The sequence below is a fragment of the Cibotium barometz genome, chromosome 5 (assembly GCF_041138505.1).
Source record: "Cibotium barometz isolate CiBa-2024 chromosome 5, ASM4113850v1, whole genome shotgun sequence".
In the NCBI taxonomy this organism is placed as follows: domain Eukaryota; kingdom Viridiplantae; phylum Streptophyta; class Polypodiopsida; order Cyatheales; family Cibotiaceae; genus Cibotium; species Cibotium barometz.
The window spans coordinates 55606322-55678410 of NC_141050.1; the positions used below are offsets into that span (position 1 = coordinate 55606322).

Sequence of the window (72089 nt, forward strand, 5' to 3'; positions counted from 1 at the left end):
CCAAATTACCCATTGAAGGGCTTCCTTCTATTGCTAGGAGTATTTTGCTTTCTTACTTCAAAGAGAATGACTGTATGACTGACTTGGGACAATAGATAAGCCAAACACAAGACCTTTGAAAGACCAAGAGTCGGGTTGAACTGTACACACGGTTGTAGAAGCACCAATGATGTCCAATCTCAAGGCCAATGCACTCTTCCAAGGGGCTGTAGGAAGGCTGCAAACTGTGGCTTAGAGATGGGCTGTTTTGGGACTACTCTAGATTGTGAATATTCAATGTGAATGAATGAACATGCTCTGCGTTTACTTTAACCTTGATGGCTGGAGCAACCGATGAAGTGGATGTATGGTGAAAACTGTTGAAGGCTGAAAACACAAGGGACTGAAGCGCTTTCTCCTTGTCTGAATGCTGATGATGTGTTTTATTGATGGTGAATGCCTATATGCTCCAAGAAATGATGCTCCCAAAGACTAAGGGCTGAATCACTTTTGCTTGAGTGATGAGATGCTATGGAATGAAGCAGATGATGCTATTTATATGCACATGAAGTTGGTCGGTTGGCTACAAAGCTGGTCGACTGCATCAATAATGCTACACGACTTGTTATCATGTGATAAATGCTGCAATAATGTGTATAAAATGCTAAAATAATGTTAATAAATATGATAAAAATGTGAAATAATGTTGAATAATATTCTAAGGCTTCTGCAATGGTCTATATGCACATGGGATGAATGCTATACAAATGTAGACCATGAACTGATGCAAACCCTAAGTCTTCTACTGACTCTACATGCATGAATGATTATCTCCAAGTGGGTTAAGGGACTTGGACTGACACTCTAAGGCTGTGGAATGATCTACATAGCTCGTGGTTGACATATCCTTGACTGAGGATTACAATGGGGCCAGGACATATACAACATTTTCATATCCTAAAGGGTCCTACTGTCTGTAGAATGAAGCATTGATGATGAGCCATCTTGTCACCTTGCACTATAGTGCAGAGTGCATGTGACATTCCCTCTTGCTTAGCTGGCGGTGGTAGGTTCATGGCTTCCAAGTAGTCTGCCAATAATTTGGGGTACTCATAAACCAAATGGCTTCATGGGTACCTCGATCTCGGAACTTCGTGTAGAACTGACGGAGTCTTCGATCGGAACCATGCTTCCAATGATGAAGAAGGATTTGCTCAAGCTCAATGACTTCTACTTTGTTAATCGCATCTACTTGCTACTGTTCATCTGAAACATCAAACACTTCTGGTCCAACATATGGTTTTAGCCAAGAAACATGGAAAACATCATGCATCGTCCAACTGTTAGGCAACTTCAACTTCATGGAGACATCACTTAGCTTTTTAACTATAAGAAAAGGTCTAAAACTACAGAAAGAAAGCTTGGGACAACGTTTGCACACTTGTTTCACTTTCTATTTCATTATGCGCAAATAGACCCAATCCCCTTCCTTGAAGTGGACATCTCATCTAGACTTATTTGCTTGTCTACTACTATAAGCTTCCTGGGCTTTGGTCAAGCAGTCTTTAATTGACTCAATGATTTTGGAGAATTTCTTCCGTCACTTTGTTAGCCTCAAGAGATGCAGACACTATTCTCATAAAAAGAGAAGAGAAACGACGACCAAAGGCTGCCTCATACTGGATGAATGAGTATCGTTTAACATGGCTTCGACCAATGGAAGAAAATGTTCATATTTGGATTGCTGGTCATGACAATATGACTTGAGAACAACTAAGGCCAACTGGTTATAGATTTCTATTTGGCCATCTATCTGTGGATGGAATGCACTAGATGACTGTAACTTGGTCCCAAAGTTCTCGAATAATGCCCTCCAAAAATGTGAGGTGAACTTGGAATCCTTGTCTGATGTAATGGTGCTTGTAGGCAAACCACAAATGGAGTACCAATTCTTGAGAAAAAGATGGGCTACATTCTCCTTATCTCCCCTTTTGTGCTTGAGTTAGGAGTGTGCTAGAGTTGGTTGAGCCTTCTGAGATGCTTGCATGGGATGAGCATGCAGAACTTACTAAAGTGATTCACAATGGTAAAACACTGAGTGTTACAGGATCTGGTGGATGCTAGTAGAGGTCCTACAAAGTCCATAGAAATGTCAATGAAGGTCTGTCGGGGATAGGCAAAGGTTGAAGTAAACTAATCTTTTTTGTATGTGGAACCTTCGAGAGTACTATTGATACCTCTATGGCCTCCAACTAAGGAGTCATGGGTATCATGGAGAAGAGCTACTCGCTTTTCTCAAATGACACAGAGATGGTTCTTGTAGAACAACCAACCGTTCTGCAGCACTGAGTAATGCCAAGGCTCAGAATGGAGGGCCAAAGTATACTGAGTACCAAACTCTGCGGAATCGACATATTGATCTTTCATGCTATCCACGTCTTTTCTAGTGATTTTAAGAATGATAGACTCATGCATGGTCTGGATGCTGGTCTTTCGACTAAGGGCATCTGCTACTATTGAGTTATGCTTACTATGGATGTACTCGATCATTCCTCCAAATTTTTGGAAGCTCTGACTCCATTTGGCTTTCCGATCACTCCACTGGTGGGCACTTGGAATGGTCTGAAGCCACTTAAGTGCTTGGTGGCGATCACTCCACTGGGCACTTGGCATGGTCTAAAGCCACTTAAGTGCTTGTTGGTGGTCTATTTTGGCTGTGAAAACTTGTATATAAAGGAAAGGCTTCCATTGTTTGAGCGTTGTGTTCATACCCAAAAGCTCTGTCTCATAAACTGAATAATTCCTTTCAGCAACAACAGCTAGCTTTCTACTGTAGTAGGCCACGGGTCTCTTGTCTTGCTGAAGAACAACACCTATGGCTACATTGCTAGCATCAGTAATGACCTCCAAAGGTTCATCCCAACATACTAACTTCAAAATAGGCGCTTGTGATGCATCAAGCGCCTTGCCTGTAACTGTGACTTTTTATCTACGAGTTTTCACCCCCTTGAGCAAGTTGGTGAGAGGTGCTGAAAGGTTGGAAAATTGGTGAACATTCATACTATAGGCCTCGCAAAGACCTACGAATGAATAGATCTCTTGGGCTGTCTTAGGAATGTCCCAATCGAAGATCTCTTGAACATTAGGGGTACAATCAAATCCCAAAGGAACCGATGATGTCGCCCAAGTATTGAACCTCTATAACGCCGAAGATAGACATTTGGGCATTAATGTAGATCCCATTATCTTGTAAAAGTTGCAAGACTTTCTCCACATCCTTCTCATGCTGCTCTGCAATAGTGGCGGGGCTGAGAATATAAGTATGTCATCAAGGAATATGAAAACACACTTATCAACAATGAGGACTATAAAAATCCTGGACATCATTTTATTGAAGGTTGCGGGTGCGTTGGTAAGCCCAAAGGGCAAGACTAAGAACTCATAGTGACTACGCTCTGTCCTAAAAGCTATTTTTGGAATGTTAGCTTCAAAAATTTAGACTTGATGGGTAAGCACTCGTGAGATCGATCTTAGTGAAAAATTTTGCACCATCTAAACGCTCCAAAATGCACTCAATTCTTGGCATAGGAAACTTGTTCTTAATGGTGAGTTTGTTTAATGTCATGTAGTCTACACAAAGGTGTGCAGCCTTGTCCTTATTTTGGACAAATAGGATGGGTGCAGCAAATGGTGAGGAAGATGGACAAACTAATCTAGCTCGGAGGGGATTAGATAACTGCTTTTCTAGCCCGCCCTCTAAAGACTTGGAGAGACGATAGGGAAACCTGTTATAGGAGGGTCTTCCCTAGGGACTAAATCAATATGATGGTCCTCAGGACAAGAGGGGGGAGGGGGAAGACTGGGTGGGAGATCGTCCCTAAGCATAATGTCTTGGTGTGTGAGCGAACATAAACCAATGCTCCTTCCTCTCCCTTGCGACGGATAGCTTGTCAGGCGTGGAGATGAGAAATCAAAGGGATGCCAAGAATGCTCATATCCCCACGAATCACGGCGACGAGCTCAGGAAAACCTTTACAACTAGTAAAAGTGTCCTACCCCAATAATCGGGAATAGGCTCATATTGACGAAACCATTGGATTCCTAAAATCATGTCACACCCCAAAAGAGGCGAGACAATGAAATCTTGTTGGAATGAGGCCCTTTGAACTTGAAAGGAAACTGTTGTGCCTTTTGAGAAATGTAGGTGCGGAGACCAGTTGTAAACCCATCCACATCCAAATGATAGGGCACTAATGTACAACTCATTTTGGTAGCCAATTGGGGAGAGAAGGCATCCTCAGAACTGCCCATGTCAAGTAGGACTACAAACTGGCGGCCCTTGGTACAGTCGTAGGCTCAAATGAGGCTTTTCTCTGTGTAGCATCACTCTCACCTCCTGCTTAGCAATCAAATACCATAGATGGCATATGATACATAGAAGGTAAAATTTGAACTGCGTTGGTGGTAGTAGGCGGGCCTGGAGGAGCAGGAGATGTTGTGTGGTAACTGTGGATGAAGGTGGCTTGGAGGCTTGCTCCATTTGCCATTTCTGATAATCCTTCTTACCATGCCCAATGGTATGACATAAAGAACATACGTTTTCTAATTGGTACTTCCTTTGCTCCTTTGGAGGAAGTTAGCCTCCAGTGATGCTTGTTTTAGCCTTTTCCTCAGGGCTTTTCTTAGGTTTGGATTGGTTATCCTTCTTACCCCCCCTGAACTAGAGATAGAAATGCTATCCTTCTTAGTGTCTTTAGAAGATGAATTACTATTCCTTGGCTACAAAGCAAATTGTTGGGGCCAGATAACCGGCAAGCCAGAATGCCAGAGTCGTGGCCCAGTCGACGTCGGGCGGGCGTATTTAACACCAGTCATGGCTCAGTTGGGTAACATTAAAATGAGCCAACCGGTTAATAGGCCATCATGGATGTAACTCAGCCATGCTTAGAGCACGATGCCATCTCTTGTATTTTGTAAACATTAAGCAGTGTAAAGTTGTAATCAAGAGATGGCATCATATGCTCAGAGCATGATCCCATTTTTTGTATTAGTATAAAGTTGTAATGGAAATCTGTACACTGGTTGCTGTTAGCTAGTTGTGTTAATCAAAATCTGCCATTTCTATATATTTGTCTCTTAAGTCTTTTCGTTTTGAATTGGGTAATATATACAAGTCAATAATCGTTCTGCTTTGCAATATTGTGTAAGTCAATTACGTTGTTTTTTGCATCTGTCTATGTATATTTTCTGGTGTATTGCTGTGTGCATAACTAGACATCAGGAATTTTTTGGACCCAAAGAGGGCCTTTTGGATTAACTTTTGATTAGGAATGGACCAATAGTAGGAAGAGGGCTGGGTGCACATTTTTGACTTCTTTGACCTTAGGGACCCTAGGCTTTGGTTTGCTAATGGGGCCTAATTACTACTCTTGTCTCCCTACCTCTTGGGCCCAAACTTAGAGGTCCCCCCACCTAGAATCGCGCAGATTAAAAAACCCTAAAAATTAAAATTTTTTTTTTTCCAAAAGTGTATTTTCCCTCTCAAACTTCCCCCCAACATACTCTAGGTTTGGAAATCTCATTTTGAACCTCTTTCTTCCTCTTCTAAGCTCTCCATTGCTGCAGAAATTCCATACCTCTCAAGCTCTCCCTCCTTGTCAAGCTCCCTCAGTCTCAAGCTCCCTCTCCCTCTTTCTTCCTTTTCTAAGCTCTCCATTGCTGTAGAAACTCCATCCCTCTCAAGCTCTCCCTCCTTCTCAAGCTCCCTCCCTCTCAATCTCCCTCTCTCTCTCTCTCTCTCTCTCTCTCTCTCTCTCTCAAGCTCCCTCCCTCTCCATTGTTGCTGCAGAAACTCTATCCCTCTTTAGTCTACTCTAGGTTCAGGAAGCCTATTCTCAAACTCTAACCCTCTTTTAAGCTTTCCAGCCTATTCTCAAACTCTAACCCTAAACTTTCTCTCCTCTCCACTTCTCTGTTGTAAAACAAGCTTTTCTTTTCCCTTCTTCTCTTTTCTTACCACCATGGCCTCTTCCAGTAATGTGAGAAGACCTAGGGAGAAGGTGGAAGAGCTTGTGCTGCATAACACAAGAGATGAGAATGGAGTTTGGGCTCCAATAAGATTCAGGGTTGGGGCTTGGGTCTACATGGTGGGGAATATGCTACATCATTGGAAGGGGCGGCTACAAGGCTTCAAGCATACTAAGAAGGAAGGACTGGTTACCATAGTGCAACATGTGTATAGCCTCGGAGACCTGTACATTCAAGACCGCCGACCAAGGTTTCCTTCAAATTGTTAGTGTAACATAAACACAGCTTTAACAACATGCTAATATTGGATTTTTTGTTTCAAATTTTTTAATGATTCTCTCCATTTTCTTATGTCTCTCTGCAAATATTTTCCCCTCTAATTATGTTGAGGAACAACCACTCCAAAGCCTCACTGGAGTTTTCTATGCTATGCATGCATCCATTGGAGAAGCAATGTTTGTATCTCAAAGCCCAAGTGATCTTGTACAGAACAATATCTTTTTCTTTTCTCACTCATATTTTGTAGATAAAAAACTAGGTTTATTTGGCAAGCTAGAAGAGATCCCCAACCCCCCCCTCTTAACAATCCCGAATGGCCCAAACCTGAAGCTTGGACCATCTTATGCTTAAAGTTTAAGATGGTAAGTGATATCAAGACATCACTCAAGTTTTCAAAGGCATCTAGGTCAGTAGGGCTAAATTGGTTTTGTCCTTTACATGTTTTTGTGCACATGTTCAATTCCATGCCAATGCACCAAACAAAAACAATGTCTATTTGTAAGGAGGTACGGTCTGACCTCATTCAAGGATTACTAGGAGAGGGTTGGGAGGTTAATGAGGGATCACATCAAGGTGATGTGTACAAGTGCAATGTAGTAGATTCTACAGTGCCTTTCAGGTTTTTGAAGGCACGCTCTATTTTGTACATGCGTCTGCACTACCAAAGATGGATGCAAAAGCACGGGACATGGATCCCACTTCAAGCCTTAGAAGAAGAAATTATGCCTATTGAGGTAGCTGTGATGATGCAAAATGGATGGATTGAGCGAGTGGCAGAGCAAGCAAGAATTGGAGCCTAGCATACTTGCGTCAACACTTTAGCATCATGGGGGCTTTGACAATGTGGAAGAGTCAAGTTTCAAGTTGATGAGAAGAAAGGTATATCTGATTCCACTACATGTCTAGAATCAACCCTTACACTTTCTGGTTATTGTGCCACTTTCTATATTTTTACAGATTGGGAAGCGTAAGGAGGGGACAACCATGGTCTCAGAATCATGGCAAATGGGGGACCTTGAATTTTCAGGAGCAAGGTGCATAGCCCTACCAACACATAGTAGGCATGTGGAAGAGCTTGAAGATGAATTGAGTATATGGAAAAATAGCCTCTGTTTTGATGCACGTGAGGGGCAAGAGTTTCAGGATCGAGGTGAAGGCAATGACAAGCTTTCAAGTCAACAAGGAGATGGAGATCAACATGAAGTAAATGTCACAAGAGGGGCAAAAAATGAAGACATTATAACAATTTTAGATTAGATGACATGCTTGTAATTTATAGCAGGCTCTTTTTTAACTTTTTAACCAATCTTTATTTAATTGAAATCTTAATTATTTTGCAAATTGTAATTCTTTTGTCTAGCGGTCTAGTGTGAAAAGGCCAAACTTTAAATTTTAACTATAAATAGCCAAAGGTGCCTTCTTTCTCATTTTCACGCGATAGAAACCAAGCACGAGCTCACACTATCTCTTTGCATTCACATGGCTACCCACTTTGACAACTTCTGTGAGTTCCTCTCCACCACCCCGTGGGCGGGCAAGAGCGAGCTCTTTGTCATGTTCTCTCGTGAAGTCGACTTTGAAAAGTCGCTCGCCCTTGCGACCCAACATTATGAGACGCAGATTGCATACATGGAAGCAATACTTGGCTCCCCACTCCATCTCCTTTCCCCATTGCCCCAATGATCGATGGGTGCCTGTTGAGCTGCTTAAGTACATTCAACAATATGCCCGCCCCTACATCCAACGCCTTGAACGCTTCATCGACATCTGCATCCCTGCACAGGAGCTTACTGTACCTTCAATAAAGTAGTAAGCTCCTGTATCCCCGCAGGAGCTTACTGTACCTTCAATAAAGCAGGAGGTGAAGAGGTTGGGGAAGGGCAATTTAGGAACTAGGTTCCTCTCGTGGCTCGCCACTTTTGCGTTCCTCATCAGCGCGACGACGGTGAGGATTCGGATGAGGAGGTAGAGATGCCTGCATTGTAGTTGGCAGGATATTTGAGGGATGACAAGGAAGTGAAGGCAGTAGCAACGAGTGCTGGTGTGGAAGAGCAGCTTGCATCAGAGCACTTTCCAGAGGGTGCACAATCTGCAGAGCTGAACAGCCCACTGTAGTAGAAGATGCGGGGCCATCTTCCCCACACGAGGAGAGCAAGGTGCTGCCAGAGCTTGAGATCAATCTCTTGAGCACCATTGTGGTGGAAGGTGAAGAGTACTTATTTCTTCATGACCTTGAAAAGGTAGCTGGAGAATGGATGAACGCTTGGGCATTATATGCATGCGATGTGAGGTGGACCTTGATACGTCCAACCTCGGTCCTCACCTAGATAGTGCTATATTACCCCTTGGAGAATCTATCGCAGAGATAGTTGCTTTGGTCAAGGAAACTGTGGTTGAGACCGCGGAGCAAGCTCTAGTTCTAGAGGAGGAATTCACAACCTTACAAGATAAGCTAGAGGATGAAAAGGATACCCTTGCTTCTGCTGGAGTGATGGAGGAGACCAAAGCACCAAAAAAGGATGAGGCTAAGTCCTCGATTGACCTCTCCGCCCCCACCAGCACTTTGGCAAAAGAAGACATTGAGTAAGAGGTAATAATCGACCTTTTACAACCTAGAAACATTTGTAATTATGTATAGGAAAATATTTTGATTTTTCCTTTGATTGCAGAGGGTGGTTGAAATTGATGCATTTGCTGGGAGAGAGGCGGCCAGCAGAGACCAGGCCAAGGTCCGTGGACATGATGCTGCGTTGGCGCACTATCTTGGTCGACTTCCTGTGGATGGCATCGCCATTATCCACAGGGACTACACCCCTCAATCTGCCTTCACTCTCTTCTTTTTGAAAGCCCTCTCTAAGGTGCTCTGTGTAGCCTCTATGGCATAGAGCACCAAATGTATAGTTCTGATTTAAAAATCCCTTGCCTTTGATGTTTTTGGTTCTGGATTTAGGCGTAAGCTTCTTGCTCGTATAGGTATAGCTAAAAGCATAGGCATAGAGGATCCTCAAGAAATAGCCCAATCACTCCCCTTGAGCACACTCTGCCCAATAAAACAAGAGAAGGAAGCTCAATATTGTAAGAAAGCTTTGGTAAAGATGATGTATCACTTCTTATTATGAATACAATACAATTTTTGCGCAAACTTATTTTCATCAAGTATATCATTGTTTTTTCTAGTTTGTACCATCAATGTTTTTGTGAATGCATCAGAAAATGACCTTGGGAGCCTTGATTGCTGAACACAACATGACCAGTGCCGACTTCGAATGAAGGGAGAGGGGAAATTTGTTACAACATCAAAACAATTTGTCACATATCAAAATGATGGTTATAACATCTATAACCTTTTTACTCCATAGCATAACCAATAAAGATGCATATTAGAGGCATTTGGATCCAACTTTGTTCTCACTTCATTAGGAACATGCACACATACAATACACCCAAACACTTTCAAGTGAGACACATCCGGTCCTATGCCTATAAACTTCTATTCAGGCATCATACCATGAATAGCTGTAGTGGGTGTCCTGTGTTCATAATCATAATGTACACAGCAGTTGCTACTGCTTCTGCCCAAAAATAATGTGGCATATTCTTCTCATCCATCAAGGCCTGTTCTACTTGTGTAATGCACCTTTTTTTTCCTTTCTGTAACAACATTTTGTTGCAGAGTGTACCTGCATATAAACTATCTCTTAATTCCCTGTTTCCTTAGGAAATCACTGTACTCATTGGAGAAATATTCTCCAATGTGGCATATTCTTCTCATCCATCAAGGCCTGTTCTACTTCTGTAATGCACCTTTTTTTTCCTTTCTGCAACAACATTTTGTTGCAGAGTGTACCTGCATATAAACTCTCTTAATTCCATGTTTCCTTAAGGAAATCACATTATTGGAGAAATATTCTCCCCCACCATCTGATCTCAGGAATTTTATTTGCATGCCTTTTTCTGTCTTGACCAAGGCTTTAAATCTCTGAAAGTGAGCAAACACCTCACTTCTCCTTCATGAAGTAAACCCACACTTTCCTAGTGTGAATGTAACATAATACCTGTAACCTACAATTGTTGCAGTCTTGGCCGATCCCCATATCTGAATGTATGACATCTAATGGCCTTGCACTGACATGCTTTTCATGTGGAAAAGCATGTTTAGCTTGCTTACCAAGTTGGCATGCTTCACATACTTTGTGCATACCATCAACCTTAAACTCTGGCCAACCTGCAAAATAATATTTTGGGCCTGCATAGACTTAAGTCGTTGTACATTCATATGACCAATGCGCTTGTGCCATATGTAAATATATGTAATGACACCTATTCTATGTGCAAACATGGCTACTTTTACTTTAGGCATGTTCACATCCAAAGTAAACATCTTGCCATTTCTATTACGCTTTGCAACCAAGCGTTTGCAACCAAGCGACACTGATTTTTGAAGTCTTCCATAAAACATCCTTGAGACCCTGCTCAACCATCCTTCCAACAGAAACCAATTTCTTTGTAATATTTGGGACATGAATTAGTAATTCACTTTTCCATCCTGCATAGACAATGGCACTTTACCAACATGCGCAATGGGATACGCAATATCATCACATGTTTCTGCATAACCTAGTTTTTTCATTTTTTATATATCTCTAAACCACTCAGCATGACTGGTCATGTGGTTAGAGGTGCCAAAATCCACATACCATGTATCTTGAGATCCTGACATATATCCTATTATGGCACTGAGCATGTGATGCATCACAAATAGCTGCTCACTTCTGTTATCATGTCCCTATTTACTAGATGATGCATAGTTGCCTAGTTGCCTAGTTGCAACTTGCCACTTTTAATGTCATTCTGCTTTTAATAGCAATCCTTTGCCACGTGCCCTAGTTTGCCACAATAATAGCACTCTATGCTATTTGCATTTAGATTTATTTACCAACCACCTCGGCCTCTTTGGCTTTCCCTGCCTCTAGATTGGCCTCTTCCACCTGTGTATGATTGTTGCTCCGAATCATTGGACTGTTGTTGTCTAGAATTCTGATTTCCTTATCGGCCACCATCACCTTGGCCTCGACCACGACCTTTACCTCTGTCTCTACCTGAAGTAGAGTAAAGGGCCTGTTCCGATGTGTTCTTGCTTTGTGCTCACCTAGTGACTTTTCTTCTATTATCAACATAGATACCAAGTCTCAAAAATTGGGAATACTCCCTGACGCAATGGAGGTCTTGAATGGCTTGTACTCTTTGCCAAGCCCATTTAAATAGACACTCACTAAATCATCATCTTCCATCGATACATTGATGGACCCAAGGGATTAAACAATGCCCTTGATCTTTAAAGCATACTCATTGATAGAAATGTTTTTCTTTTCCACAGTATGTAGCTCTTTCTTTAGCTGCAATTTCCTTGCCTTTGTGTTGGTCTGGAACATCTCTACCAGATTATTCTGCCACATAACTATTGGAGTGTTGGCATCCTGTATGTGTCGTATCATCGTGTCTGTGACACTAATTTAAAGCCAATACATGAATTTTCTTGCACCATGGTTCCAATCCTTGAATGCCTTTATGTCTGCTAGAGTGGCATTCTCTTCAGACAACTCAGGAGGGTGTTATGGCTCACCCTAACCCCCCTTGAAACACATCCAACAAGAGATTACTTGGTGAACTGCAACTATCGTGAGGATATTTCCAATGGCCGAGCTCATAACTCTTGAGAAGCAATTCTATCGCGTCTCTCGCAAGCGTTTTCAGATCGCCACGTTGCACTATGGGTACTCATCCCTCCTCTCATCTCACTTCACTCACACACACTCACTAGCATGCATTACTAGAGAGAGAGATTAGCAAGAGCAAGACTCAATTGCACAATGGAGATTATGTTGATCTTCAAGTGGCATGATGATCTTCTTCTTACCACCACTGAGTGTAGCACATGACGAACTAGAGGATAGAGTCACTGTGTCCACCGCTATATATAGAGGCAGGCCATAGAGCTTTTGCATCATTTGCATGACCTACGTATAACGGATGTGCTTACCCACCTTTGGCCTTTGGCTTGGATGGAGTTGGGCATCTTGGGCCTTAGAGATCATGTAGGGGAGATGGTGGGCCTTTGATGTGGATGCTTCTGCATCATGTGTAGCTTTTGGCTCTTTTGGGTTTATGTCCTCCACCACAGGCTCCTTTTCCCTATCCTTTAATTCAACCTTGGTTTCGATAGTTTGTTGTCGCTTGTTTTTCTTGGGTTTAGAAGGTTTTGTTTTCTCTATTGGGTTCTACTTTAAAGTATGTTCTTCTACCCATGTTGAGGTATTGTCTTTTGCGTTCTTTTTGACCGTTTCTCGTGCCTTAGCTTGTAAGTGTGTAAGCACATTCAAGGGTACCGTGAAAAATTACCCGTTTTGTACACTTAAGATGTTAAGAGTTGTATTTTGTGAGACAAGTTGCATTGAAGCAACTCGTCTTGCGAAATCTTGGAACATGTGATCAATGCCACATCGTTCACACATGTGTTACAAAGTGTCAGTGACTACGGGCATGGAATTATTCCAAACTGTGCAGTCTGCCACTTTGTGAGGTCCACGACAATAGAAATACTAAAGTGTTCGATTAATTGCTTCCTGAGCAGTTTCTACTCTTTAGACTGTTTCTATTTGGTGCACGGGAGATGGAGGTTTTGAGTTAATTGTTGATGAAATGGGAAACTTTGTAGTATCATGATCAAAGTATTTACACTATATGCCGTACAAAAAAAGGTGCCTTGTATGCACAATGGGGATTGGGATGGTCGTAGTGATTGCACTTAAACACAAGGCATTTTGCTCCTCACTTGTAGAGGCATTAAGGAAAAAAATTGAATTTAATTTTCCGTGAAGGTCGCTGGTTCACAGTGTGAAACACTAACATTTCACGACGTGAAAAAGAAAATCAAAATTGATAAAATTCATGAAGTCCGCTTCATGCCATGAACTGCACCCTGCTAGTTCACGATGTGAAAGGTCCGTCAGCAAAGCAAAAAAAAAAAAAACTCTAGAAAACACATCTGTTTGGAGGCTCGTATCTCCTAAACCGTGAATCCGATGAAAGTACTGTAGGGCTCATCGAAAAGCTAACATCGAGCTCTTCAACATTGGACTCGGCTTTTTGAAGTTAAAATTGATCATTTTGGCCTCCAACAAACAGCCTCAAAATTTAACTCATTAAATTGAGGCAAAAAATAGCCCGAAAAGCACGAAAAATCGTAAAAAAAACAACATGAAAATGACTTCGAACCATATTCGAGCTACTTTTTCAGGGTCTAAACGACAAAGTCACGAACGAGTCAAGGAGACAAAGTTGTAGTACTCCAAAAATACTACAGAGTCTCTCCTAAAGAGTTTTTCAAAATTCCTTTTGGAACACCCTCAAAAATGTGCTACGAAACAGGGAAAAATTTCTCCAAAAAAATTATCTTGAGACAGGGATGGAAAATAGGTTTTAGGATCTTCTCTTCCATCTGGGAAGTTACTAGCACTTTTCTGAAAAATTATCTCAGGTCGTTCATGTGCATATAGCATCTAGGCTAATGAACACTCGTTTGACCCAACGAAGAGAACGCCAGGCCTCTTGAGGCTGCAACGGGCTGTGAGAAAATAGAAAAAGCAAAAAAATAAAACCACGTGTGCTTTCTCATTAAGAAGCAATTAGGCAATCAGACATGGTAGCAATAGAGGGATTGCCAAGGATCACACAAGGACTGAACCACCCAATGGCTAACATCTTCGAGCCATTGAGATCTATGCCCCAAATGCACCTCCCAATACCATTGGCCATGTTTATAACAAGCGTGTCATCGGGTTTTACACCCCCTGTCACTTCAATCCCACAAGGCTTTGGTCCTTTACGTAACATCTCCACAAATCCTATAGATACCAACCCTTTCCTGGATGCGCACACCTTTGACATACTGACTAGTCTAGGAAGGGGGGTAGCCCAAGGATTGAGTGAGTCCCTCCCAACAAGAGCACTCACATATGACCTTAGTGACTCATACAGGAATACAGTTATACAGATCTCCAAAATTATGGGCAAATACAACGGAACAACAGATCATGTTCGATTCATACAAATGTTTGAATAGAGATGTGAAGCTTTTCAAAATTCCAACTGCCCCACCAAGGTACATGCGTTGAACCTATGCTTAGAGGGAAAGGCTAGTCGATTGTTCATCACGTTGAAGACGAAAATCAAGACCAACTTCAAAACCTTTAAAATAGCCTTTATCCAGTGTTTTTCAAGACAAGGTGATCGGTGGAGTGCAGCAAAAGAACTCTATTCAATTGAGCGTAAACCAAACGAAACCATTAGAGACTTTATCCTATGGATAAAACTCTTGGACTCACGATGTGAGTCAAGGGAAAAATTAAACGACTCTCAATTGAAGAGATGTTTCATGATGGGCTTAATGAAAAACAGCTTACACAACTTGATCATTGTATCCAACCCGGATCAATGTTGTAAAGAAACAGTACGTTTAGATAACAACATGCTGGAAGATGATCATGCTATGAGGTGTTACTCATCTAAACCAAGTGAAGCAATGGCAAAAAAATGATCGATTTTGGAATTGTAATTCCCTGAATTCTATGCAGCCTTGCTTAAAAGCTTTCAATCGACATCTCTAACAGAAGATGTTTTTGGCGTGAACCTTCTTTCACGCTGCGAAACCAGACTTCACGGGAAAATTAAATTTGATTTATTTTCTGGGCGTGAACCTTCTTTCATGCCGTGAAACCTTAGGGTTTCATGTTGTGAAACCGGACTTCATGGGAAAATTAAATTTGATTTTTTTGGGAGTCTAGTGGGAATACGAATTTCCTTTTTTGGGGGGGGATATTTTTTGAATTTAAAATTAAGGAGATATGGGCATTTTTCCAAAAAGGTAAGTGGGAATAAAAAAAGTCAACCTTTTTTATGACACCCCTTACAGCCTTCATAAATGACCCCCAAAATGCTCATTAGCCTTAATGAGTTATGTAAAAAAGTAATTAAGAATTAAGCAAAGATTAATCTTTTCACTAATCTTTCTCTCTTACACTAATCGAGGACTCTAATTAACCACTAATCCCTAATTAATTCACACAATTGAGCACATCGTTGGATAGAGCAAGGAAATGCTAAGCTATGTGCATCAACAATTGTGTAAATTAATCTAAAATATGAGATTAATTAGAGACTTAATTTTAGTCTCTTCTTTTAAGGCAAAATTAAGCAAAGAGTCAAATTCCTCCAATTGATGTAATTAGGTGTTTTGATGCATCTAGATGCTCTCAAAACACTAAAAAACACTAATTTTGACTACTCATATGATCAATTTAGATCCCAATTAACATATTGATTAGGTGTTTTGATGCATCTAGATGCTCTCAAAACACTAAAAAACACTAATTTCGACTACTCATATGATCAATTTAGATCCCAATTAACATATTTTTTAATTTTTGAGCCCCTTGAACAAGATTAATCACCCTTAATGATAAAAACCAGGCCATTAAGAGAAATTAGCCGAATTCAAAGGTTTTTTGATGGTTTTAAGAAAATTTTTGAAGGTTAAGCTACTCCTAATGCTTTCTAACACTCTAATGCAAATAATTTCAATAACAAACACACAATTAAGCTAAAATTAATGATTTTAGTTCTATGTTTAACACTAAAGAGAGCGAACACTAAAAATTGCATTCTATTGCATTGTTTGATGCAATGGATGCAAACTAAGCCTAATACAAACTATATGCAAGTCCTAAGAATATGAAAAACCATAATAACAACAACAAAAATAACAAATTAAGCTAAAAATTAAGTAAAAAACATTCTTTACAAAAACAAAAAAGAGAGCTATTCTACACCAAATCACCATCAAATCTACATCTTTTTCATGGGAAACCATTGATCAAGATAATGGGCAATGGGTAATGCGTAGACTAGAGAAAAAACGATGGAAAAAGCCAAGGGATGGCTTCCCGGTAGTGGCACCAAAAATGTTATGGCTCACCCTAACCCCCTTGAAACACATCCAACAAGAGATTACCAAGTGAATCGCAACTGTCGTGAGGATCTTTCTAATGGCTGAGCTCGTAACCCTTGAGAAGCAATTCCACGGCGCCTCCCGCTGCCGCAAGTGTTGTCACACCGCCGCGTTGCACTACGGGTATTCGTCCCTTCTCTCACCTCACTTCACTCACACACACTCACTAGCATTCATTAGGGAGAGAGATTAGCAAGAGTAAGACTCAATTGCACAATGGGAGAGTACGTTGTATTATGAGAGATATACACTTATATACATGGCCATAAGTGTTCACACTCACTTAAACTGTGGGCCGACCGGGCACTTTAGGCTCATAAGAGGCCTAATGCTATTACAATGACTACTCTCATAATATATCCATGAAGTAAATCACTAGGACTTCATATCCTGACTTGCTACCACACGCTCTTGAAGCGGGAATTGCCATAAATACTCCGTTACACCATTACGGGCGCCCGTCCAAGTTATAGCTTTGGACTCTATTGCTTCATATCTTGAATGTATGACCCTTTGGTGTATCTATCATGACTCCTTGATGTAAGATAATGGTGGTAGATTTTGTTAACCCTAGGAATGGGTTAACAGAGGCTCCTTGATGTAAGAGAATGGCATTAGATCTTGTTAACCCTAAGAATGGGTTAACAGAGGCTCCTCATTGTCTCCTTCGATATAGTCCCAAAATCCTTTACACATAAAGAAATTGGTCATTTTGAACTTCCAGGCATGGAAGTTGTTCTTGTCCAGCTTCTCACTGACAATCTGAATGATTCCTCTGTCAGACATGTTCTCCTGCAAACAATAAAAAACTGCAAGACAATTTCTGTATGCAACCTGTAACACAACATTATCTTCTATGACTTCTACAGGTGGTACCTCAGCACAACGCGAAACATTTCACTATCGAAATGAAATGATGCTAAAACGATTTACTTTGGAACAAAATGTTTCAACGCCCGGTACATGGACAATGAAACGGTGGACTGAAATGATCATATACATAAAATATGAAGGTACTGGGGCCAATAATTATAAGATGATATTAGCATATTTATCATTAGTAAACAAAGAAGACAAAAAAAAGAGGAGAGAAAAGAACAAATAGGATAAAAGAAGGAAGAGAAAGAATTATAAAAGCTAAAAAGCACACAAAATCACAACCTTTTTTCCCACATGAACGATATGGTTTCAATATGCACATGAAACGTTTCAACACTGAAACGTGAAACGAGTTTCAAAGCCACCGAAACGAGTTTCATGGTGATCATGGTTGAGATGCTGTCCAAACTTTACATGTACATACACCCAATGTCAACAATACATGTGCAAACACTGTCTGCACTCCCAAAATGCACTGCTCTGCACTATAGAAACGAGATTTCGACCAGAGACAGTTCTCAACCAGAACTTCTCGAAACAGTTGAAAATACCTTGTAGTGACAAAACGGAGACCGAGACTTGCCCAAAATGTGATTCTGGCCGCCAAACTGTAGTCCAAGCACCTTCATGCTGCCTAGGAAGACAGCTCCTCAATTAGAGAGCTTGAGTTCCTTGCAAGCAAATACACACACAAACAAGAGAGTGCAAGACACAAGAGAGAGATGGATGGTTGAATTTTCTTTTATCTTCTTCTCTTCTCTACAACCATATAACTAAAAGATAAGAGTACATACATAAAGGGAAAGTACTCTCCTACAACATACAAAGTAGTCTATCTATAGTGTGAACCCAACTATATGAGCTGACGCTATAACTATGCCATAACTCTAGTACTCCAAAGTGGCTGTCACACATAGCATGTCATCCACACTAGTGGCATATCGACCATAATCTCACCAACGATGCTAGTGGCTTAAGTGCGGAAGCTATCACCCATTTGGGTCATCAATGTCCACTGTAACACTAGTTGAGCTCGATATCTCAACACTTATGAGTGTATTAGTATGTGTTTGAGTGTGAATAGCCTCTAAGGTAGATATTATGTGAGTGTGTATGTAAGTAATGATTTTATAGCCCATGCCATGTGTCATTGTACATGTGTGTGACTTAGTCAAAAGATACAAAAAACATGTACTTGGTGGAGTTTTAGAATCAACTTTCTATCGTTGGATTGTGCAATCTAGTATCTCTTCGAGCTTGGTTCTCTCTCTCTCTCTCTCTCTCTCTCCTAGCACATAGGAGTCCAGTCATGGGTGATCTTTGATTCTCAAAAGCTAATACGCCTCCTGAATAGCTCTACCATGGAAACTTACATGGTATTAGAGCCTTAACTAAATAGGATCTCATCACGTCCGTATTATGCCTCTGACGTTTTAAACCCCCCTCTAATGATTTGCTATCTACACACAACTTTGACCTTGCAGCATGGTGGTGAGAGCTTTTAAACTAGCCGCTTTAATAACCTTGATAAGGCGACGTGGCAACAACACGCTTATGCCCATCATGTTGCTAGTGTCAAATCGACATTTGGAATCGAAGATAAGTTTTTTTAGCCTTAGGGTTCTTCAAGACCTTGTGTTGTAAAAGAGTCTTTAATTAAGGAAGGGCTTTTCTTATGTTATCATGGGATTAGTGAAAGTTTGGTCTTTTCAATTAACTTATCATGAGTTCACACTCCTTGCATTAACATCATCGATATACACCTCCATTTCAAGATTAACTCACTAAGCTCTTCATCATAATCACCATCGGCTTTTGGATCATTATTTGAGGATGGGCTCCAAGTTGGAGTATCATGGAAGGGCTTTTGAAAGAGGATCTTCACTGACACTTATTCAAGGGGAGGTTAAATCTCCCAAATTCATTCTTTTTTGTGTTTAATGTGTTTTTGTTTAAAAAATGAGATGTAATAACCTTGTGTGAGTTTTCTCGTGTGATAATAGCTATGCTCCAATATCGAGTTGCATCCCTAGTGTGCGAGATTCTTTTTAGGCTACTCTTGCTACCAAGGACCTCTCATTTGATAGGCAACCTTCAACCAAGATTTATGTTGATCATATGGGTATTAGATCTTTCATGTATCCAGATATGTATCACTTGTTAGAACATCTATGTATCTAGCATTATATCGATTCCTAGGCATTTGAACATCTATTATAGGGGGTTTGTTAGAAATAACATATGTTCTCCTACCATTAATTATCATTGTACATGTTTCAAAGTTAAAGGGTAAGCATGTAGCCAAAGTGTGTAATTGTGTGTGAACACTTTTTATGCTTGCACTAGTGTGTACTAGTCTCTGTGTTTATGTGTGAATAGCCTCTAAGGCAAATATTATGTGAGTGTGTGTGTAAGTAATGATTCATAGCCCATGCCATGTGTCATTATACATGGGTGTGTGACTTAGTCAAAAGATAAGGCTTTATGCCTATAAATAGAATGTACTTGGTGGAGGTTTTACAATCAACCCATCTATCATTGGGTTGTGCAATCCAATCTCTCTTTGAGCTTGGTTCTCTCTCTCTCTCTCTCTCTCTCTCTCTCTCTCCACATACACATTGATAGTGAAAAGATTGGGGGAAGCAAGAGAGCTTGGTGCTGGACCTGATGTCCCTAATGAGGCATATCAATCCATGTATGATGTGTGGTCATAAAATGAATCTAGGTGTGAATCTATAAAAAGAGGAAGACATTGACTTGTTACTGCTTATTGTATCTTTCAAATTTCTTATAATCATGCAAGTTGATGACTTTGTGAAAGATGTCTTTCAAAAGATAGTGACAAGTTCTGTACCTGTTGGCCACGTGTCATTTGGGTGTATGCAATGATCATTTTTGGAAAATATTCACGAAACAGGCTTGCTCGGAAAGAACGTGGATGCAACAAAAGAAGAAGATTACAAGAGTACGAGTCCAGCAACACCACATTCATTTTTAGGGTTCCAAAGTCCTATATGATGGATATATAATCTAGGATTTAGGGGATTTAATTAGGATATTATGCATTTAATTGACACCACATTCATTTTTAGGGTTCCAAAGTCCTATATGATAGATATTTAATCTAGGATTTAGGGGATTTAATTAGGATATTATGCATTTAATTGAAGGCTGAGCATACTTTTCTGATTTCTCCATTGGTGCCAGTTTTGACGCCAATGTTGCCCATCTTCACCATGGAGGTAGCAAAGGCCCTATCAAATCTCAAACCAAGCAGCCCCCTGAGGAAACCGCCATATCTATTGACATAGCTGGACGTGATGCTGTCAGACATAAGCCTCCTCTGATCCGACTCCAGCACCGCGTTGCCCTTGTTCACATTGCGGAAGAAGCTCGTGTCAAAGGTGGTCTGGCTCCCTCTGTCCAAAGCCACCTTTGTCAGCCCATCCCCCTTGGCCGGACACAGCTGCTGCAACTCGCCCACATACTCACTGCTTATGGAAGGGTCGGATTGGCCTGACGCTGAGTAGTTGTAAAGCCCGTAGCTGAAGAATCTGCAATCAGTTTGTCCAATTGTGTGGGCACCTGCAAGATTATAACAAGTAAATCATGATTACAGATAAAGATTAACGTTGGACAGTTACAGCTACAGCTGATCAATGGATTGCACTAACAAGAGCAGCAGGAAACAAGCCATGCTGCTGCAGCATGATTAATGCTAAATATATAATTACCATTGACGACCACGAGGTCTTCTACGGAGAGCCCTTTTGCGGCGAACTCGGAGATGGACAAGGGGGAAGGCATATTAGCAGCATCGGAAGAGGAAGGAAGAGACTGGCCGGTCACGTCGCCCAAGGGGAACACGCCAACTGGGCCCGTTGCTCTGATCATTATAATTAAGTGAAGATCATCAAATTAGCAAAGCTGCAGAGTACTTACATGGCGCACTGCTACGTTTAAATATACGACACATTCCATATACTGTGCGCGCGCGTCTGTACTGAGAGAGAGAGAGAGAGAGAGAGAGAGAGAGACAGAAAAGCAAGTCCACTGTGCACCCGATCTAAGGGTCAAAAAAACAGATAATGCCATTTTTTGTTGAGAGTGGAACTTTTGCCATTCTTTGTTGAGAGTGGAATCATGGAAGAATGCCTAAAGTATTCAAATTCAAGGTGCTAAAAGAATTAAATAAATAGAAAAAATAGTACAAATTTGAACATTTTAACAAACCCGCACCACAAAAAAGATCTAAGATTTGACAAGTTACAAAAATAGACTTTCGATTCACACACCACACACTTGAAATCAATATCATGCAGCAATTTACTTTGAATTAAAAAAAATTATAATTCAGAAACATCCAAATATACCCTAGCCATCTGATCCAGCAAGCTTATAACCTCCGGAGTTGACTTCCCAATGCCATCCAACCTTCACATTGTCTGCAATTCATAAGGCCAAAAAGGGAGTTGATGACATTTGAAGTCTCAGGTGGAGGACTTGTTGGAAAAGCATTTGTCCACCCTCGTGTCGTTTTACTGCAGGTGACGGATATGCTCTATTTTGTAAAGCCCCCTACATGAGGAGTAGTCATTGTGTTGAGTACTCGGGCACCGACAGTTCCGGAGAGTTTAGACACTGGGGATGGTAGCCAAATGTTTAGGAGATGACGTATGTAGACTTGGCACTTTGCCAAGTAGGATACATGCTTGTACGGGTTATTATCGTAGTAGTCAGTGTTGGACTGCAAACCAAGGACACGCTTCGATTGCTACGGGGCCCATTTGAGGATCCAAACTTAGATAGCTTGGGGAGCTACGCAAAATCCTAGTCGGATGATGTGGGCAATCAGTCATTTTGGAGTAAGTGGTTGACTACATCCATGCTGACCCTGAGCATGATATATTATAGACTAGTTTGGCAACTTTTTGTTTATCAGCGTGTTCATTGTGTTCAAGCACTCTTGTAAGCAAGACATCATCCTCTAGAGCCTATCTAGATTGCCATCAAAGCTCCTTATCAGGAGTACACATATGGGTGGATAGCTATTAGTTCATAATCAAAGTTTGAAAGCAGTAATATTATTTACTCTCCAATCCTTTCTGCAATTCAATGCTTTGTATTGTGAAGATCTTGCTTCCACTATTGTGATTTCTTATAGGGCTACCTAAGGACCGATATAAAAACGGAAAATAATTTATACAACAAGCGAGGACCTTAGTTCAGTAATACCAACAAATCAAATGGAATATCACAAATGTAGCAAATACATATTGAATGACCGAGTAATACAACACTAGAAATGGAGTTTTCAAGCAGTTAAAGAAATTGAAGGCAACAAAGCCTAAGTTAATCAAATTATATTATTTCTATACGATATTTATAAATTGAGGAAAAAAACTCTTTACTTTAAAAATATTTTTCTCTTTCTTTACTTACAGCGCCTCTCTCTCTCTCTCTCTCTCTCTCTCTCTCACACACACACACACACACACACACACACACAGACACACACACACACATTCACACAAGCATGCATGCACGCTCATCTCCGAGAGTACACTACTAAGAAACCCTATGTATAACGTGCGTTCAAGGGATATTTAAAAAATCTCTTGTAAATTTTTCATGAATAAAATAAACCCTTTTTTTATAGTCATACGTTTTTTTTAAATTCTATTAAAAAAACTATTTTTTATAAATTTACCTTAAAATTTAGAATTAAAAATCCCTTTCATTTGAACTCACGTGATATACTTACATATTTTTAAGTGAACCCCCCGAGACGCCATGTACATGAGCAAAGAAAAAAGCTTTTCTTTTATATAATATCAAAATTTTTACATAATATTTATAAATTGATAAATTAAGATTGCACAAGTAGTATTTATTGATACATCAACTAATATAAAGACATCTAATTCCTATATTGTGTAAATTTTTGGTGATTTTGAATTTAGAGAGTAAGTATTATAAGAATCATTAAAAAAAACTAACATATATCCATTAATCTAGTTTAGGGATCTTTATTTATGTAATACACAAATTCAAATATACTGATTCTGAAAACTAATTTGAAAATGCTAATTGCAAGGCTATCACACTAGCATTAAATATAAATGTAGCCTACTGTACGTTGTTTAATTCATGGATATGCGAGTGATCGATCCCGCGTCCTTGGCAGCAAGCGCGAGGATGTCGGCGCACGAGACTACTCCAGGCCCCAGGGCACACCGCCTCGATCTTGGCCTTGGCGTCGTCGATCACCTCAAAAACGCGCAGCCCCAAAGTGGCTGTGCCACCCTCTCCGCGTTGGGCGTGCTGATCAGGATGGAGCCGTCGCATCCCTGTGCAGATTATTAGTTATCTGGTTACAAATCTCCCCACGATTAACTAAGTTTATAGCTAATCCTGGCATGATTAAGAAAGTTTGAAGGAGAGTAGAGGGGATCTTCATGATACAGTCTGATTATTCATTAGACATTGAGTAAGGACTATATATTCGGATGGTTAAAATGCACGGGCGCCGAAGTATTGCAGCGTCCAAATTGCTCATAGCATGACAGTTGAGGGGGGTGAGGTCACCTGTATGAAGCGGTCATGGAAGTGCAGGCGCACGAGGCCCGCGGCTACGGTGACGTCTGATTGGGTGTGGATCTGAACTGTGGACTTCACTATGGACTCTGCATTCGGGCAGGAGCGGTCGTAGAACCCGATTTGGGTACTCTGCGCATCCACAGCTGCGCTGAAGCTGAGGCTCAGAAGAGAAGAATATATGGCAAGCAAGTTGATTGAGGCGGTACTGATTACGGCAAGCTTAACTGCATAAGCTGCCATATCGTTAAGGCGCCACCTTTTGCAGTGAGCACCCGAGGCTCAAAAAATCACACTATAATCTTAATGTTAGTGTATTATTGACTGCAGTACTCGTGCACCCATTTGTATAATATGAATCTATAGACTATATATATATAGACTGTATAATATACCTTGTGTGTGTGTGTGTGTGTGTGTGTGTGTGTGTGTTTTGTTTTTAGGTCAAACACGGGAGAATCTATGATCTATTGTGCGCTGTGGCCCCGGCCACCACCACCACATTGCACTTTGCTAGCTAATGTGACCACCATTAACCTCCATAAAGCTTTTCCAGCCCACTACTACTGATACTCAAATTGATAGGACAAACCTGTGCCTCAATCTTTAATCAGCTCATTATCTGGAAGCCAAACCCCTTGCAAATTCATCATTATTTCACTAATTGATAGGACAAACCTGTGCCTCAATCTTTAATCAGCTCATTATCTGGAAGCCAAACCCCTTGCAAATTCATCATAATTCATCATTATTTCACTAATGTACACTCCTCAAGTTCTGAAACCCAGACCCCCTTGCTAACAGAGTAGAAAAAGGTGATTTTGATGGTTTTGATCTTCCATGTGTTGGCACCACAATAGATTCTCCTCTTCTTCTAGACTGTACCAATACAATATCAGTGGACCCAAAGCATGAAAGCTATCGATATCTTCATTGGCATGTCCAAACCACAAGGGCTGTTGATATAGCTCTAATGGCGAAGACTTGCAGCTACTAATGATGAGGCATTTCAGTTGCATACAACTGGGCCTAAAGCCACGAAAGCTTCTGCTGGCAATTTCGAACCACAAACTTCTTATCAAAGGAACATTTCTAAAAAGTTCAGTGATCAATGCCTCTACAATCATCCTTTGTTGGGGGTAGGTAATGAGCCTCTATTATTAAAGCACGGTTCAGTGATCAATGCCTCTTTAATCATCTTCAAGGGGTAGGTAATTAGCTTTTATTATTAAAGCATAGATAGGTGACCACTTATCAATTTTCAAGGCTTACTTTATAGTTGGTGGTGTTTAAGCTTCAATACATAATGATAAGATACTTTGATTGCTCCTTAAGATGCACCAATATTGAGTTGGCAGTGTGCACCTAAGAAAAAAGATAGGAGAAAAGAGGAGATACAATGTAGACTAGGTCCTAGGGTAGGGCCCTAATCACTTACAAGTAAACTATTTATAAACAAGTAAGTATGCGTGTGAGAGAGAGAGAGAGAGAGAGAGAGAGAGAGAGAGAGATGCTCTCATGAGCTACACATGTACTAGGCATAAGCTTTCTCACATAAGCTCTCATGAGCTATCCATAAAGAAAGCTAACTTCATTAAACAAAAACTAAACTAAAATATTTTTTGTATGTTTGTTTCTTTTTTTTTTGTGTGTGTGTGTTTGTTTTGTGTTTCGTGTTAATGTAGAGACTCTCTAGAGAATCCCCACTCTTTAGGTAGCTCTTGAGATAAAGCTCCAATCCTAAACCCAATGTTGTTGTTTTATGGTCTTATACTTTTTGTTCTATATTTATTCTATGTTTATGCTTATGTTGCATGTTGCTATGTTTATGCTTATGTTGCATGCTTCTATGTTTATGCTTTTTTATTCTATGTTTATAAGTTCTTCCATCTATCTTGTGTGGTCTCTCACTCTCCATAATGTTTTTAGAGCATCCCCACCCTTTATCTAGCTCGAGGTAAGCTCCAACCCTAAACCCAATATCATTGATACATCCCATCAAGTTCAAAATATCTCAGAAACCACCAAAAACTACACCAAACCAACTCTTGGATCAGGGACGTAAGTCCACAATCCTGCACAAAAAGACGTGAGCTAAGACACAGCTTGAACAGGGGAGCCTACAAACATGAGCCTAGAGTCATGAACCTGGATATGTAAGCCTAGAGATGTGAGCTAGCAGCAGCAGCAGATGCATGAACTTGGACACGTGAGTCTACAAATGTGAGCCTAGAGATGTACCTAGACACGTGAGCCTGTATAGACATGAGCCTAGAGGAGTGAACCTAGATATGTGAGCCTAAAGGAGTACATTGGACATGTGAACTTGTAGACATGAGACTAGAGGTGTGAACCTAGATATATGCCAAGTCTAGAGATATGAGCCTATAGACGTGAACCTGTAGAAATGAATCTGTATATGTGGACCTAGATACGTGAGTTGTGAGTTGTGAGCCTGGACACATGAGCCTATAGATGTGAACCTACATATGTGATCCTATAGATGTAAGCCTACACACGTGAACCTACATCTGTGATCCTCTCGTGATCCTATAGATGTGAGCCTAGAGGCATGCACCTAGACACCTACATGCATAAATCCATAGACACTGATAGGTTTTTTTCTGTCAAGTTGGAGATGCCCAATAGATGCACCCACCTAAACCCCAAGAACTGAAATAAATCATATCTAGAGCATGCATAGAGCCTTAGGAAATAGATAATGTGGCATGGCCAAGTGGATATGCGTAGGTGTGTGAAAAGAAAATAGAAAGTGCATGGGCAAATGATGAAGATGGGCGGCAGAATTGTTCCAGAAGGAAAGAAGGCGACGACGGCTTGAAGAGGGAGAATGGCAATGGATTGAGGTGGATTTCACGAGTGTGGCTGGAGTGACCACGGGAAGATAGGGTGAGGGCAACTTTAGTTGAGAGAGGTTCTATAGGTCATCATTTCTTCGTGAAGATTGTAGGCTGGAGTACCTACAGTTTGTTGAAGGTTTGCAAACAAGAGGATAGTGTAGGGACAGTAATTGTTTGGATCACAGAGCAGAGGGTGAGTTAGATAACAGAGAGTTGGATAGGAGTGTTCCCTAGGCTCTATACAAAGCTTCTCTGTTAGATACTTGACCTAGTTCAATTTATTCTTCGGCTGTAGCTGCTGAAGATGGAGCTTTGAAGTGTTGCCACCATCAGGGTTTTCTTGTGAGGGATCCTTGAGTTTTTTTAATGTTTTCTTTTGATATGTTTGGGCCCATGTCTCAGGGCTATTGAGACAGTGAAGTGCTTCTTGTTTATTTAAAGGCAGACAGAGGTTTTGGGTGTTATCTTTGATCTTGATGTTTTCATTAGAAAGCCTTTGGACATCTTTTGGGCCCTATGCTAATGACCCTCATTAGCAATGGACCAATGGGAAGAGAGCAGTGTGCACAATTGGTCTCCTCCAAAAGTAGGGGGCAACTAGGCTTGTATTCCTCATTGATACAAATGTGGAGTTCAAAAAGTAGGCACTAGCCTTCATAAATTTGGGGGGGGGGGTTGGCTCCATAAAGTATTTTTTCAAAAATTTCCAAAAAGTGATTTTCCCTCCTAAAACCCAAACCAAATCATATTATATCAAGAAATGGAGTTACCCTTACTAGTGTACCACTTTCTTTGCTTGATTCTTGCTTTCCTCTTGACCTCTTCATACAAACCTGGCTCTGATACCATGAGAAAAATGCATGGAAGAGGGTGAGCTTGAGCTCTTTATTACAAGCAAACATGCACACACACACACACACACACACACACATACACATGCGTGCACGCACGTGGGTGCACACGCATACACACACACACACCATACACACACACACACACACACACGCACGTACACACACACACACACACACACACACACACGAAAAGATGCAGGGGAGAAGAGAGCTTGAGCTCTTGCAAGTACACACACACTCACAAAACCCTAAAAGAGAACACACAAGGTAAGAGGCTGAAAATCTTATCCTTCACACAACACTCATCAACACACCATATACAAAGGTAAGAGTACACACAATATGAAAAGGTACTCGACCAAATACATACTAGGGTTCTCTATAGTGTGAACCCAACTAAATGAGCTGGCGCTATAACTATGCTAGTCTCTAGAATGGCTGTCACACAGCCTGTCATCCCACTTGCTGCATATATCACCCATGATCTCACCAACCATGCCAGTGGTGTAAGTGTGGGGCCTATGCCCCAGGTGGGTCATCAGTGTCCACCGCCTCACTAGATGAGCTCGATATCTCAACACTCCCCCTCGAGCTCAACTCCATCTCATGTACACCAAGTGAAGCCCTGAATCTACGAAGCTTCTCTATACCCAATGCTTTGGTGAAGATGTCAGTGATCTAATCCTGTGTGCTGACATAAACAAGGTCAATGTCTCTTGCCAAAACCTTCTCTCTGACAAAATGGCCGTGGACCTCTATATGCTTCATGCGAGCATGAAAAACTGGGCTCCTGGCCAACTGTATACTGCTAATGTTGTCACAGAAAATGACAACTTGTCTATCCACTAATAGACCCAAGTCTGCAAGTAGCTTTCTCAACCAAGCTACCTCACATGCTGCCATAGCAGCACCTCTGTAGTACTGGATAGAGCAACCGTAGGCTGCTTCTTGCTGCTCTAAGTCACAGGAGCACTCCCCAAAGAAAACATGAAGCCACTAGTAGATCTTCTATCTAAGATACTACTAGCCCAATCAGCATCTGTGTACCCATGTATACATATCTCTGTCCCAGTTTCATAAAATAGTCCACAATGCAAAGTAGACCTCACATACCTCAGTATGCATCTCAATGTATCCAAATGCGGCTTCCTAGGAACCTACATAAACTGACTCACCAACCCAACAGCATAGCTCAAATCTGGCCTGGTGATCATCATGTAGATCAAGCTTCCTACTATGCGCCTATACATAGTAGGATCCTCCAAAATCTCTCCTGAATCTGCACTCAACTTGCCATTCTAATCCAATGGCACTGAGATAGGCTTACAGCCTGTCATACCATACTTGGACAACATGTCCAAGCCATACTGTCTCTGCAGTAATCCAATACCATGTGGTGACCTAATCACCTCAATGCCCAAGAAATATCTGAGCTCCCCTAGATCCTTCATCTCAAACTTCTGTCTAAGCAAGATCTTTACATCAAAGATCTCTGCATCATGGTCCCTCGTAATGATCAGGTCATCTACATAGATGACAACAAGCTCAACCTTTCCATAACTGTGTCTCACATACAACGAGAAATCTGCATTGGTGACATGAAAGCCAATAGTGACAAGATATTCAGAAATCTTGTCAGACCATGCTCTTGCCGGTGCTTGTTTTAAGCCATACAAGGCTTTCTTCAACCTGCAAACATGCTCGGGGTGACTCACATCCTCATAACCACGTGGTTGCAACATGTACACCTCTTCCTGCAAATCCCCATGCAAGAATGCATTCTTTACATCCATTTGATGTAAAGACCATTGCTTTGACGTAGCCACTGCTATCACAACTCTCACTGTTGCCATCTTGGCAACATTTCCTCATAATAAATGCCATATGTTTGCACATATCCTTTGGCTACCAATCTAGCCTTGTAACTGCTTATGCTTCCATGACTGTTATGTTTTACTTTGTACACCCACTTTCATCCAATGGCTTTCTTGCCTTCAGGCAATTGCACTAAATCCCAAGTCTCATTTCCATATAGTGCATCCATCTCCTCATCCATAGCTTTCTCACATTAGCCCCAACAACTTCTTTTTCAGCAGCATACCAGGCAGCTGATCATCTCATTAAAAACAACATCCCTGCTTACCTTCAACTCACGTGTAGCAGGGTTATAACACCTGTATCCCTTTTGCTCAAGGGAATACCCAATAAACACACATTTTTTCACATTTTTTAGCTTTTGGATCCAGCTTAGTTCTCAGCTCATCTGGCACATGCACATATGCAATGCATCCAAAGACTTTCAGATGAGACAAATCAGGTTTTCTGCCAGTAAACCTCTCCTCTGGAGTTACATCATGTATGGCTGTGCAGTTGGAGTTCATGATGTAAACTGCTGTAGAAACAGCCTCAGCCCAATAGCTATGCGGCATATTCTTCTCTCCCATCAATGCTCGCGCAATCTCAGCAATGTGCCATTTTTTCCGCTCAGCAACTCCATTTTGTTGCGGAGTGTATCTGCATGTAAACTGTCTCTGAATACCATTCTTCTGTAAAAATTTAGAGAACTCATTGGAGAAGTACTCTCCCCCTCCATCTGACCTTAGGCACTTTACATGTTTCCCTGTTTGCTTTTCAACTATAACTCTGAAATTCTGAAAATGAGTGAACACCTCACTCTTCTCCTTCATGAAGTATACCCACACTTTCCTTGTGTGTTCATCAATAAATGTCACATAATACCTGTAGCCTCCCATAGACATGGTCTTCGTAGGACCCCATACATCTGAATGCACAACATTTAGTGCATTTCTACTCACATTTCTGTCACGTGGAAATACATGCTTTGTTTGCTTTCCTAATTGGCATGCTTCACATATTTTTTGCATACCTTCAACTTTAAACTTTGGCAGCCCTGTCATAATTCCTTTAGTCTGCATAGACTTCATTCTCTGCACATTCACATGTCCAATTCTTTTATGCCAAATGTCTGTGTCTGTAACAATTCCTGAACCATTTGCAAACATCGCAACACTCACTTCAGGCATGTTTACATTCAATGTAAACATTCTGCCCACTCTGTTGCCTTTTGCAACCAACCTGCACTTGTCTTTAAAGTCTTCAACATAACAACCATCAAGGTTAAACTGAACCTGCAAACCCTGCTCAATCATCTGGCCAACTGAAACTAGATTCTTTGTTATGTTCGGAACATGAAGTACATCTGCAAGGTACTTCACTTTGCCATCCTGCATAGACAATGGCACATCTTCAACATGGGCAATTGGATGAGTAGTGTCATTTCCTGTTTCCACAAAACCTGGTCTTTCAAGGTTTTTCATCTCCTCATTAGGAAAATTCTGGACTCAAAAGAGGGCTGTTTCAATAATAATATAATAATAGACACATAGATTGAGTGACATGAAATCTACGAACGATATTCACCGGTGTGGTGGGAAACCCACCTAAAACGTGGAGAAACTCTTATCTTCATGAAATATAAAAAAAAACCATCACCTTGTCTTAAAATATTTTAAACCATTTTTTTGTCAGCACCTAACACAATAAAAGAATGTTTTCCACATTCCTATGTTAGACGTGGAGCACTAAAAAATTCTTTCCACCACCCCTAGAACTAATGAAGCTTGAATGCTTGGAATAGATAGATACACATTCTCCTGGTTATTCCCTCAACTTGGTTCCACTTTTGAATCTCGAAACATCTTTGGCGCCCAAAAGAACACACCATCCCTCATTTCTTCTTCCCTTCTTGATCCACAAAAGTGGTTAGCTCAGTCATCCACTTTCTGCTACTTCTTTTTTCTCATACGTCTGTTAATCTCTCATGGCACCCGAAAGTGGACTGAAACGAGCAAGGAGAATTATCTCATCTGTTGTGTTGTATAACATAAAAGACGAGAACGAAGAATGGATTCCCCAAGTATACAGGAAGTACTCTTGGGTCACTATGCAGCCAGGAAAACGTGGCCACTACCGAGTGAAGGGAAAGGCATCTGAAGACTTGGCCAAACATTGGAAAGGAAGGATCCTTGACTTTAAGATGGCACTAGGAGGGAAAACTGTCAAAGAAGTGTTGATCCATCATGTATTCATGCAAAAAGAGATCAACGTGGGACCATTGGAAGGACTTCCAAGACACAGACCACATTGTAAGTGCTTGTGTTTTGTATTTCAATGTTGCAAATAAGGTGATTGATATACATTTTTCTGCCTTGCACAGATTTGTACCCATCCAATCTTCAGGAGTGGGAGCCTGCACAATGCTTGACGGGATTCTTGAATGTCATACATGGTGAGGTGGGGGAACTTCAATATGAAGGTCGTGCACCAAGTGATCTCGCAAGAAGTAGAACATATTTCTATGACTCATTTTATACCTTGCCCACTCAATCGAGTCGACATGGAAAGTTGGAATGCCTGCACTTGATAGTCCTGAGTGGCCATTGCTTGTACAGAAGTGATAGAGTCATATAGGACCAAAATGTTTAATGATATTAAATGTGCTATGAAGCCTAGCATTGGTGCAAGAAATGTCCACTTAAGTTTGTTTGTTCCAATTGCATGCTTTGTTGATTTATTTTTTGATTGTAAACAATTGAGAAAAACTAGAACAACTTTTGTGTGCAAAGATATAGATGAAGCCTGGCTTGATCATTTGTTTGACAAAGGTTGGAGAGTGAAATCATCAAAGGGAGATGATTTGATCGAATGTCGATTGAACACCTCCGACATTTCATTTCGGTGAGTGTTATAACATTCAAATGTATTTTTGTGAAACAGTTACAACGCTTATTTGTTTATACTCGAAAAATTATCCTAATGATATTTTGGAATCAGATACTATATTGCCAGGTAACATCTGTGCATGTCATTTACTTATAGAAGGTGGCGATGGATCAACAACAACTGGGAACGCATGGACCAAGATACAAGAGATGGCAGCCACTCTTGCTTGATAGGTATAGTTATGATTCGACAGGGTCACCCATCTCATTGACATTGGAAGTGGAAGAGAATTGGACTCTCGAATATGTTTGGAAGGAATTAGAAGTAGCTATTCAGAATCCTCCAGATCAATTTTGCTTCAAGCTCGATGGTCGGAAGCTAAGTAAAAGAAGAGAGCATCAGATCATTTGTAAAGATGTTGCAGCCCCACATGAATTGGAGGCACTAGAAGATATATGATGTGACCATGTATGTATACGGCGACAATATATTTTCCATTTGCAATAAACTTATCTATTCAGAACATTGCTTTTGTAATGCTTTATTGTTTAAAACAATGTCTTGAAGGTAAAAATTCCCCAATTGAATTTTTTTGTACACAAAAAAGGCCTAAAGTAAGAAAACAAGCAGTGAAGGAACATAGTAGCAAATTTGATCCTTTGATTTTCAAATTAAAAGTGCATTTACAATTGATGTTCTCTCTCCAATAACACTAAATATGTGCAAAAAAATATAAATGTACATGTGTAGCTGCATATTTACAAACGTACATTGGAAGAAGGAAAAAACTATTTATTACTGGAACCCATAGGACTGGGCTTCAGGATGGAGCCATGGCTCTTCTCCCAAGTACAGAGCCCATGTAAGAGGCTCAGGGGGGGCCTATCTCCCCTCGTGGATTGGGCGGGATGAAGTCCACTGGGCCGTCTGGAGGCATTACTTCTGCGACCTCGATCAATTTCACAATCGTTTCCTCCCTAAACGTTTGGACGTCTAGGTCCACGTAGCGAGACATGGATGGAAACTGCCATCACAATTCATCAAGGCATAAATAAGATCAACATGACAATATACAAGAAGATAAACAAGAGTACGCATGCGTATGGGAGCTGAAAAATGCTTACATCCTCTGAAGGGAGCTGAAAAATGCTCCGTAGTAGCAGCAACAATGCATTAAGTGCAACCCTCCACCCACAGCTGTAACCATCTTCTTGTTTGGGCACACTAACCCTTCGAATGGTCGCTTGATCCAGGGTGTCGATGTCCATGCTCAGGCTCTCATAAGCTGCCATTAGTTTCCTGACACCACTGCAAACAAAGACCAATCATTATCCTGATCAATCCAGACTTCTAACTCAAACAATAATATGTATGGCATAATGATTTTAACTTACAGCAAAACATTGCCATGGACACCAGATGTTGAATTTGCAAGGTAAATAACATCGTCTTGCACATCGACTAGTACAAGACTCCAATGGGAACTGCATCACATCCAAATAGATTTCTATTAGTTTCAAGCCAAAGGAAGCACTATATAACTCATGTATGGTGATTCGTAAACATCATGCAAGAGAGATAGAGAGACAAACTCACTTTTCATGGTATGCCAAAAAAAATACTCGAGCATCGTCTAGCTGGACCTCCCGAAACCAGTTCAGCACATCGAGGTATGAAACTGACTCTACTAGCAACAGTGTTGAGACCAGTGAATCAATTTGGAACACTCGATGCTGTACGTCCTCGGGCAATTGCGAAATAACAAAACTTCACAAGGAAACATATCAAGAGTTAGGCATAAACTTTAAGAGCCAAGAATGAAAAATTATGGGAGGACAGAGAAAAGAGTATACCTTAAAATACATCTGAGCACTTTGTCGTTGACTTCAGTTCTAGGATCAAACAAAATGTTTATCTCCTCAGCATGAATCGGGAAATAACATCTTTGCCCTCTAATATTATAGGGTACATAGAACTCCGGCAACAAAAATTGAAACGCCTCCCGATTCATAGCGTGGAGTGCGCGAACATTTTCTCTTTTTGTTTGCAATGCAAGCATTGCCACTTGATGTTCCCTTTGAGCGCTTGTTAGAAAATTTGCCCGAGTCTGATGTTCATGATCTCTGGACCTCCCTCGGTCACCTCTTCAATTCTCACTTTTTGAACAGGACGGACATCCAAAATTTGCACCATTCGTGCATCAGTAAATGTAACTGGTCTAAGTAACTTATCATATCTAAAACGAAGGGCTACTAGGTTGAAAAAATCTTTGTTCATCACTGTGACCCTGTGTGCATGGGCAGCAAGAACATAACTATCCAAAAAAATTCAATCATCCAATCCTCTGAGGCCTCCTGCAAAGCAAAACAGGGCCGATGCTTTCCACCTAAATAAAATTCCATTTTGCTCACAAATTCTCCTGGGGCAAGCCTCTGGAAAGGTAATCTTGGAATAGCAGCAGTCGGGTGTTTCATAAATTTTGTGATTTCTCGCAGCGCTGAAGAATGCTCTGCGGTGAAACGCCTTAGTCTAGGCTGCATTTTGGATAATCGGGAGGACTGCTTGATTTCCTTGATCTTGAGGCATTCAGAGTGCCCATCTTCTTCCCACTAGATGAGGGACCTACATTGTCCTTGGGTCTAGCTGTATGCCTTACACGAGCCATCTGAAAACGCAAGCAAGAGCAGAAAACTTAGCTATTCAGTAGTACACGATTAACAATTCACCATAAGGCGAGAGAGGGTGGCCAAGAAAGCAATATGCACTTCCTCGCGTTATGGAAGCATAACAATCCTCCTCGCGTTATAGTGAATCGATTTACTACAACGGGAGGAGGATTATCACGAATCTCTTACCATTCCATCTTGCATTTTGGTGATTCGATTCACCATAACACATAGAGCCGTATTGAGATTCTAATGGCTCATCGTCTGCTTTAAGGTGAATCGAATCACCATGGCAGAGGGCAAACAGTCAAAGAGAAAACAATGGCAGAGGGTAAACAGTCGAAGAAAAAACAAAACAATCAAGGAATATATAAGAAACTCACAAAACAATCAAGTAATATATAAAAACTCACATTTCATGCGTGGGAATGGATGGAGACTGTTGTGTAGGAGGTGAATTAATTGACACCAATACGAGGTGGATTATCGTGAATCCTTTGCCCTTTGATCTTGCGTTATAGTGAATTGATTCACCATAACGCGAGACTAAGGGCTAGTCAAAGCAAAACAATCCTCCTCGCGTTATAGTGAATCGATTTACTACAACGGGAGGAGGATTATCGCGAATCTCTTACCATTCCATCTTGCATTTTGGTGATTCGATTCACCATAACACATGGAGCCGTATTGAGATTCTAATGGCCCATCGTGTGCTTTAAGGTGAATCGAATCACCATGGCACAAGGCAAACAGTCAAAAAAAAACAATGGCAGAGGGCAAACAGTCGAAGAAAAAACAAAACAATCAAGCAATATACAAGAAACTTACAAAACAATCAAGTAATATACAAAAACTCACATTTCATGCGTGGGAATGGATGGAGACTGTCGTGTAGGAGGTGGAATATTGGTTCAGTACTGTGGGGGTAGTCGTAAGTCACCTGGAGGCAAGCACGAGGACGAACAAGGCAAAATCGATAAGAGGACGAAAAGGTGGCATGATTAACGGCTTTGATTAGTCTTTAGAGCGAACACACGTGCTGGTGGGCTGCCAGGGCGACTAGGCAGCGCTGACGTGTTGCATAGCATTAAAAAGGGTTTTTAATTGCCTCTCTTGCTTTGATTAGTCTTTATAGCGTGTACACGTGTTAGGTACATGGCGGGTAGGTACATGGTGGGCTGCCATGTGGCATTCTTGGAATGGCAGGTGAAAACGCAGCGATGACATGTCGCATAGCATTAAAAACGATTTTTAATTGCTTCTCTAGGATACCCATCTCATTTATTGCCTCTCTTGGAGTTTGTATTCTCATTTATCTCCCCACCAACGGCCTTCATCTCCATCAACGACTATCTCTTCCAACCCTCCTTCATCAATCATCCTCCTTCATCCTCCTGTATCAAACGACAAAGACAAACCTCCAACCTCCTTCATCTCCATCAAAGATAACGACAACCTCCTTCATCTCCATCTCCTGCGACGTTTGTATACAATTCGTTTTCCTGGTATTTTTATCTCTTTTGTGCTTCCTTCTTCTTTTGTTATTTCGTTCTTTTGGTTTCATTCTTGCAGAACTCCTTGCTTTGTCTTTTCATCACGTTAAGGTGAATTGAAAACCTATGACTCCTCGCATTATGGTGAATTGACTGCGAGGAAGACTATTTTAATTTGTTTGACACCTCCTCTCTCAGTATGGGTACTTGAGAAGTATCTTTATTTGTAATTCACTATAACGTGAGAGGCGGCGCCAAAGGATGAAAAAGTCATCATGTTGTGGTGAATCAATTCACCATAATGCGAGCAAAGGTCCCGTAGGAAGCACAATATTCCTCCTCGCATTATGGTGAATCGATTCACCATAACGCGAGAAGAGGTCCTTGACGAAACTGCAATTTTATTTGCGTTAGGGAAAATAGATTCACTACAACGCGAGGAGGAATACCTGGATTCCTCTGGCATCTCCTCTCGCGTTATGTTGAATCCATTCACCACACAGAGATTTGGTGTTTAAGACCGACTGTCTCTTGATTCATTGCTTGAACTAATATTTTCCATGTCTTATCTACACCCTTGAATTTAGCCATGGTGCAAGTTCAAGTCGAGTTTGATGTGGACGAAGAGATTAAAGAAACAACTGCAACTCTGTTGTATGACTTCCTCTACAAATGTCGACGTCATGATTTGCACCCTTCGATTTCGTTGATGTTCAATTACGATTTTTCTCTAGAGGATACATTTTCTAGCCATCCCGGATACTTTGAAGAGGCAAAGCAAGAGTTTGATGAGCTCACAAATGAAGATCCAGTGATGATTGATGGGAAAAATCACATTCATTTTAATCTCAAGGTGTCGCCGGAGAAGAAGCAGAGGTTAAACAGGGATTGGCACAAGGTACCATGTGATAAGAAGAGAGCTTTGCCATGCCCTTTTCACAAAAGAAAATGCCGCTTGATGGAATACTCTTATGCCTTCTTATGCTTCTTGCACATGAACATGTAATTAACAGATTAAGAATGTACAGAGCCGCATGCGACAAATGAAAGTGAAGACACGGTTTCTCGTCAGGCTAGTCCCACCGTTGAGGATGTTGCTGAAGAGGAGGACACTCCTCATGTGATTGAGGAGTTCAATGTTGAAGAAGAGAGGAAGCTCAGTTCGGTGGTTGGATATTGAGGCAGTGAGAGAACAAAACACTGATGTAGGTCAGCTTGTGATTGAATCAGATGACTTCTCCCCCATTCCAACGCCATTACTTCCCTCCTACGAAGTAGGAGATTCAGAGTATATATTGCTGACAGACATACAACATGTATTTAACTTAAGGGAGGACCATTGCATAGCTTTCATAGCCCAAAATCTGGAGGTTGATGACAATTTTGTAGATGACGATGGGATAGATAAGTACTTACTAGTGGATAGCCATGTGAAAGACACCGAGTTCCTATCTGCTGCAACACTAAAGATGATCTATGCTGATGCCCTTAAATATGTAGGAAAAGATGCCACAGAGGAAGAGCTACAAGAAGCAAGGGAAAGACTGAATATTACCAACATGGGAGGGTTTAGGGATGTGCCAAGTAAGACAGCGGAAACCGTTCCTAGTTTGAGCACTAATTTATGGCAAGACGCCTTGCTTGAAGCAGATGAGAACCAAGAGGTTATTTTTTTTTTTGTTGTGTTTTCGTACTTTTGTTGCGGATTTGGCTTTATCAACTTTGTCCTGAAATGTTTGGTGATGTTGTTTCTGGCTAATGCTCCTTTATTTTTTCAGTTGGAAATATATGAAGACACATTCCTCAAACATGCTTCAGGCAAGCGTATGGCGGGATTGGGCCACGATTCGACACTAGGAACATATATACATCGCCTAAAATTCCCTCAAATTGTGATATTTCACGCTAGCTTCTCCAAGGACAATGCAAGTTTTCCTCTGATGGCGATAAAGACTCTATCCAGGTATTTAGGTGGCTATCACTTAAGGCTGAATGCAAACAAGGCAATACTTCTGGAGCGGCAAGCAGCTGTTTGAATTTTTGGTGAGGGACCTGGAGTATATTTGTTGAGATGTAAATATTATTTAACATATGCTGCTTACGGCTTGGCATGTGGAATCACAGATCCTAATCTGTTGAGTGATTGCGGGAAGAAGCATCTTCTTAGAACAGCAAGGCCAATGGTCCCTGTTGTGCCATTGATAGAGGATGAAGAAGATGTTGTAGAAACTTCATCAAAAAGGGCTCGGCTGGGGGAAGTCTCTGCTCCAGATTAACAGATTTAGATTGTTCCAGTTGCTGAGAAGTTTCTTCATATTTCTCAATACTCTTCTTGCTTACCATTAAAAACTATGAAATGTGTATATATTGAAAACATTTATATGGGACATAGATGAAAGCTCTTGTTCTTTTAAAATCTTTTACAGTTACATCATTGTTTTATAATATGTATTTCAATGATCAATTTTCTTCCACACTCTGCCCTGTCTTTGTCGTTGTCTTAGCCATTCAGCATGATTCTGCCTTCCCTGTGAGGAGACATATATTGATCGTCTCCGTTCAGCCTGCATCTTTCTTATTGCACATGACACAGCTGATTTAGACTGTTTGATCTTCACACGAGCCCTCACTTGAATCCGCCTATACCACCACTGACATAGTTGCTTCATGGGATTACTTTTCTTCACTCCTCCTCCATGTTGAGTGGCCCTTTGATAGGCACAACGTGCTTGCCAATGAGATCTTTCCATGCCTTGGGTAGACCAAATCCCAAGGCTTCCAAACTCTTCCGCAAAAAAGGTTCCATGTGCATGCAAATTGTGCTACAAATGCTCAACAACAACAAGACATTTAGTATCGTACAATATATTTTGAACAATAATAAAAACTCAAAGCTGTAGGTATTCAAGTAATAACCATGTATTGTGTCAAGTTTGTCGCACCCCATGCCTTTTCATAGCTAGTGCAGAACTCTGTCACAACTGCCTCAAATTTCTCAACATCCCCATCTTCAAACCTTGCTTTTTGCAACAAAGGTGCTAGGCGATCAAGTGCCAACCACGCTTTGGCCTTTGCCACCCTTGCTTGTCCTGAAGAGCCTCGATCGGGTACAGCTGCATGAAGCTTCCTCCACACCTCAAAATGTGTACCCAGATGACCTCTTTGGGTATGATTAGATAAGAACTTTATGGCTTTTGCACCTCCAAAACATGGTTTGCTAGGAACATTTCCGGTCTTCCCTGATCTTCTCAAGTCCTTCTCAATCTTCACTTGACCACAATTTAAACCTGCATCTGAAAGCACTTGCTCTATTTTTTTAATAGTTCTTTCACTCTCTAATGTTGGTTTCATATTCCATGAAAATTCGATATACATGTAGACTAGTTTCTCAATTATTCTAACCAGCGCATGCAAAACACAAATATGAACTCTGATCAAAGGGATAGCAAGAATTGGATCCCAATTAGGATCCACTCCTTGAGCATCACGATTTGGGGCTTCACGTCTATTACTGATTGCATTTAGGCATTTCCATTCTCTCTCTTTTCCTCCTTTGGAGACACCTCGTTCGGTCATGCAATACAAGCAAGGATACTTGGCCATTGCTCCTTGGGAAATACCAAACATGCATTTCAAGGTTTTAAGATCTGCAGAGCCAGGTGCCATTCAACCTCATATTCACCATATCCTTCTACATAAAGCTTTTCGCCATTCGACTGCTGCTGCTGGATAGTGGAAGGAACCTCAGTCTGGTTAAAGTACCACTTTAGAATTTCATGGGTCTCTGTTGGAACCTGTTAACAAGAGGCCAGTTAAATTGTCTACAACATCTAATGGATAGCAGCATAATATACTTTTTTAAAAAATGGATAGCACGTCACCTCAAATGCAGCCAGCCACCAAATCTCATTTTCGGATTGTACACTAAAGTGCCTCTCATCAGCATTACTGATACTTGCATCCAAAGCTCTATTCATTAAAGTCATGCTAACCCTTTCCAGCTTCTGTCCTTTGATCACCTCACTCTCATCAAGTTTTAAAACAAATTTCAGCCTTCCATTGCACTCATGTACACTGATGTCATAAAATTTCACCATAGCCATTTGTAATTTTTGAACATCCATAATGAAATTGTTGAACTCTGTAAGCTCTATGATTTTCTGTTTCCAGCTCTTTTTAGTCACTGTCAATGTACTAGACACGTGACAAGGCTCTCCAACAAGTTCGACCATTCCCAAGTTGAGAATATTTCGAGCTTTGTTCACGTGAAATGGTTTTGGAATGGGAATTACTGTTTTTTTTCCAAGCTTAGAATTGAAACATTCTTTAACTTTATTAAACAACATCCTGTAAGACTTTGTGCTTATGCCAGCCATACTCCACGATGTCTTTTGTCAGAACTTTGCCAAATATATCAGAACCTTGCTCTTTTGGACCCACAACATCTGTGACCATCCTGAAGCAACAACGATAGCTATTTCAGTCCATCATTCATCTAACTATACCACCCACACACCCAATCCCCCATCTCCAAAAAAGGAACTAAAGATGAAAATGAAAAGTGAGTGCTCAAAGAAATTATAGATCCCAATACCTGCAAGCTTTTACACGACGCTTCCATTGGCCACCTCCAACATTGAGTTCTTCCAATGGTTTGATCTGTCTCTTGCGTAATCGAGTACCCAATGGCGTGTCTTTCAAATATTGTAATTTTTTGTTGAACTTTTCAAAGGTGTGCATTCTCACTCTCCAATGTGAAATTATTGATTTCTCGAACTGCCAAAATTTCATTCTTCTCTTTAATAGTGTCCTGCATCTTACGAATAGTCTACTGCAAATGATCAATCTCTTTTTGTAACCCAGAACAAACTTTTACTTTGTCCTCATATGAAGCTTGCAAAGCTGTTGTGATTGATGTCAAGTAAAAATTCGCACCTTCAAGCATTTTTATTCTGGCATCTCTATCACTCAAATGTCTTTCAAAGATACTTTGACATTAGCCAAACAATCTTTTGCAATATCCAAGCAATCCATTTTCACCCTCACACAAAAACTTGAAGAAACTTGTCAACCCAAAGAATGATGGAGATTGAGAGGAGGTTGGATCTGGTGGGTAAATACTACCATCCAATCATAGGTCCATATTTTTCTTTCCTTCATTTTGAAGCTCAGTAATGTGGGCTTCGCATGCTGGCCTAGACCAATTTCTCTTACAGTAGGGAGCATAATCGGCTTCTACTTGGAAGTGGATGTCCACCTTTTTCTTCTTTTGTTTCACAGGTTCCATTGCATTGTTTTGTGCTTTAACAACACCAAAAATCATCATGAACTTACACTTTAACCAAAAGAAACCAAAGATATTACACTTATCTCTCGTGAAGAAGATTGCTTATCAAAACCAAAAGACAACATCACTAAATAATACCTCCTTGTCCATCAAACAAACTTGTTGGTATCCTGGATGCACCAAAATGTACACAATACTTGTAAGCACAATCCTCACTTGAAAAAGGTAAGAAATGGGATTGTTATTCGTGCACAAGCAGGTATGGCGCATGAAGAACAAATACTTTTCCATCCTTTTTCAAAACTTGCCGCCTTGAGAAGAAGAGAAAATCAAAAACTTCCTGCTCAAAACAATTCGGATTTGGAGTGGTTGTGGTTGTGGAGTCGGGAAGACAATGAGGGAGACAATGCAAGATGATGGGTTGCAGGGATGAAGTTTGGTTCAAGTTTGGTAAGCAAAGTTGGCTTGGTTCTATTCAAAAGTGTAATGAAGAAAGAGAGTGGTGACTTTTTTCAATAAAATAAGGCACCATAGTGGGAATAAAAAACTATACTTAAGAGGCATTGTTTTGAATTAAAAAACACCCTACATGTCAGTTAATGGAATAAAGAACTCAAAAATGACGCACGTACCCTCCAATATTATATGTGGGTTTATTGGCTTGCTTTGTCCACATCACCATCCCAAGGGATCTCTTACAAGGCCCCTTTTTGAGTCCAAATTTTCCCTAATGTTGAACCACTCCCAATGACTTGTCATGTGGTTCGAAGCACTTGAATCAACATACCATACATCATCTTTATGTGCTGCCTTCAACATTTTCAGACATGGCATTAACGACATGCTGCATAACAAACAACCTTTCATTATCCTCATTGTTTTTGCTCGAGGATGCATAGTTGTTTTGCTACAATTTTCCATTTTGCATGTCAGTCTGCTTCTTATAACAATCTTCTAGCACATGTCCAGGCTTACCACAATAAAAGCATCCACATGTGTCATTATACTGCCTTTGCCAATTTCCACGACCTCTTTGACTCCCCCTGCCTCTGAATTGGCCTCTCTTCCACCTGTGTGTTGTTGTTGTTGTGAATTCTGGGACTGTTGTTGTTGTTGTTGCTGGCCATAATTCTGATTACTTGTTTGGCCACCTCCTTGGCCTCGTCCATGGACTCCTCTACCTCGTCCTCTTCCTGAACTTGTGTAGAAGGCCTGTTGCTCTGAACTGTTTTTGTTTTGTGAAGACTGTTGGTCTTCACCCAAGCTCTTCTCTTCTATAATCAACATAGACACCAAATCTGTGAAATTGGGAATGTTTTCCCGAGTTTGAATAGACATCTTGAACGCCTTGTATTGTTGCTCGAGACCACGTAGACAGACTTCCACCTTATCATCATCATCTACTGAAATGCCAATAGATGCAAGAGATTCCACAATACCCTTGATCTTCAATGCAGAGACATACTCTTTTTCTCCACAGTATGAAGTTCATTCTTCAACTGTATCTTTCGTGCCTTGGTATTCGTTTCATAGAGTTTTACCAAGGTGTCCCACGCCTCCTTGGGGGACTTCGCATCCTGTATGTGCCCAATCATGGTGTCCTGTATATACTGATAGAGAGCCAATACATAACTTTTCTGGTTCCTTGGTTCCAATCCTTGAACTCTTTCACATATGCAACAGTCGGATTGATCTTTGGTATCTCCGGTGCCTCTTCATGCTCACCTTCTATGTAGTCCCAGTAACCCTTTCCCATCAGGAAATTTGTCAACCTGAATATCCAAGCATGGAAGTTGTTTTTGTCAAGTTTCTCAGCACGCAACAATCTGCTTTATGCCATCATTTGACATCTTGCCAGACACACAAATTTACCAGAAACAGCACTTTGGTTTGTCCTGCACAAAGTGCTGTATTTTCTGCAGCGGTACTGTACTACACTCAAATGTCACAACCAGTGACCTCAATGTGCATACATACACCCAATGGCAACTGTTGACCTCCTTGCAGCACACACAATGTCTGCACAACCAATCTGTCTTCATGCAGTTCTTAAAACAGAGTTCTGCATAGTATCGCGAGCGATGACTTACCCGCATTGCTCGAAATCGCCTGCTTTTTGAAAAACAGAGGTCCTAATGCGTCCGAAACACGTTTTCGGCCTGAAAAATTCTGTCCCCGATAACCTGTCCGCCGCGATAGGACAATATAGTTGCACTATAGCTTTACTCCCGTGAAGAAAGCTCTTCAATCAGAGATCGTTTGCCGGTGCCTCACGTAGAGCTCCCGCGACGACAAGGGTGTAGTCGCCAACACGAATAGGGAAGAGTAGATGAAGCTCTTACCCTTGTACCGCTTCCTGTGCTTCTCTTGCTTGCAGCTCAGCACTTAGCATGAACTAGGCTTTGATACCATGAAAAGATGCAGGGGGGAGAAGAGAGCTTGAGCTCTTTGCAAGCACACACACACTCACAAAACCCTAAAAGAGAACACACAAGGTGAGAGGCTGAAAATCTTCTTCTTCACACAACACTCAACACACCATATACAAAGATAAGAGTACACACAATATGAAAAGGTACTCAACCAAATACATACTAGGGTTCTCTATATGGTTAATTTACTTAGCCAAGGGTGGGAGCTTGTGGAGGGCGAGCACAAAGGGAAGAATTTCAAGTGCAATGTAGTACAATCCATTGTCTCCTTTCGATTCTTGTGATTAGGTGCCACTTTGTGCATTCAATTTTGTTATGAGAGGTGGTGGATGAGGAAGAAGGGAGCATGGAATCCCTTACAAGATCAAGAGGAGGTTATGGAGCCCATAGCTCTCTTGATATTCTTACCAAGTGTGGAGGTAGAAATTGTCCAAGCAAGCAAGCATTTGGAGCATATTGAATGTTCGTGGTCACCTATGCATCTTGGGGTACGAGGGAATTATCAATGCTTGCTTCAAATTGCAAGGAGGAAGGTAAGGGTTGTTTTCTCTTTAAACAAATGTATTTGCTCATAATTATCATAGTTCCCTTACAATAAGGTGTGTTTGGATAGTTGGAAGAGGCGGCTAGAAGCAATAAACAAGGTGTCCTCGGATTGGACATGATGATGTCACTTTGGCTCAAGGGACCTAAGCTAGAAGTATCCATTTTGTAATCTCACTCCATTTTGGAGTGGTTATGTAATCTCGCTCTGTTTCAGAGTTTTATAAATATATTTCTTTTCTACGATACTTTGGTTTGTTGAATAGGCATTTTGGTTTATTGAAATTGTGGTTTTGTGGTATGGTTGGTCTATTTTCATACTTGGTTTTTTTGTATGCTTGGTCTCGCTCAACCTACTTTGCAACTCATGCAATTTTAGAAAATATGGTTCTGCGTTTTTTGGTCCAGTGTGAAAGGACACAAACCTTCTATAAATACCTAAGGCCCCTTTTATGTGTCATTTTTTTCTTCGCACTCTCCAAAGCACCAAATCACCTAAACAGCCCTTCTCATCATGACGCCCCTAGAGAAATTCATGGACTTCCTACGTGAGAGTGACTTCCCTGAGACCACACACTTGCACGCTATGTACACTTGTGTGGTTGACTCGACCTCCACCATCCAAGTGCACTCAAATCTATTTGCTCACACACTCACCTACATGGAGACCTAGGCTGCACTCATTGGCATTACGAGATGTTGATGGCTTGTGGGTGCCATGTAAACTACTTGAGCACATAGCCCACAACAAAAAACCCTTCAAAAAATGGCTTAAAAGATTTGAAGGTATGGTAACACTCTCAGATCACTTCATATAATTTGAAAAAAAATAAGTCCGTAGGCTCGTCAAAGGGGATATTGGCCAGCACTTCCTCTCATGGTTGGCATGTTTTGTCTTCCACATTTCTGAAGGAGAGGAGGAAGGTGAGGTTGAGCTTCCCTAGCTTTGCCTTGGGAGGTTTGTCATAGAGAAGGGTGAGCAAGATAGGGTATTCGCTACCGAACCCAATGAATCAATGCTCATCCAAAAAGACTTCCCCAAGGATGCACTGGGGTTGGCCGAGAACCCTCACCGGCCAGTGCTAGTGGCAAGGTGATTGAAGACGAAGATGACTCTGGCCCCGTTCCAAAAATAGAAGTCAAAACTTTATGTCTAGTGGTGGTTGGGGGGGAGCACTTTCTCTTTTTGCACGACATTGAAAAATCTTGTGGGACTCGCATGGATGAGTGCCTTAGCATGCTCAAGGTGAAATGCTAATTTCCTATAGATGATTCGGGTACAGGAAACCTTGAGGATAACCTCTTGCCATTCATAGATTCCATGGAGGACACAGTGGCAATCAAGCTAAAGGCAATGAAGAGCGTGGAACAAGCTATTGTAATTGAGGAGGAGTTTCAGACTGCCCAAAAAATCTCCAACTTGTGGTCGTACCATATCGGGAGATGGGTGGCAGGAGTCCAAAGAGGGCAGATATGGATGAGTCCAAGATTGATTTGGAATGAAAAGTCGATGAAGATGAAGATAAAAAGCAACAGGATGTGGCGGAGGTTGACAGGTGGGCCATGCAAGGTGGGGGGACGCATAGTTCCATTGGCCCAAACCTAGGGCCCTGAACCATTTTATTCCCCTTCTCCTCCCTGTGGATGATTTTGTTACAATCCATAAGGACTTCACCCCCACTTTCCCACTTTTTGCATTAAAAGCATTGTCAAAGCACCTATGCGTGGCCACTTTAGGAGTAATGACCACATTTGGTGATATTAGTTAAGAAGTCTCTTGTAATGACCACATTTGGTACCAACTATAGAGGCAAGGTGTTGGCCCAAATAGGAATTGTACAATCCGCAGGCCAAAACTCGTCCAAGGACATATCAAAAGCCATCATAAATAGGGGAGCTCCCCATAGTTAAAAAGCATCAGACAGCCCTTGTAGGATGAATCCCACCCTCTCATATATAAACTCATACGTAAACGAACTCTTTCAAATTGTATTGTTGCAATCTCTATGAATAATTGTCGAACTGTATTGCAATCTATATAAATGGGCTCTTTCAAATTGTAATTCGTCTTTTGTGGAGTTTGTATATAATTTTTCTTTTTATGTTCTTTGTGAGCTTCTCTGTGTGTTTGAATTGCACAAAACATCAAAATCCAAGGGGGCTAGAGGGGTGTGAAAATGCCTTATGTGGGCTTCCAACAGAGGCCTTTTTTGCACCCTTCTGGGGCCCATCATGTGGATAGGTCTTCTTGCTAGTAAACATAGTATAGCAATATTTGGACACATATTATAGCATTGATATGCACAAAAAATTCCACAAACATTTCACAAAACAACGAAATCCAAAGGGGCCAGAGGGGTGCGAAAATGCCCTGTGTGCGAGAGGCCCGCACAAGCCTTTTTCGCACCCTTCTGGCCCATCTTTTGCATACGTTGTTCTTCCATTTAAAAAAATGTAGTGAATTCATAGATCAACAATCGCATAAACTTATCAATTGAGTGGAAGGCTCATAGACCGAGTATAGTAGACATTCATCGCATCAAACACTCAATTGCAGACTATGAAACAAAGACAAAAAAGTGATCTTGCATTGATAATTGTAAAAATATTATATTTGTACTTGATAGGCCAATTATATTAAAAGTCAGATGCTCTATTTTTGTGGCCCTTTTTCTCTGCGAATTCGCCATGCCAATTGCGTGTCCTTCGTCATGATGCACTCGCTTAGCATGAATTGCGCAGAGATTAGTGTCTTCAAAAAGAGTGACCAAGTAGGTCCGCCACATCATGCTGCAACGCTTCAAGGGCAATGGACTACATGCGACATTCCATCTTGTAATCCCATAGAATTTCTTTACATGTCCGTGCAAATGGCTCCCTCCAGATTAGGAGCTCCATCGAATTCTGGTAATGGCATATCTCATGGAATACTTTGAAGACGGAGTGCATTTTGCATTGTGGACCACACGGGAGAGTTTGGGGGGGTTGGGCCATGCGTGTGGGGGCTTGCAAAGCTTTCTCTTATGGCGACGGTGTTGCAGATGTGACTCTGGCCGTTTGGGATCTTTGTTGTCTTCTCGGTGGCCTCTGGCTGTCTAGGAGGGGCATGACCTCTAGAAGGTAGAGTCTTCAAGGCTACTACCGGGTGTGCTGAAATCTCCATGTGAGCCCATGTGGGCTCCCCCATCAGCATGTCATCCTCCGACTCAGTCCTCTCTTAATCGGAGTCACTCCTCTCCATGGTGTCACTGCTGCTGTTGGTGTCGTCATAATCCAACACCCTCCTTTTCTTTTTATTGATGGAGGCGTTAAATTCCTCTGCGATGTCCTTGGCAACTGCTTCCCCCCTTCTCATGTCCTCTTCTGTGACTTTCTTCACAGTCTGCTTAGTGCGCACTGTGGACTCAAATTTATGAAATGGCGCAAAGAGGATGTATGCACTTGAATATGTATGAGAAATGATCCCAAGAGGAAAATATCTGTTAGATCGCTGCTGTAACACCGCTACGGGCACTACCACAGGAGGGGACGGCCTCTGGTTCACCACCCAGCCATAGAGGAAGAATGGATTGCCCCTCATCCCCCAGGCTATATAGTGTATGGCCTGCCGTCCACACTAGCCTAGCCGCCCATGACTCCGCATGGGCGTCCTCTCCCACTGAACCTCTCCCACTGAACCCCGGATGGCCACGTCCGTGGCCATCCGGTCTGCCGTCGATCATCACAGGCGTTATAGCCTACGTGACATTACCCCCCCTTAAGAAGAGTTTTCATCCTCGAAAACAAACTGGGGAAACCTCTTGGAAATTGCACTACGGCGTTCCCAGGTAGCTACCTCCTCATCCCTATTTCTCCATTTAACAAGTACCTCCTAGTACCTTTATGTCGGGTTTGTCTGTCACGATACTCTAGAATCTTTTTAGGTTTATGTGGTATCTTTGGTGGCTCTATCAAGTCCACCAAAATCTCTGGAGAAACTGCGTTCTCTAACCCGTGAACTGATTTCTTCAGTTTACTGCTGACATGCAAGACAGGATGGACTTGAGAACTCTCCGGTAACTCAAGTTTATATGCTACGTCCCCAATCTTCTTAAGGATTTTAAAAGGACCACAATATCTCGGAGAAAGTTTATCACACTTTTCCGTTTTCATGGTTTCTGACTGCGCAGGAACCGTGAGGAATACAAAGTCACCTTCTGCAAAGGTCACCTTTCTACATCCTTTATCCGCATACGTTTTAGCGCGATCCTGAGCGCTACGAATGCTCTCACGTGCGGCTCTGAGCATATCATTCATATCTTCAAGGAAATCCTTGACAGATTGAATCTTCTCCTTTTCTAGGCCTACAACCATCGGAGATCTCGGCTGGAATCCATACATTAACATGAATGGTGTAAATCCAGTCGCGCCGCTGAGTGTTTGGAGCTGTTATAGGCAAACTCCAATAATTGGCAAGTACTCTTCCCAATTGATTACTTCTTACTAACATAAGAACACAACATATCCTCTAGAATTTGGTTAACTCTTTTAGGACCATCAGACTCCGGATGATCTGCCGTACTCATACTCAGAGTAGTATCCAACTTTTTTTACCCTTGGCCCCCCCTTCTGGAGACCGTAACCATGTTGGTATCCCATGCAAGTTTTTAATTTCATGAGAGGATCGACGACCTACCAAAGATTGCAACAAGACTGGCCTTGCAGCCACCACCTCCCCCTCCCCATAAAGGGGAATCCTACTCCCCCCATTCCTCACCCTCCCCCCTTGTGCATTGTCTGCTCCGACTCTCCCCACTTTATCTCCATCTGTTCTGGCTATACCAAAACCCCCTCCCCCCTCCCCCTCTCTAGAGCACTGTTGTGCGTTTTGGTTGTGCTTGACCTAATGCAAAGATAGCTGATTGTTGGCTTAGTCTACCAACCCACAGCTTGTTCATCATTTTTAGAGCCAGTAGAGATGACTATCACTACCTCTCCAGTGCAAACTCTCCCTCCTTAATTGCTAGGCAGGCCCCGCTAGGGTGTTGGGGAATAGCCAATTGATTATAGTTTTTTGGGTATCTCCCTGTTGAGGAAGGTGGTATGTTTGAGAAGGATAGCGGCTCCCATTCACATGTATCGTGTTATACCACTTTAGACCATCCACCCCAGAGAGTGGCAGGATGATCTTCTCCTTATCACCAGTGAGTAGAGTTAGTGTGTCCATCGCTATATATAGAGGCAGGCCATAGAGCTTTTGCATCATTTGCATGACCTGTGTATAACGGATGTGCTTACCCACCTTTGGCCTTTGGCTTGGATGGAGTTGGGCATCTTGGGCCTTAGGGATCATGTAGGGAGATGTGTCCTCTAGCCTGGAGGTGCTACCTTTTGTGAGCAAGGAGATCTTGAGCCAGAAAAAACAAGGGTATCTCGAGCCAACATTAGCACTAAGCAACATCGACCTACCAACCACTACCATAACCTAAATAATATGTTGTAAAATCCACCAAATGAGTAGGCAATTTTTTATTTTTTGAGCACACTTCACCAGCTATGGGTAGCCCTAGGGGAAGTGATGTAAATGTAAAACACTCGACCACCATAGTAGAGTAGCCAAAGTAGTAACCTGGGAGAGTGAAAATCATCTGAACCACTAGCAGCAAGTAGAAAGTAGCCAAAGCAACACCCTAGGGGAGTTAAAATCAACCCGACAACCTCTAAAATTAACCTCTGAGCTAGAGAGTAACCAAGCCAAAGAGCCTCCGAGTTACGTAGCCAAGTTAGAAATGAGAGGGGAGTGAAAGTATGTTGTAAAAACCGACATGCAACCACCTTGAATAGCCCAAAGATTTGGCACCAAGGGGGGTGTTGAGAAATATGATGCCAAAGAGCACAAGGAAGAGGTAGGGAGTGAGAATGAGTAGCCAAGAAAGTGCAAAGCATAGCATGAAGCCACATGAGCAAAGGGATTTATCTCACATTGATGTACAAGCCCAAGGGTGTACCTCCTCATATAAAAGGGGGGCATTTCAAGCAATGAAAACATATCACTTGCACACATCTCAAGCCTCTTTATGAGTACAAGTCTTAATCTTGTAACCTAATTGTTACATTCCCGTAACGCCGCTACGGGCGTTACCACAAGAGGGGACGGCCTCTGGCTCACCACCCAGCCATAGAGGAAGAATGAGGATTGCCCCTCATCCCCCAGGCTATATAGTGTGTGGCCTGCCGTCCACACTAGCCTGGCCGCCCATGACTCCGCATGGGCGTCCTCTTCCACTGAACCCCGGACATGGCCATCCGGTCTGCTGTCGGTCACAGGCATTACAGCCTACATGACATTACCCCCCCCTTAAGAAGAGTTTTCGTCCTCGAAAACAAACTGGGGAAACCTTTTGGAAATTGCACTACAGCGTTCCCAGGTTGCTACTCCTCATCCCTATCTGTCTATTTAACAAGTACCTCCTGGTACACTTTACGTCGGGTTTGTCTGTCACGATACTATAGAATCTTTTCAGATTCATGTGGTATCTTTGGTGGCTCTATCAAGTCCACCAAAATCTCTGGAGAAACTGCGTTCTCTAACCCGTGAACTGATTTCTTCAGTTTACTGACATGGAAGACAGGATGAACTTGAGAACTCTCCGGTAACTCAAGTTTGTAGGCTACGTCTCCAATCTTCTTAAGGATTTTAAAAGGACCACAATATCTCGGAGAAAGTTTATCAAACTTTCCCGTTTTCATGGTTTCTGACTGCGCAGGAACCTTGAGAAATACAAAGTCACCTTCTGCAAAGGTCACCTTTCTTCGTCCTTTATCCGCATAAGTTTTAGCGCGATCCTAACCGCTACGGATGCTCTCGCGTGCAACTTTGAGCATATCATTCATTTATTCAAGGAACTCCTTGACAGATTGAATCTTCTCCTTTTTCAGGCCTACATCCATCGGAGATCTCGGCTGGAATCCATACATTAACATGAGTGGTGTAAATCCAGTCGCTGAGTGTTTGGAGCTGTTATAGGCAAACTCCAATAAGGGCAAGTACTCTTCCCAATTAGATTGCTTCTTACTAACATAAGAACGCAACATATCCTCGAGTATTTGGTTAACTTTTTCAGTTTGACCATCAGACTCCGGATGATCTACCATACTCATACTCAGAGTAGTATCCAATTTTTTTGAAGACTTCCCTTCAAAAATGACTGTTGAACTTTCTATCTCTATCCGACACTATATCTGCGGGCAGGCCATATAGCTTGTAGAGATGTTCAATAAAGAGTTTTGCCAACTCTGGCGTTTTTACAGTTTTCTTCGTGGTAATAAACTTTGCCAGTTTAGTTGTCCACTACTACCCACACCGAGTCATTCCCTCGACTCGTCTTGGGTAAACCGGTAATGAAATCCATGGAAATGCTTCCCATTTCCCAGCACATAAGTCTGGACGTTCTTAAACAAACTAGGCCAATAAAACTGTCTTTTTACTAGTGCATAGGTCTTCTGAATCCCAGGGTGACCCGCACTTGGACTATTAAAACTATACCCCGAAGACTCGGCTAGCCTCTCTGGACTAACTCTCGCTTCGCTATCCGCCGCACCTACGGCCAGTCTCTCCGGACAGCTCCGGACTAGCATTACGTGTCGGCCGAGGAAGGTGGGCGAGGCTGTGACAAAGTGCGTACGCGTACAGCGCGCCAGACCTCTGTAAAGACAGGATCATGCTCACACAAGCCATGATTTGGTATTTCAACCAAAACCTTAAGGTAAATTTCATGCCTTGATTTTGCATCATGTCATTAGCACAGAAGCTAATGTACTGGAGAGCACTCTAGTAGCGCAAGTTCTTGCTACTAGATATTTGTAGACTACGCTACCATGTTGCATCACCAACTTGTTAAAACTTCTCCTTGGAAAGCTCTACGGCCATAGGAGAAATAAACTAGAGCCAATCTAATCATGCATCACAAGGATTAGTTCCAAAGTTGAGAGATACTTCTCTCAGAGTAACATCTTTGCACAAGCATATGCTCTAGAATCTTGTTGAGTTTCTAACTACCATCAATCTACGGATGGTTAAACTCCACTCTAACCCAGAGTAAATGTAACTTTTGAAAATTTCCCTTCAAATATAACAATCAAACTTCCTATCTCTTATGCCATACTATATCTGCGGGTAGACCATATAGTATGTGGAGATGTTTGATAAAGATTCTTGCACCACTACGGGTGTCTGGAGTTACATCCAATCACTTACAACTCTTTGTTGCTATTACCAGACACATCCCTTCAAGTATTGTCTGAACTCACATAACTATTCGAGTTTATGTGATATTTGAGGATATCCCTCCTTTCCCTCAAGAAAGGTTTTTGTCCTCAAAAACTTTACTCTCAAGCGGACTACGCGCTAGTGTCATAGGTCCAAGAACAAATCTAGACCGTGTTTAATATCATATGTTATATTCTTGAGTCCTTCCAAGAAACTTTTAAACATCTTGCAACGAAGATGTGGTATAGTGTCTACGCACATATGGTGGTACTATTGATAAACTACTTTGCAACAGATCAGTGGTTTCACACTTGTAACAAATTGCTTCATTGTTGCATATTATCACCCTTCATAAGCGGTTACACACTTATGAATTATTTGGGTGGATTGTACCATCTATCAAGAAAATTTCCAAACTACTAATAACCACATTATCAATCCACAGATAATGACTGAGCTTGCTGCGAAGCTATAGGTTGCCAGATAATTGATGGTAATTACACAAGCCCAATGTCTCATTACATCATACATTCAATATAAATGCAAACATCACAGTACTTCGTGATGATGAACTTAGGAATATCATCCTATCCCTATTTGGTGTTGGTATGAAGTATAACTATGAGAACATTATTTACTGCCTCCTCATTATAGCGGCAAAGCTACCTACCCATCACAGGTGGCAATCTCTACCAAGCTATAACCAATGACAAGCAAATAAACGAGTACTTTTGTAAGAACTTCATAACCATATCTCGCACCAAACTCATAATCACTACGGATTAAATGCCAGGGCTTGCAAAATTGAATGTTATCTGATAGGTAGAGGGGATCATCAAACTACGGATGACCTCGACAACTCACTAGGACTAGTGATGTGTAACTTTTAAGTTACTCCACTCTCCTTGCTTTTCCATACCATCCCTTAAATCGGTCCCTCGATTTGAGCAACGTCAACATATTTATGAGTACCTCGATACTCATGGATTGTGGTTCGGTAATTTAAAATGTTGATCTAGAGTATCTTTCACTCGAGGATCTTAATTTTATTAGCAGCTATGTATTAGTAGTGAGTAACTACGTACCCACTATCATCACACTAGTAGCTCCATACTAGTCTATGAGTAACTCCGTACCCAATGGCGTACCTCCCCCGAGTGGGAGTACCATATACAACCATCTATAACAAGATGCTTAAGTCACTTGCTGCTAAGAAGTGACTACACAAATTGACCCCTCCATTGCACATTGCAGTACAATTTCTGGTATTACAACACAAATTTTTGGACGTCCTTATCATAGAGGTCAACTTAAAAACTAGTGCATAGGTCTTGTGGAGTCTCGGCTGACCTAACCACACCACTCGTGACTTTCTACAAAAAATGTGGCGCCAAAGTCACCACCTATGTACTTTAACTCCGTAAAGTACATGGTCTTCATCTATCATCTATGGAAAGTTGTAAAACATTCCTACGAGATGGATTTTAATCACCCTAAAATCATTGTGCACTATTTTAGTGTGAAGAGCTTTTTTCCTGGGTACCATGGTTCACCCCAAGCTCATCTTTTGCTAAATTCTCCAATTTAAGAAAAGATATGTCTGCCTCCGAACACTTCGGTTCAGCCCCAGACTTTGAGTTCACTTCTAAACACTTCGGTTAAGTCAAAATTCACCAGATACAGTAGGATTTACCACTAAGCTCTCCGGCTTAGCCTTCTATCCTAACTTAGCCCGAGTTATGTACACTTCATATGTCGGATCCGATACTAACAACAACCAAGCTCATCTGGAGTGAGATACTACTCGCTATTGCCATGTAAAACCTTATTAAATCCTAGAAATGCTCCACTCATTCCCAAGGTGTCATATGACTTATAGGGTTTACACGCACATGAACTTTGTAAGCAAAATAGCCTGTCATGCAATATTACAATTGCTTATGTAGGAAAGTAATATATTTTCCAAATTCATATGGTAGCAACTAAAATGTGCTCACAATCGCACACTTATATTGAACATAGGCAAGACTACGCTTGCAAAATGCTATAGGGCGTCCCCCATGCATGAAACTGTCCAACCAAACTAGTCTTACTGCTAACCTCTAGATTTAGATCACTCCGGAACTAAATCACTCTGTTAGCACTAGTACACCATGATGGTCTTGCTACCTAGAGCTTCTCCGAACTCTGTAACTAGGTTTCATCCCAACTTATGGCTATATTTGTAATTGTCAAAGTTCAAATTTTATCTTGCACACTTTATCACTACAGACAAGTGTACATACAGACCTGCCAAAGAGTCAATTACATGCACAAGCCTTGGCGTCCCATTCCACCAAGACTACAATCGATTCCGTGAGAACTTGATGTCCCATACCATCAAATTACCACCAAACCAATTGATGTGACATATAAAAAGGCTCTTTCTTCCCTCGAAAGATCACCACAAACTCTCGAGCAGTGGGATGTCGACGCATGGCAATAAAAAGAAGAGAAAACCATGCTAGTGAGTTTAAGAATAGTTCTCTTCGATCAAGTTTTATAAGGGTATTGAGCATTACATCTCAAGACTAAACCCCTTCAGATTTACCTTTGATTTCTACAAATCAATCCTAAATCTGCTATTATTATCTAGGTGTACGCTAATCCTTCAGATTAGTACTCCTAGATAAACCATTCAGTTGAGTACTGCTAGCAGCACTACTAGCCCCTTAATCCCAAGTAATACACACCTTAGGGATTACTTTTACCAGGCAATGTACGTGACTAAATCAAACTAGTCACTAATCTCGAGGCCCAAGTAGTGACACTTTTTTGTTACTTTCAACAAGGGCCAGCTTGCCTCTACGGGCCAAAGCCTTTTGTTGCTACAAACAGTAAGCAACTTGTTTGGACACAAGGCATAACCACATCAAGAATACGCTTGTACATGGTTCTTATTGCCAAAGTTTATCACAATCTTCTAGCATCTGTTAAAAGATTGTGAAGGGTTATGAGCACTACGGCTCAATTATGCTTACCTAGATTTCTCGTGATAAGCACTTCGTCTAATTTGGGCACAACTGATGCCATTGCCGGTCCTCTTAGCCCAAGTAAAACACACCTCAGTTTTTGATTTACACTAGCCAAACTATGTGACTTTGATGGTCAACACTAAGTCTATGCTCAGCTTAAATTTAGTTCTCTGAACCAAATGTGTGATCACCACATGTGCTACTTTCGAGGTGCTACGGTCATAGACGTGTTCACTAGGCACAACGGCCATAGAACGGCTCTCTCTCGAAGGACTCGACACTACGGCCGTGGGATTTGTCTCTCTCTTAGCACGCGACGCTACGGTCGTGTGCAATAGGTCTCTTTCGTGGAAAACAGGCACTACGACCATACGACACGACGGCCGTGTGGATTTGTTTCGTGGGGTGTGCCGTTGTTTTGTTTTTGTTTTTTTTTGTTTTTGTGTTTTTTCAAAAAATAAAATAAAATAAAATAATAACGGGCCGGGTCGGCCCTCGCCGCTTCGGGCGTGGCCGCCCGCCCGTGGGGAGTGTCCTTAGGGCCGATTTTGGCCGCCGCCGCTGGTTGGCCGCCTGCTGGGTTGGCCGCCCGTTTCATTTTTAATAAAAAAAATTAACAATTATTATTATTTTTTTTAATTTATTTTTCTGGCCGCCTGCAACGCTGGTGGCTGGGCTGCTTTGGCCGTCGCCGCCGCCGCCGTCGCTGGCCGCCCAAGGCTGGCCTGGCTGGCTGGCCGCCGCCGCCGCCGGCTGGCTGGCGCCGCCGCCACCGCTGGCCGCCCATAGGCCTGGCTGGCCTGGCCGGGCCTCAGAGCAGGGCCGTCATCTCCGCCCGTCCGCCCGCCATCCATTCGCCGAGCTTAATGTGTTCTTCGCCTTCAGCAGAGCAGGCCACACAACGCATTTTCATGCCACAAATCTTTTCCTCGCTTACTGTCAAGTCGTCGCCCCCCCCCCAGGCTGGTGGGGCTAGTGTTCGCTGGGGGCTGCTCTTCGCCCCTCTCCAGGCTCTACACACAGTCTAGCCACAGCAGCCCACTACTTGCGTTTCCAAGGCAAGCCTTTACATAAGCGTCAACAACTTCTTGCACAGACAGTGGGGCTGCTCTTCGCCCCTTCCACCTCCCCGCACACAGTCTATGAAACGAATTTCAAAGCAGATATTCAATTCAGAAAAATTCAATCGCTTACAAAAATTGCTTACCTGCGATACTCCTTCGTGTGTGTGACGGGGAGAGAGAGTGAGAGAGAGAGAGAGTTCTTCCCCTCCATTCTTCCATGGTCGCCTCCCTCCACACCCTCAATTCGAGATAAGGATAAGGAGACGAATGGTCGAAAACCATCGAGTGGGCTCCGGTCCCCCGGTCACGCGCGGGCTCTGACAATCCCAACGAACCACGCTCTGATACCAGTGTTACATTCCCGTAACGCCGCTACGGGCATTACCACAAGAGGGGACGGCCTCTGGCTCACCACCCAGCCATAGAGGAAGAATGAGGATTGCCCCTCATCCCCCAGGCTATATAGTGTGTGGCCTGCCGTCCACACTAGCCTGGCCGCCCATGACTCCGCATGGGCGTCCTCTCCCACTGAACCCCGGACATGGCCATCCGGTCTGCCGTCGATCACAGGCATTACAGCCTACGTGACACTAATTGTGATTGAGTCTATTATATTTACTCATCATTATGAGTAACTTAGACTACACCCACCTTAGATTAATTCACTCTAATCCCATTAGATTAAGTGTATGATTAGCATTAATCACCTTGCTCATGCACATGATGTTCATGATTCTCAACATGGTATTAGAGCCTACCTTCCCCTTATGAGCCTCTCTAATCCCTTATTGCACTAATCTTAGCTTAATCAAGCCCAATTTCATTATTAAACCCACTAACCTTAGCCTTATCCAGTTACCTCATTTGTGGTGGCCAAAATTTTGTGTGCTTGCCATTGATTATTCTCTTGACGATTTTCAAAACCTTTCAACCCAAACATTTCTTGTCTCCCTAGTCAACCTACTAACAAGGAGGAGACGGCACGCTTCGGTGCAAATTCGTCCTCAAACATTTTTTGTCCCTCATTGCACTAATCTTAGCTTAATGAAGCCCAATTTCATTTAAAGCCCACTAACCATAGCCTTATCCAGTTACCTCCTTTGTGGCAGCCAAAATTTTGTGTGCTTACCGTTGATTATTCTCTTGACGATTTTCAAAACCTTTCAACCCAAACATTTCTTGTCCTTACGCAAACTATTGACAAGGAGGATTCAGCGAGGATGGGACGTTGCTACGAATTCGTCTTGAAACTAGCAGTCTTTTGATCCTTTCTCCATGTGTACTTGAAATTGACCTAATTCCTCTTAGGTGAAGTTTAGCAATGGAATGAGTTACCCACACTTCAAATTTGGTTCCATTTCATCTAATGTGTGAGTCATGCAAGCAAAAGCACAATCAACTATTGTAGGTCAAATTTGGGAAGTTTGGGTGCATTTGAGCTAAAACCCTTGCCTGTGCCACTTCCCCTCATCAAGGGCAAGAAGCTTAAGCAAAAAGCTCCATCAAATTTAATTTCCTCAAGCTCAATTGAAGCCTCCAATAATCGTCTGTGTTAATCACTATGATTAAGCACCAATAATTATCATTAGTGCAGGCATCATTAACAATGTAACATACCCATCTTCACTAATAAAGAAATGTCCATGTAATAGAGTTTTTATGGTATAAAAATTAATGATTTTATTAAATGAGTCATTTCTACTTAGAATCTTTAAATTCTTAGCCCAAATTTAGAATCTGCGTGATTTTACCCTAATATAGGATTTTACAGCATCCAAAACGGACACCGGATCAAGCTTATACGTAAATTTTAATCATTTTTAGTTAAAAAATGACGACCTTTAAACCTTAATAAATGCACGACTGAGCGTCCGATTGACGAACGGTCTGAACTCCAACGACCAGGAGAACCTCCTGGGTAAAAAAAAATTTCGACCCCCCCGGGCGGTCCGGCACACAAATCGAGATCGACGTCCCAAATTTGGGGACCCCGCTCCAAAATTTGGACCGTACACACTTACCAGGGTGCCCGTACGATGGCCACACAAGAACCAAAGGAGGGCTGCCCACTGTGTGGTCGACACGTATCGCTACCTAGACACCCATGCTGCCCCTGACCAGATAAGGTACATGCGTACCACTCCTTTCCCAGTTAACCGACACCGTATCTTTCCCCTAGACCCATGCAGGCCACTGATCTGCAGCCTTGCGACGCGGCTGGTACACCGTCCTTGCTTTGCGCAGCACCCATACCCGTACCCCACAATTATATAAACCCCTGGGGCGCTCCATGGGCAACACGCATTTTTGCATAGCCTATGCTCTGCTGTGCTGCCGTCCGTACTGCCGTCCATCCCTGTGCAGTGTACTTGCTGTAGTACAGCCACCCCTTGCAGCCACCCCTCTCACACCCCCTCATTTGCCACTTTTCAGATAAGGCAAATTTCCTCTATTCCCCTCTTACTAGGAGGCAGTGTCCTTAACTCTTCCCCCTCCCCCCCCCTCCCCCCCCCCAATTTGCGTGGACTTTAGTAAGAGGTTTTTGCCTTAAGAGAGGGTTCATGCATTGTGGTCTTTTGCTCATACGGTGAGCAAACGATCTCGGAATTGAGATCTGACTGGAGCATTTCGACCGCAACAGCGAGCCCTACAAGACGACATCCAAGATGGCCCCTTCTCAAAAACGTCAGAATATTGCCTCGGGAGGAGCGCGCAACAATGAGATTAGAGAAGATGCTCCCGATACGGCTCCAATCCTCCCTTTACAAGCTCCTCAAGGAAATGGTGGCTAGGTTAGCTTGGTTATCTTTTAAAGAAGAGCTTTTTTATATATTAGTGTTAATAAATGTGTATCTTTTTCTTTTAAAATAATGACATAGAATTGTATGAAGTTACGAATTGTGTGATGCTGTATTTAATAAATTGCATTGAAATTGTTATCTTTAAAGACTGCAAGTTTTTCCTGGCTTCGACGCTAACTCCGTTCCGTGCTTGTGTAGCCGGGCGACATCGTTAGCAAAGCCCGGGAATGGCCCAAGGTATCCCTCATACCATTGGGAGAATAAGGTTCGCCGATTGAGGCGAGAGATTATGATGCTGCCTAGTTCTGAGGGCCCAAGCTAGTGCGGTGAATAAGCCCACCCTAGTGTGAATAAGGTTCACCGATTGAGGCGAGAGATTATGAGGGCCCAAGCTAGTGCGGTGAATAAGCCCACCCTAGTGTGCAGACATCCCTCTAAGGGATGGGAGGATCGAGCGATGGAGCCTGAGAGGGCGAGAGGCCAGCTTGAGTTCTCGCCAATGGTCGACGATGAGGTGTATGGTCCCGTAGGGTTTTGCCCAGCATGTAGAGGCTAGAAGGCCAAATTCTAGATCATCGGCAGTATAAAGGAAAAGAATAAGAGAGCCAGTTTGGCTTGTATTATGGAATTGATTCATGTATAAACTTTTTTTTTAATAAATCTTATTTTTGGCATTATTGTATTGTGGAAAAAGATTGTTTTAACAAACCTTGTGAAAAGGACCTTAATTAAGGAACATGTTTATTTATGTCAAACAGTGTGGTAGGATTAATTAGAAAACAAATTGACGCGTGAGTAGGGTGGAAAGTGGGAGGATGGAATGCCCCGACGGCACCATTCTACGGACGGGTGGACCCGACTAGTCGGGTAGCTTTCCAACAGATTAAGTGAAAGCCCTACGCTAGATAAATAGGTTCTTGGGCAACTCTATTCTAGAAGACTAGGCCAACGGCTGTGCCTTGCATGGATGAGAAAAAAAGTGTTGCCTCTAGAAATCAAGTCTAGTAGTTGCCCAATTTATGATCAATTACCCTATGGGTGATTTGATTTTTAGAAGATCACGCTCTCCCTGCGGGATAGGACTAGGTCTTACCTATGAATCGTATCCTTGAATCTCTACATGGTCAAGGTGTCGATGAATAGGAAATTTTCTCCAAGTTAAGACTTAGTGGGCTATCTTAAGGGTTTTCCCTATTTTAGAAGGGGGAACCTTACAAACAAACAATGGGCCACATAATGTTACAATTAGATAACTAGAGTATTAGTATACTGTGGGAAGTTATCTAAAATCCATCGCACCCATTTGCACTGCTCAATTTGAGTACTTTTGTACCGTATTTAGTGCATTTCTAGCATATAGTTGGCATTCTAATAATTTTTCATCAACTTGAAATCATCATTACAAGAAAATCCAGAGCACATTACCAATGTTCTACGAGATTAGACATTGCTAGTGAAGGAAAACACAACCTCATTAGTAAGACCTTCTCAAATGGCAAACATTTTTCATTTCAAAGCATCATTTAAGGAAGGGTTAAATCCTTGGGAAACTCATTAGTAAGACCTTCTCAAATGGCAAACATTTTTCATTTCAAAGCATCATTCAAGGAAGGGTTAAATCCTTGGAAAACTCATCATGGAAAATACATGTGCATAAACATCAAAAGCAAAGAGAAGATGCATTTACATTAAATCTAAACATGATCAAAGCACGAGTGTATGAGATGACTATAGCATATAGCATGGCATCCACACTAAATGCATTACTGGAAGTCACAAATCACCAATCATCAAGTGGCAACAAGAATAACAATGTCCACACCAAAGGAGTTGTCAAAGTCAAGACAAAGAGCAAAGACCAACATCTAACAAGCATCTAGCAATGCAAAGAAGCAAAAGGACATGACATCGACATGAAGAATGAAGAAAGAAACAAGGGATCTCATCAAGAAAAAGCAAGGAGATCTTGAGGCAGCAAAAGAAAGGAGATCTTAAGCTAATAATAGCACTAAGCAACATCGAGCTACCAACCACTACCATAACCTAAATGATATGTTGTAAAAACCTCCAAATGAGTAGGCAAATTTTTATGTTTTCAGCACATTGGACCACCTATGAGTAGCCAAAGAGCATGTAGGTGAAGTGATGCAAATGTAAAACACTCGACCTCCACACCAGAGTAGCTAAAGTAGTACCTTGGGGGAGTGAAAATCAACCCGACCACCCCTAAAATTAACCTCTGAGCTAGAGAGTAACCAAGCCAAAGAGCCTCCAAGTTACGTAGCCAAGTTAGAAATGAGAGGGGAGTGAAAGTATGTTGTAAAAACTGACATGCAACCACCTTGAGTAGCCCAAAGATTTGGCACCAAGGGGGGGTGTTGAGAAATGTGATGCCAAAGAGCACAAGGAAGAGGTAGAGAGTGAGAATGAGTAGCCAAGAAAGTGCAAAGCATAGCATGAAGCCACATGAGCAAAGGGATTTATCCCACATTGATGTACAAGCCTAAGGGTGTACCTCCTCATATAAAAGGGGGGCATTTCAAGCAATGAAAACATATCACTTGCACACATCTCAAGCCTCTTTAGTACAAGTCTTAATCTTGTAACCTAATTGTGCTTGAGTCTATTGCACTTTCTCATCATTATGAGTAAACTTAGACTACACTTACCTTAGATTAATTCACTCCAATCACATTAGCGTGAATTAATTCACTCTAATCACATTAGATTAAGTGTAGGATTAGCTTTAATCACCTTGCTCATGCACATGATGTGCATGATTTTCATCTTGGTATTAGAGCCTACCTTCTCCTTATGAGCCTCTCTAATCTCTCATTGCACTAATATTATCAAGCCCACTAACCTTAGCCTTATCTATTTACCTCCTTTGTGGCGGCCAAAACTTCATGTGGTTGCCATTACTTATTATCTTGACCATTTTCGAAACTTTTCAACCCAAACATTTCTTGCCCCTAGGCGACCTACTAACAAGGAGGATTTGGCGAAGACGACACCCTTCAACACGAATTCGTCTTGAAACCAGCGGTCTTTTGATCCTTTCTCCTTGTTTGCTTACAATTGACCTAATTCCTCATACGTGAAGTTTAGCAATGGTATGAGCTACCCATAGTTCAAAATTGGTGCCATTTCATCCAATGTGTGAGTCACAGCATGCAAAAGCACAGTCAGCTATTGTAGGTCAAATCTAGGAAATCTGGGTGCATTTGAGCTAAAACCCTTGCTTGTGCCACTTCCCCTCATTAAGGGAAAGAAGCTAAAGCAAAAAGCACCATCCAACAATGCAACTTTAGAGAAATCACACTAATCAATGTTACGAAGCAAAACCTAAGAAGGTGTTCACCTAGCATGGTAGATTTCCAAGAAGAAGGCACTTACTAAAAGTGGGAATGTGATGTGCACAAAAGTATTCAATTTGCATTAATGAATGGGCCTGGAAGGTGGACCTAGAATCAAGGGAGATGATTAGTGCATGCAAGGATTAAGTTAAGCCATGGGCTAATGGTGATGTACCTCAACCTATTTAAAAGCCCCCCCATCTAATGGAAATTGTGTGTTTTAGATCAACTCTCTAGCATTTGCCATTATCTTGTCATTAGTGCTATCTACTTAGATTATGTCAAAATGTTGAGCCTTTCCATAACTATCCACTCTAATCACTCCCAACTTGCTAGCTTCAAGTAACCCTCGATATTATCATGCACCCATATGTTTCTTATGCATTAGATTAGTAGGAGTACCTTCTAAATAACCATAAGAAGAACATACTACTCAACACTATGGTATATGGGTTGTGCTTTGTGTCCACTAATATTGGAACCAAAGTAACATATGTGCTAACAAAATTAGTTTTAAAGTGTGAGAAGACGTTTGGCAACATTTACGCTTACATGCAACCATAGGTTTTATTGGAAAATATTAGTCTATTTAGGAGAGCACGAATCTTCTAGGTTCTTTGGTAGGGTATGATTTCATTGCAATAAAGTTACGGGCGTAAAACTAGAGAATGAGGAAAGAGTGTGAAATGCTTTCAAAGTGAAGTGGAAAAAATACCCTTGCCTTTGAGGTCACACACAAGTATCAAACTAGAGAATGAGGAAAGAGTGTGAAATGCTTTCAAAGTGAAGTTGAAAAAATACCCTTGCCTTTGAGGTCACAGTGCACACACAAGTATGTGGAGGGGGCTTTCCCTGTGAGGTCCCCCCAAGCATCCCAAGCATTGGAGGATCTATGTGTGTAGTCAAAAAAAGGTAATACTTTAGTTTTTGTCAAAAGCATGATGGGATGGTACAAGAATAGTGCACGGTCATCAATTACAAAATTTAAAAGTGAAGTAATGGCAAGCAAACACATTATTGAAATGATTATGGTGGTTGAGGCAAAGAGTGAAATCTAGTAATGTTTGCCATAATTGAAAGGCCAAGGTAAAGTATGACGTTATCATAATTGGAAGCCCACACCACATGGTACAGGTGTGTTATGCCCATGCAGATCTCTGTCTAGTAGTGCGGGTAATGCACGTGCCCCTCTCTCTCTCTCTCATGATATCACAATCTCAATCTGTCTCTCTCTCTCTCCCCCCCCCCCACACACACACGCATCACAACTTTGTCATGATATCACAACTTTGGCATGATATCTCTCTGTGTAGCAGAGGCATCCAAAAAGAAGAAAGACTTTCTCGTGCTCTTTTGCTTAGCAAGTGCGGAGAGAGTGTATGGGCCAAGGGCTAAGCGCAATATACTGCGAGAGTCTCTCAGGTATACTGTGGCCCTGGTCTTGGATGCTCCTCTTGCCACAGCCTAGATGCTTTAAATTGTGGGGAGGGGCAGACGTTAGAAAATCTAACGGTAGTAAGTTTTTGCACGAAGAACACAAGTCTGTGCTGGAGGTCGGTGTGCGCTCTCTCTAGGCAAAGAGAGATTAATCCAACAAGGGCCCCCCCTGGGGAGGCTCTGAGTTGAATGCTAGCCTTAGTTCTTCTTTCCCATTGTGTTGCCAACCTTCCACCTGGCTAACCCTAAGGTTCTGCAATGGATATTCGCAACAACATGTCATGACCAAGCAACATCCTGTAAAGTGCATTAGAAGCTTTCAATTAAGGTCCAAAAGATTAACTTTGTCCCTCCAACAACAACTTTGACAGCTAGGATTGAAAGATGTTTCTTGGCAACAGAAAAGGAAAAAGGAAAAAGAAGAGTTGAAATTTGGTTTTCTTTTGGACTAGGATTGGATGGACAGTTAATGATTAAATGAATTACCCTAAATGATTAAATGAATTACCCTAAAAAGAAGGATTAGTGGCTTCAGCATTAGAATTATATTATAAGAAAACAAGAGGAATGATCCACTTAAAGCAACCACAAAAGGTTACAAGCAGAGATGGACACCCTTGTTTTTCCTCTAGAACTCTTCATGTAGGACCCCTTTTGTACACAACACCTGACCACGATGATGGAAAACCACATAGTTTGGGGCTGGTAGATTGAAACAAGCAACTTAAGAAGAATTTGTGAATTAGAGAAAGGCTGTATAAATTTAATGATCAGCTACTTAATGAGAATTTTGAAGGTAGCTAAGTAGTAGTGCTCAATGGGGGCCACAGGCCCAGAGCACACAATTGCTTTATATTTTCTATTGTCTGACCTTTTCACACTTCCTTACCTTCAAAAGTTAGTGGGAAGGTCGCAAGTCTTCCTTACCTTCAAAAGTTAGTGGGCGCTCACCTATCGTGCAGCTTCATAACGCACATATGCCAAGTTGCGTCTTCCCCACACACACGCGCCAGCATACAGAAAGATATATAAGCAGGCCTACTCTAGAAGTGCTGTGTGCAATATCACACAGTTTATTAATTAATACATATTCTCCTAATGTGTTCATGAGCAGTAATTAGCTAAATTCTAATATTCAGCAGTTAGCTTCGTGCAAATTCTAGTTAGCTTAGTGCAAAATCGTATCATATATCGTTGCAATTACAGTCAAAGGTTAAGAAGGATGGCGTGTTGTCATTATGTTAAGCTCGTAATCAACTTGACTCTCTTGACTAGCCTTGGTTTGACTAGCGCAGCCCTCGCACAGACTCAGACTGGCTTCTACGACCGCTCCTGCCCGAATGCAGAGTCTATAGTGAAGTCCACGGTTCAGGTCCACACGCAGTCCGACGTCACCATAGCCGCAGGTCTCGTGAGACTGCATTTCCACGACTGCTTCATACAGGTGATTATAACAAACAACTCAAATCCCAGAGAGAGATTATACATAATGAGCTTGAACAGATTTAGTACAACGACACTAATTATGTGATGATCCGTGTGTAATTAGTGTATTATAATAACTGGTCAGCTTCTTCAAAAATTACGGTGTCCATATTGATCGAGATTGCATAGTTAATGGTAACGATTCGGCCTCTAATCAATGACTGAGTTCCGGTACTGCAGGGTTGCGACGGGTCCATCCTGATCAGCGGGCCCAGTGCGGAGAGGGCGGCGCCAGCCAATCTGGGGCTCCGCGGCTTCGAGGTGATCGACGATGCCAAGGCCAAAATCGAGTCAGTGTGCCCGGGAGTGGTCTCCTGCGCCGACATACTCGCACTCTCCGCCAAGGACGCCGTCGAGCTGGTAATGAGCAGCACTGATTCACACACCGGAATGATCTATTTATTCTGCACAACGTCTCCTCATTATGAAAAGCATACTCCACTCGTCGTCGATCACGCAGTGATTCATTACCAATGCACCGTGTAAGTACTGTACGCCTTTGCTAATTTGATTATCACTTAATTATAATGATCAGAGCCACGGGCCCAGTTGGCGTGTTCCCCTTGGGCGACGTGACGGGAGAGTCTCTTCCGCTTCCGACGCTGCTAATATGCCTTCCCCCTTGGACTCCATCTCCGTCCTCAAGCAGAAGTTCGCCGCAAAAGGGCTCTCCGTAGAAGACCTTGTGGTACTCAACGGTAATTAATTATATTAGCATTAATCATGCTGAGGCATGGCTAATTTCCTGCTGCTCGCTCTTGTTAGTGCAATCCATTAATTAGCTCTAGCTGTCAGAGTCCAACGTTCTTTATTTATAATCATGATTTACTTGTTATCTTGCAGGTGCCCACACAATTGGACAAACTGATTGCAGATTCTTCAGCTACAGGCTTTACAACTACTCAGCCTCAGGCCAATCCGACCCTTCCATCAGTAGTGACTATGTTGGCGACCTCCAAGAGCTGTGCCCGGCAAGTGGAGATGGATTGACAAGGGTGGCTTTGGATAGAGGAAGCCAGACCACTTTTGATACAAGCTTCTTCAAGAATGTAAATAAAGGCTATGGAGTGCTAGAATCTGATCAGAGGCTGATGTCGGATGACACCACATCCAATTATGTGAAAAGATACGGAGGTCTCATCAGTGGGCTTCTCGGAGTCAGATTCGATTTGGCCTTTGCTAGCTCCATGGTGAAGATGGGCAACATTGGAGTGCAAACAGGCACCAGTGGGGAAATCAGAAAAGTATGCTCAGCCTTCAATTGATGCACTGTCAATGTTTTCAAGAAGGCAAAATAATGATTTGAGTTTGGCGTCCCTTACAAAAGGCGCTACTGCTGATGTACTGTTTTATAACATGGATGCCAATCTCGAAAACTTTAGTTAAATATATGGCAGCCATTTTCTGTGTCCTTTTAGATTGATAATCTGTGCTATAAAAGTTACTATATCGTTTGTGTTGCTAGTGTGTTTGTAGCTGGTTTTGATTAGTGCTACGCTTGCATGGATTTACACACACGCATATTATCAAGCGAAGGAGTAGGGATCAGATGCTCTACTTTTTGGACGTGTGGCAGTATTTCAGAAGTCATGGGAGTGAGGTTGGACTGTTCGTAAAGGGCCGCCGGCGCACGAGAAAACCTTGAAACGGTAGATGCTGTGTGATCTAGCGTGACCCCTTATCCGTCTCAACTTAACAGGACCACACACGAGCCGCACATGGGTGTCCTTCGCTGCCCACAAGTTCTCCCTGCGAGCCGACCTCAACAGCACCTTCTGCGAACCTCAGAGCAAACCGAGTTTAGAGAGAATGGTGGAGATGTTTGCATCATATTGCAGGTTCGCAGACCTATAGTTACCCCTATGAAACTTAATCAAACAATCACTCGCAGCTTGCTTATCGAACAAGGAAATTCTCTGTTACACTTGTGAGAACTTTAATCAGAGTAGAGATAGTGAGAAGAATGAGGAGAGTGGACAAATAGAGAGAGAGAGACACTTATGTGAGCAACGACTTGCTTGTTCAGCTTCTATTCAAATGAGAGAGTGGAGCTCTTTATACAAAGTAGGATCACTACAAAAAGTAGTGACTGTTGCAAGTCATATTACATATTTGAATAGAAATAGCAATATGCTTTGTTAGAATATAGGAAAGAATCTCTTAGGAACATGGATGGAATAAAGCTAATCCTAGAACATGAGTCCATATACTCAAATAGACACCTAGAAGCATTAACTACTTGACATCTCCCTTAAGGCAAAGAGGTGGACATTTGATCATGTTGCAACATCAAGCATCTTTATGAGATGCTTCTTTTGATGATTCCCCCGTTGAATGGACACCGGGAAGAAGCCCAACACCAAGGCAAGAGGCTCGATGCTTGTCATGAGGTACGGGCTTGGTGAGGAAATCGGCCATGTTGTCCTTTGTAGGGACGATCTTCATGTTGATGTAGCCGTCTTCAACCACCTACTTGAGAAGATGATAAGCAATGTTAACATGCTTAAGCTTGCTTGACACCTTAGGAGAATTGGCGATGGAGATGGTTGATTTGTTGTCACAAAACATAGTGACAAGAGGTATATCATAGGAAAGATGAAGCTCGTTCGAGAAGTTGAAGAAGCCATAAAGCTTCGTGTTCGTGCGGCGAGGGAAGCCGCCACATCTTCAGCTTCTGTTGTAGATGAGGCCACCGAAAGTTGTCTCTTGGTTTTCCAAGAGATAGCTCCACCAACTAGCAAGAATATGTAACCCGAGATGTTCTTCATTATTTGAGGATCATGTTTTCCCCAATCGGTATTTGTAAAGGCCTCCAAACAGAGAGGGCCTCCTCCTGTAAAGTAAGTTAGTCTATGTGCCTTTGTAGCGTGTAGGTTTCGGAGACACCTTTTGAGGGCTATACCATGGACTTTGCGAGGCTCGTGCAATGCTCACAAGAAAGAATATGCCATGTGTAGCACACATCCATGCGAGTGCAATTGATGCAATAGCAGATTTTCTCAAGTGTATGATCATATGGAATATCTTGCATAAAGCTCTTATCTATGTGAGTGTACGGAAGATCCTCAGGAGCAAGTTTAGCATTAATAACCATAGTAGGGGCATAAGTAGATTGGGACCTATTAGCATGTCCTAGTATTTCTTCAATGTATTTTTCTAGTGAAAGCGAAATAAAGCTTCCATGTGGATCACGGATAACTTGGATACCAAGAAAGTATTCTATAGGCCCATTATCAGTGATAGGGAACTCACTTTGGAACATGTTTTTTGCTAGATGCATCATGTATTCATTAGATGCAAGGATAGGAATATCATCGACACAGAGACCTATGAGAGCCCAACCATTGGTATGATGCAAGACATAAAGATTGTGATCCGTGATCAACCTTTGCCATCCCCATGAAAGAAGTGCATCATGCATGCGGCGGTACCATTGACGGGGAGATTGCTTCAAGCCATAAATGGGGCATTGAAGCTTGCAGATAAAATGTGCATGTGATTGGGATACAAAATATGGTGGTTGTTGCATGTAGATATCCTCTTCAAGCCTACCATGAAGGAAGGCCTTCTTGATATCGATATGATGAAGAGGTAGATTGAAATGTGATGCTAGTGCAACTATCAATACCGGGGAGAAGATTTCATTGTAGTCGATGCCGCGTGAAGCCACTAGCTACAAGGCGACGAGCCTTGAAACAGTCCAAGCTCCCATCGGCCTTGAACTTCTTCTTCAAGAGCCATTTGCAGACAATAATGTTGGGGTGGGACGGTGGTGGCACAAGCGCCCATGTATGTTGATCTTGTAGCGCCTCCATTTCTTGGCTCATAGCCTCTATCCATTCAGTTGAATGAGCACTAGCAAGTGCTTTAGAGATCATAGGGCATTGAGGATCTTCGAGAAGCTCCGGTGGATCAGAATCCACCTTCTTGGCTTCAAGGATTACCGAGAAGCATGAAGACCGATAAATGTTTGCTAGACTGTGAGTGCGGCCACGTGAGTGGAGGAGATTCTTCATCATCATGGAGGCTCGAAGAAGGGCCTTCAGCCGAAGAGGGTAGAGGAGTGGTGTTAGAACCAGGTGCTGGTGATGAAGAGGGAGAGAGGGAAGAAGAGAGGTAAATAGGGCGCTCCAGGGTGAAGCCAGGAGAGGGAGGGAGTAGTTGGAAGGTATGGTGGCTTGGGTGGACGCACCATGAGGGAGAGGGGAGGGTGCTCCAGCTGAAGCGACCATTGGAGAACTGTGAGGGGAGATCGCACGAATGGGGAGGAAGACGTTGTGCACGAAGGCGTGAGGTGGTTGAAGTAGGCGAAGAAGTGCTGATGTTGCACTGTAGAGGGAAAGGAGGGGATGGGTGGCGGCCGTGCAACTTGGAGTGCAACGTAGGGGGGTGTCGATTGAGTAGGGCGTCCCAGCGACTGTTGTTGTAGGGCGGAGTGAGGGGTGGTTGGTGGTGGGCATGCACTGCCACATGTGAGGTGGGGGATGTTGGCGTTGTACATGTAGGGGCGCCCATATTTAGATGGAGTACTTCATCAGCCGATGAAGTGGTAGATCTAACCTTATAAAGGTTGGTGGGAGAACATTGGGTTGGATTTGCTGATGCGTTGCATGGCGGAGTAGTCTGGTGTGAAGTTGACCGCCAAAGAGGGTAGGGTGGTGTGGGAAGAGGGGTGGCAGAGGCGAAGAGCAAGGAGTGGACAGCTTGGCGAAGAGGGTGTCTAACCGGTGGGAGAAGAGAGTAGCACCAACCTGCTGACGTCAAGCTCCTGGTTGATTAGGCTGCTGAGTGGCTGGTGGGAGTGGACGCAAGGGTATTGGTGGAAGAGCACGCCACGCCCGTGAGAGGACTTCTTCATGGAAGATGACCGAGAGACTAAAACGTGAAGTGCTGTTGCATGGAATGGTGAAGCCGATAGGCCTTGTGCCCAAAAACGATCACCATAGCCCATGGCTTGATGGCCAGTGTGGAGCGGTTATGCAGGAGTGCCAAATATTCGAAGATGAGCAAGATTAGGTGCATGGCCATACCAAAGAGAGTATGGGGTGCTCCCATGGAGTGTTGAAGTTGTAGACCAGTTCTGAAGACAACATGTTGTGTGGACAAAAACAGAGACTGATGATGTGTACATACTGTGCAGAGTACTAAGAGTTTCAGGAAATATGTAATCAGTTTGGGTTAGTTTTGAGTTTTGGTTGAGATTAAATCTGTTGTACAGGAGGAGCAGAGGCATAACCATCAGGCCTTGCATCCTCATGATGTGTTGCTTTTGTTGGCGAGTATTCGGGTGTATGTATGTATGTGTCAGTGCCTGTATGAGTGCTGACTGTTTGCATTTGAGCATGCCCTTTGTAAGTATATAGCATGGATGACTTGTGGCGTGTGACCTAAGGCTAATGAGGAGGCAAAAAGGGTGGTGCTAATGGCATGTGAGCAAAGGATGGGAAGGCTTAAGTGGCTTGGGGACTTGGCTGAAAGGGCTACGCAGCATGAACAGCCATTAATAATAAAAAATTCTAATATGAAATTAGAAGCTTCAAGCTTCCAGAAAGTCAGAATGGCGGTCGCCAATGGCATCCTGGCAGGTTTACCTTCACCGCGTGCGCCAAAAATCCAGAGAGGAGTGGACATTAGGGATGGAAAGGGAAGCTTGCTGCATTGGGAAGAAGAGATAGAGGAGAGGACGTCGATGGGCTAGCTGGCTGCGAAAAATGGAGAAGGTGATGAAGGGGAGAGCGTGAAGCTGAAGTGGACGCCTGTCTTTTTGAATTGAGAGACTGTGAAGCTGTGGACGTAGAGGAGAGATTGTGGAGTTGCTACGGTTGCTGTGGAGAGAAGGTGGCGAGCGGAGCCTGCTGAATTCGCTGCTGGAGGCTAAGGGAAGCAACAGAGAGCTGGTCAAAGTACTGCATCTCCATTGCAAAGGAAAGAGGCTTTCGAAGTTTCCAGAGCCAAGAACAAGAAGAAGAGAGGCGACC

At 42.2% G+C, this 72089-nt stretch overlaps 1 protein-coding gene and 1 pseudogene across 2 annotated transcripts; one reads left to right on the top strand and one right to left on the bottom strand.

The window, feature by feature from the left end:
* Positions 1–18437: 18437 nt before the first annotated feature.
* Positions 18438–24199, bottom strand: LOC147638663 (peroxidase 25-like; annotated as a pseudogene). Its single transcript, XR_015265952.1, has 4 exons — positions 23819–24199; positions 23389–23580; positions 20965–21110; positions 18438–20815 (listed from the first exon to the last, which is right to left on the bottom strand). The product of XR_015265952.1 is annotated as a peroxidase 25-like (transcript).
* A 41478-nt stretch (positions 24200–65677) lies between these two features.
* LOC147638664 (peroxidase superfamily protein) lies at positions 65678–67522 on the top strand. The gene is made up of 4 exons (XM_086798615.1): positions 65678–66070; positions 66292–66471; positions 66647–66809; positions 66955–67522. The coding sequence occupies exons 1-4, from the start codon at positions 65849–65851 to the stop codon at positions 67374–67376; spliced, it is 987 nt and encodes a 328-aa protein (XP_086654741.1). The 5' UTR covers positions 65678–65848; the 3' UTR covers positions 67377–67522.
* Positions 67523–72089: the final 4567 nt, after the last annotated feature.

Bases quoted from the DNA above. Each gene is read 5' to 3' on its own strand.
- LOC147638664 (XM_086798615.1), top strand. From the start codon at position 65,849: ATGGCGTGTTGTCATTATGTTAAGCTCGTAATCAACTTGACTCTCTTG. The intron at 66,071-66,291 runs GTGATTATAACA...CCGGTACTGCAG, and splicing joins TCCACGACTGCTTCATACAG to GGTTGCGACGGGTCCATCCT. The intron at 66,472-66,646 runs GTAATGAGCAGC...TATAATGATCAG, and splicing joins CCAAGGACGCCGTCGAGCTG to AGCCACGGGCCCAGTTGGCG.